Source organism: Myotis yumanensis, unplaced genomic scaffold, assembly GCF_028538775.1.
Source record: "Myotis yumanensis isolate MYYU_CA2020_CCGP unplaced genomic scaffold, mMyoYum1.0.hap1 SCAF_4, whole genome shotgun sequence".
Lineage (NCBI taxonomy): Eukaryota > Metazoa > Chordata > Mammalia > Chiroptera > Vespertilionidae > Myotis > Myotis yumanensis.
The window spans coordinates 20,456,639-20,528,727 of NW_027223755.1; positions in this window are offsets into that span (position 1 = coordinate 20,456,639).

A 72,089-nucleotide genomic window follows, 5' to 3' on the forward strand; every position below is an offset into this window, starting at 1 on the left:
ATGCCTTTTCACTTGGGTCCTGGCCTGGTCCTGTGACCTGTGCAGGGAAAGACTATTGGACAGATGTGATGGAAACACAGCATATAAAGGACTTGCACATTTTGGCTAGTGTTACTAGTCTCTGCTATTATTTTGAGATCAGCATTCCCAAGGTATCCCAGTGGTCCCAGGAAGGGGGAAGAGAGACACATAGAATATAACTGAGTTATCACAGTTGTCTGAGCCATCATCATCCTAGATTTGTTGTCAGCCAGCTAATTCCTAGATTTGATCAAACTCACTCATCAGCAGAGCCACCTAGCTGGCCCCCCTAGACATGTTCATATTATACGCTTCTTTTCTTTTTTTAATATATATGTTTTATTGATTTCAGAAAGAAAGGGAGAGGGAAAAAAAGATAGAAACATTAATGATGAGAGAGAATCATTGACTGGTTGCCTCCTGGACACCCCACAATGGGGATCAAGCCCACAACCCAGGCAAGTGCCCTGATCAGGAATGGAATCCTGACCTCCTGGTTCATAGGTCAACCCTCAACCACTGAGCCACCACAGCCAGGCTATGCTTATTTTCTTAAGCAACTGAGGTATTGACAATATTTTAGTTTTGTTAATCCTTACCTGTAGATATTTATTTCATTGATTCTTAGAGAAAGTGAAATGGAGGGGTTATGGAAAGAGAGAGAGAGAGAGAGAGAGAGAGAGAGAGAGATATGTGAGAGAGACACATCGATTGGTTGCCTCCTGCATGTACCCCAACCCAGGCTAGGGATTGAACCTGCCACCCAGATACATGCCCTTGACTGGAATCAAACCCATGATCCTCTGGTGCACAGGCCAACGTTTTAACCACTGAGCAAAGCTGGCCAGGGCTTGACACTATTTTTTAATGAATCATCATTACATTTATGTATAGACCCCCTCATTCTTATATGAAATCATGCTACACTATTTGAAAAACTATTAGCTAGTAACTTATATATGCTATTCTAACAATATATAAGAAGTTCAATTCTGAACCACTCTGTTCTACCTTGTGTCATGTACTGGCTTTAGAAAATCAATATTTTAAATGACTGCTAGTTTTTAGATAATATATATCTTGCCATTTCAGTGTACAAAGCTATGGATTTTAAATGGAGAAAACTTACCCATGTATGAAACCATTTAGCAAAATATTTATATAATCATAGATATTTTTGTTTCCTAAGAAAGGTCATTTGAGTATAAATACAACATTGTAAAAAGTGTGACTGTGGTAAAACAAAATCAATTTTAAACCACTTATCACGTAGTAATATAAGTCTATGTATATCCTCATTCTCATTATCAGTTAATGCAGTCATGTCTGTGTAATAACTAGTTCTGACATGGCCTTCCTTCATTTCCAGGCAATTAACCTTTATTTGTGTACTCATGCATGAGATATGGGCCTTATTTCTTTTCAGTTTTATGTGCATTATATTAGTGAAAATTCTGTAGTCTATGCTTAAGATATATAACATAGTTTTTTTGTTTTCATTTAATTAATGAATATTGTTATTATTTCCTACTTTCTCATAAAATTAGAGCATGGATTTCTAGCATATTTATTGCATAGTTTCTGTAAATAAAGCCCTACACTAAGCATATATACAATGAAGAACGTTGTCTGTGCTATTAAAATCTTATATTTTCTGCTTCTGTTTCAACCACAGAGTTCATTAATATTGTTTCATGGAAAGCCCTGGGATACCTTTATTTCTAAGCCCATTTTTATCCAGGCACATTATCCAACTGATGCAGGCCAAGTTAACAATTTGTTTGCCATCAGAATGTCCAGGGGAGAAGCAGACATCAGAATACTCACAAAAGCACTCACACTTCAGGGATCTATGTCAAGTTCTGAAGTCCCTCCCAAAGTGCTATCCCAAGATGGAATGGCTATTTTCTGGAGCTCGCCACACAAGTAGTAGAGAGGGTCACGCAACAAGTAGCATTATAGAAAGGGCCACTAGTGACCCCTTTCAGACACTATAAATCTGTGCTGGTCAGTTTTTTGAGCAAAGCTAGATGCTATGCACAACATCCCACCAAAATAACAACCATGAGTCTAATGATTCTGTCTCTCTCTCCCCCCTCGTGAGCGTTCTGCTTATACAGACTGATAGGAGAGGAAAGAGTTAAGACTTATGGGTTGCAGTGTAACATCAATTTGTAAATCTGATTGATAGGAAGTGTCTAGAACCAAGTTTGAGGCCTATTTTACAGTGGGAGATGTACCTTCTGTTCTCAGTTTAGTACTGTACTTGGCAATTTGGGGACAATAAGAAAATTTGCTTATCACGCATGATTATGTAAAAAACTGAAATTTCATGCCATGTTTATTGTGAAAATAAAATAAATATTGTGATATTAGGGTTATGTTTGCTTTAGTTTATTGAATACAAACTAAGGAACGCAACTTAAAAATGGGATAAGATCAGGTGTTAAAGTGAAATAAAATATGAATTATAGAGACAGCATATTAGTTTTCTATCGCTGCTGTTACAAATTTAGTGGTTTTAAGCCATGCAAATGTAATAGCTTACAGTTTTGTAGGTCAGAAGTCAAACACGATCTCACTTGGCTAAAATCAATGAGCAGGCAGGGTTGCATACCCTTTTTAGGGGTCTATGGGAGAATATATATTTTTTTCCTTTTCTAGCTTCTTGAGGTCACCACACTCCTTGGCTTCTGACTCTTCCATCATTTTTTAAAAATATACATTTTATTGATTTTTCACAGAGAGGAAGGGAGAGGGATAGAGTTAGAAACATCGATGAGAGAGAAACATCAATCAGCTGCCTCCTGCACACCTCCTACTGGGGAGGTGCCCGCAACCAAGGTACATGCCTTTGACCGGAATCGAACCTGGGACCTTTCAGTCTGCAGGCCGACGGTCTATCCACTGAGCCAAACCGGTTACGGCCCCTTCCATCATTTTTAAAAGCAGAAGTTAATAAGTTAATAAGCCTAACATTTAATTCCACAGCACACTTCCTTCTGTCCAAGGTGTGAATGGTTTTCTGCTTTCAAATTTCATTTGGTTAAATTGTGCCACTTCGGTAAACCAGGATAATCTCCCATCTCCAGCTCAATCTTAATTTCAATCTCAATTATAGTCACCGAGTCTCTTTTTATCTGTAAGGAAACATATTCACAAGTTCTGGGAATTAAGACAATTATATTTTGGGAGGACATTATTCTATCTATCCCAGACTGTTAAAAGAAACACTGGTTTTTTACTCATGACTTTAAAATACATTACAGAACTTAAAAAAAAAAAAATAGAGACAAGAAAAGGATCATTCCTAGACCTCACGATCTTCAATGGGGGACCTTAACATGTTCATTTTGAATATTTCTGAGCATCTGCTAATTGGCAAGCATGGGTATAAAAAAACCCACATGATGATATATAAACTACAACAATGTGTAAAAACACCTAATAGATACATTATACTGGAGCAGTAATTATTTACTGGGACAGGAATACCTGATTTTTTAAATATATTAAAATAAGATATATTTGCAGGGGAAATTTTATGTTAAACTAAAATGAGTATTTAAAATAAGAATATGTATGCCCTGGCTCAGTCGCTCAGTTGGTTGGAGCATCATCTTATACACAGAAAGTTTGTGGGTTCAACTCCTGGTCAGGGCACCTATTTAGGTTACGAGTTCAAACCTTGGTCAGGGCGCATGCAAGGGCAATCAATAGATGTTTCTCTCTCCTCTCTCTCTCTCTCTCTCTCTCTCTCTCTCTCTCTCCTTTACTGTCTAAAAAGTTAGTAAAAATATATCTTTGGGTAAGAATTTTAAAAATAAGTAAATAAAAGAATGTGTTCATAAATATCATGTAAATAGGCAAAAGATTGTGGAAAAATAAGTTTTCCTAAATACTAAACAGTTCTGCGTGTGATACTTGATGGTCCTTTAAAACACTTCAGAGGATATGTTATTGGTAATATGTCAGCATTTTAATAAAAAAATTAGTGTAGCTTAGGCATATTAATATTCCGCTCTAACAGACACCTTGGAGTGAGCTTTCTTGCTTCAACTGTGGAAAGGTCACACATTTATAGCTTATTATCATGTTTTAAAAATAATTACATTTTCCTTGTCAGTTGGGGAAATAGAAAGATAAGATCTGTAATACATGCAATTAAATTTAACCTTCTTAATGGAATATTAGTGATCTGGGATTTACATTCAACATTTATATATTCTGTCTATAGATATTTATATAATTTATTCAGTACAGAAGAAAGATGGTGAGTCATTTCCTGAGTTCTAGACATTAATTATCATATTTTTTTCAGATAGCCCCAAATGTCACCTCATACATGACACAAAAAATGGGAATTTATTCTTCTTCAGTTTCACCTTTATATTATTAACTGATACCATACCCTCTCCCCATTTACAGCTATTTACAATATATCTCTTAATTTGCAAAATATTTTTGTTTTGTTATTTCCTGGATGAGGCACATGAGCTGGAATGAAAGCAAAATTTGAATAGTGAGTCCATGACTGCTGCCTTAGTGTAATTGTACTTGACCTGCTTAAATCTCATTTCCATTTATTAAATGTATCTTCTTAAGAAAGATAAAATTCTTATGCTCAAAACACTTAGCCACTTATATCTCTAGCTAAATCTTTAGAGAAAATCAGTCCATCAGAAATGTTCCCTACTTACTTGGATATGATTAGCCCAGTCACAACCGCAAGAATAGTTCTTGGTTAGTTTAAGAAAACCAGTGTTATATGCAATGTTTATGATTCAATATTACCCAAGTGATCAAACATCTTCACAAAAGAAGAAAACACAGCTTTTATGTAAAAATTGTCACAAGAGTTATTCTCCTTCTGCCCTGGCCCTGAGTCATGAAAATATACTGCTGAGTATGGCTGTTGGTGTTTTTACAACCTTAGATTGAAGCCCAGATTTAGATAGGGTTGAGAAAAGAATTCACCAGGAAACACAGCCAGTGCCATAAAAAACAAACAAACAAACAAAAAAAACTATGTCAGGAGCTCATCCAACCTCCCAACTATTAAAACTATTACTTTGAAGCTGTCAATATACTGACTCTCATTTAAAACAGCTAGAGTTTTCCATTTCTTAAAAAGCCCTTGGATATGGATTAAGATAAAAAGATGTTATCAGAAAGACCTTTGTTGTTTTATTTTTTCAAGTGACTAAAAAAGGTAATGTTTTCTAAGAGAGTATTGATTTTTGAAGGAGAACGTAAATTTAGTGTATACTTGCTGATTTAAGGTACCTTTGAAATATACAAGTAGGTTTGTCAATCATGTCATTGATCAGACACTCAAATGAGAAAGCTAGAAAACAGAGAACCCATAAATAACAAGTGTTGTGTGTTTTTTTAAGAAGAAATTATAGATGGATACAAAGAATTTTGACTGAACAGTGTAGAAATATAGTAATTTGTAGAGAAAAAGGAGGTAATGAGCCTGAAAAGAAGACTACTGGGAAGTAGCTAAAGAACTTCATGGAAAAGCAAGAAAGTATAATATTACAAAGAAAAAAAGAAAAGAAATATATTTAAAGAAGGAAAAATAGTACAATGTTCCCAAATTCTGTTGTTAACTCAAGTAAAATGTGAATTGAACTTTTCGCGCGATTTAGAGAAATCTGTCATTATTTCCCTTTAAAAAAAAGCTGTTTCCATGAATAAGATATGGAGTTACAAGAGAGACAAAGGAGTTTGAAAATTTAGTAGAAAATGAGGACAAAGACACAACATAGGTGTGGCTGGTAAGGAAAACATGCCGAGGTTATAACATATGTGAGAATTTAAAGAAGTTGTATTTGTGTGTATGTTTTTTATATATTTTTTTATTTTTAATAAATGACTTAATTTTTGAGTACTTTTAGATTTTCAGAAACTTTGATCTAAAAGTATAGAGTTCCCATATCCCCCCTGTCCCCCAACACATTTTCCTTTATTAACATCTTATGTGAGTGTGATACACTTGCTGTGATTGTGAAGCAGATATTGATGTGTTTTTTAATTAACAAAAGGGCATGGTTTATTCTTTGTGTTATACAGGCCTATGGTTTTTATTAAATGCAAAATGTCATGAATACACCATTATACTATCATGCAGCATGGTTCCACTGCCCTAAAAATACTCTGTGCTCCACTTTTTTTTTTTCTCTCCACTCACTCCCTCTCCCTGTTAATCACTCCCAATAATAGATTTGCCTTTTCCACAGTGTTCTATAGTTGGAATCAAATAGTCTGTAGCCTTTTCACCTTGACTTCTTTCACTTAGTAATATGTTCCTTCATGTCTTTTCATGGTTTGAAAGCTCATATTTTTAAATTATTGAATAACCTTCTATTGCACGTCCATTCACCTATTGGATTTATTGTTTTAGGTAAGCATACTTATATGTGCCTATTTGTTTAGTGGAAATAATTCAGAGAAGAAACTATTGAAAGTACTAAATATCTAAAAGGCAGTCAATCGATTACTGTTTCATATAAGATAGAGAAATTTTTATTAAATTGAAGAAGGTACACCGTTTCTGTTAAAAAACCAATGGAAGGCCCTGCTGACATGGCTCAGTGGTTGCGCATTCATCTATAAACCATGAGATCGCGGTTCCATTCCAGGTCAGGGCACATGTCCAGGGTGTGAACTCGATCCCCAATAGGGGGTGTGCAGGAAGCGGCTGTCAATGATGCTCTCTCACCACTGATGTTTCTATCTCTTCCTCCCTCTCCCTTCCTCTCTAAAATCAGTAGAAAAAATATATTTAAGAACAACAACAGGGGAACGAAAAGATGAGGACAGACATACAAAAACTGTAAATCTGAGAATGGAAATTGAGAGTTCTTGTCTAACTGAGTAAAACTAAGCTTTTATTTGAATCGGGGAGTGAGTTTATCAGCTAATAAGAAAAATCAATGAAGAAGAATGTTTGGAACATATAGGTATCAGTGTTGGAGAGTAGTTTGAGGTATTTCCATTCATATATAATTGAATCCATGACCAAGAAGTCAATATATTTACCCTACTTGAAGCTTTTATATAAGGTGATTCTATTGTTTGAGAAATAATTTTGACCACGTGTGCTGATCATACAACATTGAATGAAAGAACCCCAATCCTATAACTTTACAAAGCTTACATTTTACAGAGAAATATAATAAATACACACACACACACACACACACACACACAAAACAAACAAAAAAACTAAGAAAATATGTTCAAATATGATTTGTGCTATGTGAAAAAAATAAATCAGAAATAACAATAAGGGTGTGTGAAGTGTTCAGTTTTAGTTAGGGTTTCAGTAATGGATTTACTATGATGGTAATGTTTTACTGAGTATGTGCGGGTGATGAGGAAGTATGACTTGTGGGTAACTGAGTGAGGCGTATCCAAGTGGACAAAACAATATATACAAAGGCCCAGCTAGAGGTCCATGTTATGTTGCTAGAAACAGCAAGGAGGAAGTGTGGCTGAAGCCCTGTAAGAATTAGAGAAGTTAACAGAGAAGTACTAGAGAGATTAACAGAAAAGTACTTGTCCAGATATGGAAATGATTTGCCTTAATCATTATTTTCATCAATAATCTTTCATATCAACATTTATTATGAGATTATTTTAATTCTGTTTTGAATTGTGTAAAAATGGTTTGGAATAACATAAAGTGCTATAAGAAAATAATCCTGGACTTTTGGAACAGAGGGCTGAGAAAGTGCTGGCCCCATGTAGCTCTTTGGGTAGTCTGTGATTTGAAATGTTAAATCCAAATTGTCTTGTAAATAGCACCCTTTTATTAATAGTATCAGTAATGGAGGATGCCACAGGTGGCCTTTCTTGTGGGAGAACAAACAGATCTTGACCCTGCAGAGCCACTCAGAGAGATCACCATGGGTCACTGTCCTGTAACAATGCTTACTTTGCACTATTCTGGCTTGGCCATGGCTTTTTCATGTGCTTTTCTTCACACAGCTCGACTTCTTTGTTGCATGTAAACATATCATGTGGTGCACATTTTCTCTCCTGTTGCCCATGATTGAGAACAGATGTTCTATGCCTTGATAATTGTCTTCAGGAAATCTCCATGCCTTTTAATGGCACTCTGTGCCTATTGTAATCAGGAGGGTTAGCTCCATGCTTGGAGGCCCAGAAACTACAGAATGACTTTTTATTGTACATGGTCACATAGAACCCTTGGGCCTGCTGTTCCCTAATTAGCATTAATAAAGGTTTTCACAACAGGTATTAATGCCTTACTGAAAAAGGTAAAGACATTTGGCTTTTTTTTTTTTTTTTTGAATAGGCAAGCATTGAGCTACAGAAAGTAAAATAAAATTTTTGTTTTCCTCACTCAGTTCTGTTTGTTTGCTTGTTTCATTCAAAATAAGCTAATTCTTAGTCTTTAGTCATGTAATATAAAAGACAAAGTAAAACATGGGTTAGTCTCAAATTATAGTCATCAAAGTTCAAAATATATTTTCATAATTTGTAATTATTTCAATTGTATCTAAGAATAATAAGAATAAAATCATGAAGAATTTCTGCGTCAGAAACTTCAATAAGAACACTGGATTGCTTTTTTCTGAAGAACTGTCAATAAACTGATTTGGATAAAGTATGAGGAATTTGTTTATGGCTTAATCAAAACAATTTCACTGAAAAAACTTTATTCAGACCTAGAAGATAGACGTGGATTAATGCAAATGGCCTTGTTTTTGGTGTGTGTGTGTTTTCTCCTTTTTTTTGGCTTTCCCAAGCTATAGCAAAGTCTGACTGAAGTGAACCTCAAAGTTTTTAATTTGATGCCCCCATTCTTGTTTCCAACATTAGTATTAGCAATGACAACGCTATGTATGAGTGTTAGTATGTAATAGACAGTTATAAGTGCTTTACAACGGTCTCCTTTTCCTCTTGTAGCAACCCTAGACAGCAGCCAAGTTGGGAGCACAGAACCAGTGTCCTTAACTCCTAACCCAGTTAGAACTTAATTGGATGCGACTAGGGAAATTTGCTTGCAGACCTCTGGATAACGTATCAAATGAAGGAATTGTGACTTTTACTTTTAGGAAAATCTATATATTTCTCCTTGTTCATAAACTTAGATAAAAAGTTTTCATTTTGTTACTAGTAAGTATGATATAAACTGTGTGTTTTTCATATATAGTTTTTATTATGTTTCCTTCTGTACCTAGTGTGTTGTTTTTTGTGTGTGTTTTTAAAAATTTTTTTTATTAATTTTAGAGAGGAAGGGAGAAGGAGAGATAGAAACTTCAATGATGAAAGAGAATCATCGATCAGTTGCCTCCTGCATACCCCCAACCAGGGATGAAGCCAGCAACCCAGGCATGTACCCTGACCAAGAATCAAACTGGGACCTCCTGGTTCATAGGTTGATGCTCAACCACTGAGGCACAAACTGGTGGGGCCCTACTGTGTTTTTAATCATGAAATATTTCTATCCTGAAAGAGTATTCTTAAATGCATCTATTGAGATGATCATGTAGTTTCTATTCTTTATTCTCTTAATCTGGTATATTATATTATTGATTCTTATATGCTGAACTATTCTTGTATCCCAGTGATAAATCCCACTTGGTCATGGTTTATAAACCTCTTTAAAACCTCCTGTGACAGGCCCTTTCAGTATAATCTCCTTTTAGATTAACTTACTATGAAATGAATAGGGAACTGTATTACATCAGCAAAATCCATTTATCTTTTACATATAAAGGAAACTCAGCATACACATGGTTTCATCATATTTACTGGATCCATCCTCACTCAATGAGGGGAAATTACAGGGCATGTACACCATCTGAACCTTCTACCTGCCACACTCCAATACAACATTTTTTTGTTTAAAAAAATGTAAAAATTTGTTGAATCAATTTCACTTTATATATTTTGCGAAGGTAATTGACTCCACTATTATAGTCATTTTGTGAGAATTAAAATTTTCATGTTTTATTTTTGTTTTGTTTTGTTTTTAGTAGATGATAGCACCTAGGATTCCAACAGTGATTGAAAGATGTATATTTTCTTTAGACTCTAAGTTTTTGTGATGAAAATGGTGGGTTAACTCAGATTTGTAGTGTTGAAAACAATAACCATTGTCCACATGTGGCCTTTTAGCTTTAAATCAATTAAAATTAAGTAGTATTAAAAATCAGTCCCCTGGTTGTATTAGCCACATTTTAACTACTTAGTAACTACGTATGTAGCAACTGACTATTGCATTGGGAAATGCAGATATAAGACGTTTCCATCTTCAAGGAGAGTTCTATTGAGCAGCCCTGACTTAGATCCCTGGTTCTCATGCTCAGAATCACTTGAAAGATTTGTTAAACTGTATGCTAGGCCCCTCTCACAGTAGGACTTAGGCAAGGTGTTAGAATTTGCATTTCTATTAAGTTCAAAGGTAAAATTGAAGTTGCTCCACTGGGGAGCACATATTAAGAGCCACTAAATTAGGGGGATTGATTAATTTGCATACACTTACAAAAATATAACTGTGTTCTAAAGAATAGAATCATGCATCTAAACAGGTTTTTTATAATAAAAACCCTGATAGCAGAAAAGACAATTGTTTTCAGTTAATAGTATTTTGCTGCTACCTGCAGGTAAAAAAGGGATATGAACCATTACAGTGATTTCAGTCTTTCAGACAAACTTAATATTATGGTCAGGAAAATGTGTTCAATAAATAAAATCAGTATGTAAGAAGTAGTTGTATCTCTTATCAAAAATTTCCTGTGATGGAAGGGAATGTTAGAATAATAATAAACAATGGTCTTATTTAATTTTAATGTATTTTATATCTAATAAATGAGATAAGGACCTTAAATATTTATTCAAATTCAATACCTATTTAGGGACAGAACTATAATAGCTAGTATCATGCCCACCTCCATTTTAATTATATTCTACTTAAAATGAATTTGCCTTTATATAAGATAGCAATTTAATGAAAAATGTCAAAAATATTTTATAAAAAGTATTTTATAAAAGTACTAGCTATCAGTGTCTCAACAGTACCTTGAGAGAAAGTCTGAAGATACCCTTCTGAATTTTAAAATCTAAATGCTAACATACACGCATTAGTTGTCCATATGATTTCATTTGTTTTAGTGCTAACTCTAGAATATGGCCTTTTTTGGACATAGGGTCTTTGTAGATGGTAAAGTTAATTAAAATGAGCACATTGGGGTGGTATGACTGGTATCCTTATAAAAGAGGAAATTTGGACACAAAGATAGACATGTGCAGAGGGAAGACCATATGAAAACATAAGGAGGACACTATCTACTAGCCAAGGAATGCCTGAGACTACAGGAACAAGGAAAAAGCATGGAACAAATGATCTCTCGCAGATCTCAGAAGAAACCAACTCTGCTTAATTCTTGATTTCAACTTCTAGGCTCCATAACTATGAGGTAATAAATTTCTATTGCCACCCAGTTTGTGGTTCTTTGTTACAGCAGTCCCAAGAAACTAATACACTCATCTAGTCATTGTATTATTTGATAGGTGTAAAAGTCCCTCTGGAAGAAGGGGGGGGGGCATACAAAAAAGCACTGGAAAGTCATATGATATATAGACTCATTCTCAAGGTGAAGAAGGGCATAGCGGAGCTAAGCATGCTCAATTATGCATTCAAAATGTGATTCAAATAGGTCACTGCCAAGCCTCATGGCAAAGTAAAAAGAATGAGTGGAAGAAATATGCTTAGGAAGCAAAAATCATCTTCACATCAACTAACAGTTCTCCTCTAACACCAAAAAATCCATGAGAAATACTCTTGCTTAGTTCAAAAATTCCAGTAGACACATATCAGCCCAATGTTACTGGACTATCTGCAACCTTAATCACTATGAAATATTCCCTCTCATAATTTATTTACAGATATCTTGCCCGATCATTTTTCTGATCCCTCTCTCACCTTGAACTTAGTCTCTTGGAAAGACAACTCTCTTTAGGTATACTATTGCCTAAGATGCTCACTTCATTTATATATACCCAGTATGCTTTGTGCATGATCTCATTTGCTCTCTTGAGCTATGTAAGCACAGATAATTCTCTAATTAATATATGAGGTAAAGATGGTTTTAAAGAGCTCACAACCAACTTTGCTGCTGACATTTGACCTTTCCTCCTTATATCTACAACAGGTACCTCAAACTCCATATTTTCAAATTGGATTATTATATTTCTCCCTAAATATTGTTCTTTTCTATGTTCCGTAACTCATGTTAGGGCACAGTCATCTATGTGCTGAGGACCGAAATCTGAGTGTCATTCTCTTTTTCCTGTACCCACCATAGCCATCAAGTCATAAATTGCCAATAAATCTTAGTAATTCCTTAAATAGATTCTTCATTGATTCATTCTCCCATACTGTTTCCCTTCATTCAAATTTCTGTATGGATATTTCATACCCATAAATATGTAATTGTGTTTGTAGATATATAAATTCAAATTAAAATCTAAAAATATATATTTGTATTCAAATTTACTCTAATTTATCTTTCCTTTGAGCCTATAAGAGGCTAGCCTTTGTTCCAAAACTTCCTCTGTAATTTTTTTTATATTTGCTCTTTTATCAAGAAATACTAGCTTGAGACAGAATCCGCAATCCAGAGAAACTTTGCACACAGACATTTACACCTAAGTCAGGAAAATGAGTGGCTATATCACCAAATCAGATGCTATTCACCCTCATCATAAGAATTAAGGTCAAGCTTTATATTTTTAACAACTTCATCAGCTTTTCTTTTTCCCCAACTTTGTTGAAATATGATTAACATATAACATTGTGTAATTCTAAGGTGTTATAACCTGTTGATTGCATACATTTATACATTGCACTGTGATGACCAGGTTAGTATCACCTCCATCTCATCACATTAATGCCATCTCATTTATGTGGTGAGAGCCTTTAAGAACAACTCTCAGAGAACTTTCAAGCATAACACAGTATTGTTATCTATAATCACAATGTGTGCAATAGACCCTCAGAACCTGCATCTTCCAACTGAAAGTTTGTACTGTTAGAGACATCTCCTCATTACCCCCACTTCCCAGCCCCAAATAACCACCAATATATTCTCTGTTTCTCTGAGTTTGGGTTCTTTAGATTCCACATATACGTGAGATTATACATATGTATCTTTCACCGTTTGCACTGTTCAACCCAGTCAGAGCTGAAGGGAAGTTGGAAGATTGGGTTGAGCTAAGGTTTATTATTTTAATAAAGATAGATGCAGGGACGCTCACATCATTGAGCGCATTAGGAGGAAGTGCTTACAGAAGATTCTACTGTCTAGCCTGAGGAGGAAATAAACTGATGGCAGCAGAGGGCTAGCGGCTTGAAGAAAGGTGAACATGAGGGCCGCACCATCCAAGCACAGAAGAAGGTCAAAGAGTATTTGCTGGGGAAATGACAGAGTTAATAAAAATAAAATATTTTAATAATTAATTCCTGGGGTTACCTATCTTGGTAATCTTTGTATCTTGGTTCTTTCTATTTATTTCCCTAGCTTTTTTTCACATTCTCTTTGAGCTAAAAAAACAAACAAACAAAAAACATGAGCATCATACATTTACTCTCTATATTGGCAAATGTAAAATTAAATCATTAGAATTATATTTCAGTTGAAAGCATAATGATATTACAAGGGACACAATATCTTTGAATACTTTCTTCCTGTTAAGCCTAATTGTCTGTGAGATAAAGAAACGGTAAAATAACTTTCCTCTAGTTATTGGAGTTTGGAGTAATCATTTATTGAAGATTGCATTTTAGAATGAGATCATTGACTCTAGATATTGATATTGTGTCTATTTTCTGTGTTACTTTTCTGAGGAAGTGTTCTAGTTTACAATTTTTTTCTGCATCAGATATTTCATAAACTGCTAATGGCTATAAAAGGATAGGGTTAATCAGATCAGAAATACATTCTTTTATGTGTTATAGTCGAAAGTATTTTTACTTGGGATTATAGTTCAATATTCAAAGAGATGTCTACAAAAATGCATCTACTTTATCCACACAAGATTTAATTGCCATGTTTAAAATTAACAGCAAAAACTTCAAAATGTAAAGCTTATACAAATGCTGTTTAATATCAGTTAGACCTCTGTTTGAGACAACACACAGATAGCACCTTATAAAACAATTATGAGAATTCATATAATCCAGAAGATGGTGCTGTTTACATTTCTACTGCAAGTTGGGAACTGCAGAGAAACAATTTATTTCCAATTCAGCCTTTGATGGGTTGTAAATTATTGAGCATACCTTTGCAATAAGAATAGTTAATGTAGCTTTGCTCTTGAGGATTTCACATTTACAAATAATTTGCATAACATTTCCACAGGAGATATTAGAAAATGTACTACTTCGCAAGCAATCTCACATTAATGGAAGCTGATCAGTTGCAGCTAGCCTCGTTATCTTCTGCCAGGAGCATTCTCAAACGCGAAAATACATATTAGATAAAAGGCCTATTTAATTTTCCGGTTACTTATATGGCTATTAAAATGCAACATGCGGACCATAAAAGTGGTGATGACCCTTATTTAATGGAATGTGAATTTATTCTTCTGAATAGTGAACAGTTTTATAGCAACTTTTGGGGACATGTTAATTATGTACTATCTAGGCACAAAAGCTTTAGCCAGTTAGCATAGATAAATGAGATACATGGTACTTAATAAAATATTGGCCCTACTCCACTTCATCTGAAGTTTAATAATAGAATATGCACACGATCTTATAATTGCTTATATAGTACTTTGGGGAAGAGCTAGGAAGGTCCACCATGGGCATTTAGCAAGACTGTCACTTGCAATGCTTGTGAAAGGCATGTTCTCAAAGGAAGTCATGGCCTCAAGAGCAAACAAATAATGGAAACCAACACAGCTTTTCCAATACCTTTAATAGCAAGTTGACATCAATAGGCTAGATAAAGGAGATCTAAAAATACATCAATGTTTCTAGCACAGACCAGATTTTAACTAAGCATTTTAATATATTGAATAAAAGGTATGATCTAGTGGGCTAAGCTAGAAATATTTTTTATTGAGAGTGGGGAAGTTTGCATGGTTTGAGTGAGCTACCCCTTTATCAATTATAAGATACTTACATAGATGATATTTAAAGTAGATGAAAAGAAAAATCAAAATCAATATAGACACATTATTTTGTTGTTAGACCCATCAGAAAATCAAATTGGGGGGAAAAAACTGAAGTGTTAGTAATGGTTCTTTCTGGGGAGAGGAAATGTAGGTTCAGAAATGTGGTGTGGAGAATGATTAATTACTTTTGGATTTTGGAGGGTTTTTTGTTTGGTTGGTTTTAACACATTACATATTTATTTTATAAGAGGTAAAAGGTGTTCCTGGGAAAATCACAACAGACTTCAAAGATTGGTCAGAGGAACATCTTTACCAAAATCATTAGGGGAGCTTGTTTTTGTTTTTGTTTTGTTTTGTAGTTGTTGTATGTTATTCTTCAAAGGGCTTTCCCGGGTTTTTATCCATCCAAGAGCTACCTAATCAGACTCAAGTTTGGGCCTTGGGAATCTGGATCTTTTTGTTGTTGTTAATCCTCACCAGAGGCTATTTTTTCCATTGATTTTTAGGGGGAGTGGAAGAGAGAGGGAAAGACAGAGAGAAACATTGATGTGAGAGAAACACATGGATTGGTTGCCTTCTGAATAAGCCTTGACGAGGGCCCGGGCAGGGCCAGGGAGGAGCTTGAAACCAAGGTAAATGCCCTTGACCGGAATTGAACCTGGGATCCTTTGGTCCTCAGGCCAAAGCTCTACCCACTGAGCAAAACCGGCTAGAGTGGGACTCTGAATCATTGACAACCTTTTCAAGTAACTTTGATCCATAGCAGTTTGTGGACTCCTGCAAAGTCTGAATTGAAGAGGAGTCCTACAGTGACAGATTGAGAGAGATGCCAGTCTCAATAAACAAGGGGCAACAAATTAAGTAAACAAGCAACATTATTGAATAAAACAACCAATTACATACAATACTTATGGATATGATCCCTTTAAAACTTAGATAATATAGGCTTTTAGTGGGACATGTCCTGTTACCAGATGACTTTGTTATTTTTTTTTCTTTCCTGAATCACAGAAAGCTTAATGCAATAATTAGTTATCTCATTTAATTTTCCTAGATCCTTTTCCCAAAAAGTAGTTCTAAGACTTAAATTGCCTAGAGTGAATATCTAAGCAATATAGTCGCAGCTGGTGTTCCTGATGACAGTAATGTAGGTTCATAGTAAGTGCTTCTGGGAATATAATTGGGCTTCTTCCCACTCTTTGATAAGGTCTTTGTTGAATGAATTTGCAGATGCTATGCCTTTTCTAGAATTTATAAATTATAATTTCTTAGAGATATGTATATATTACTTTGGAATGTTAGAATATTAAAAAAAAGTTCTTTTGAGCATAATAATATTCTTTTCCAATGGTTAAAAAGTATTTGCAGAAAGGAAATAATTTGAGGAAAAAGAAATATTCTTAATCCTGTCAACTATTTTCTTCTTCAAAATATCTTTTCTTTTATTGTCTATGTTTTTTATGTAACCAAGAGCTCACATGTTATCAAACAAACACAAAGATATTCTAGCAATTGCTGACAATATAGAAATGTTGCCAGAAATAATTGTATTAATTAAAGTACTAATTAAATCAGTCCTTACATCACTATTTCATGATATAATTCCTTACTATAATAACCCTATCCTTACTTTTCATAGTTTTCACATAAATGCTGCATCAATGTATTTCTTTGTAGGCACTTGATACAATCTATAGAAAAGATAAAATTAGATTTTGGCTGTATTCTTAAATTTTATTTATAACTTTATAAACTTGTTTTGGCAAAGAGGTGTGATTTAATTCTCTACATCATATACTTATTAGGAGCCATACTATTTTTTAATGTGACCTTTTGGAAGGAGTGGAGAATCATATAATTGATGTTTTATCTCTGGTATACGGATATTTTAATTTCCTGAATATAAGGTATAACTTAATAACTACTTCCTATATGCAAAAATTTCACTTCCTATTTTACATTTGACTTACTTTTACTGTGATATGACTATTAAATATGTATTTGCCCATCAGTTTTTAAGCACTGAGATACAAAATAATTTAAAATGAAATGTTTGAAAAATGCGATGGCAATGATAAACACACACACACAATGCTATCCATGGTGTTTGTGTGTGTGCCTGTGTGTGTCTATAAATAAGCAGGACCTCCTATACTACTATCCCACAAAAGTCTTTCGAACAAATATTGTACTGATTTTATATTTTTATTTGTTTTTGATTTGGGTGGGGTCAGACTTTGAAGAGATGGTTTCAAGACTATAAAAAATGGAAAACTCATGCTCTAAGATATTATTACAAATGTAATATCACAAGTGCATTCAAGTGTTTCTTATTCTGCATTGTAAAAAATCATTTCTGAACACTGGCCTGCTTTTTCTTCTTTATTGTAAGCCTTATTTTTTTCTTTTCAATTATTCATAGTCTCCTAAGGACCACTTTCAGTATAAAATAGTAAAAACAGCAAGGCATATATTTCTGAATGGATCATAGGGAAAGATCTATTCAGGAATTTAAATGTATGTGGTCAACATAGAGGAAGATAAATGCACATATTCAATTACTCTTGTACCCAATAGCTTTCTGGTTATAGCCTATTTTAACTTTCACATTTTCTCTCTGGGAGGAATGTGTGTGTGTGTGTGTGTGTGTGTGTGTGTATTTCCTTTTATGTCCCATTTTTTATATTGTGTAAGTTGAATGGCTTTGTTTCTTAATATATGTGTTTCTTTCTATTATATTTTGCAATATTTGAAGTTATTTAGGCTATATATAGCCCATATTCATTTTTGACCATCCATTTAAAAAATGTGCTACTTACTTGCTCTTTCTGCTAATCTTTAAAAATACTTTTGGGATATTTACAGCTCTTTACCCAGTTATTCTGAAAATAAAATTCTCCCCTAATGTATATTTATAACAAACTTTTTTCAAAGTTTTAAGTTCATCTTTCTTTGTAAATCATTTTAAGCATACAATAAATACAGAAAGTAGTATAACAGAAATGTATGTATCCAGACTCAAAGTATGGTTTAGACATATACCAGACTGCTTTTATTTGTAGATATACCAATACAGATAATTTAACCTTTCCCCCAATCTCAGTATTCAAATGTTATAGATAACTTTTTCTACAAAGTGTTTTTTAAAATGTATTATGGAATCAAATATTTCCTTATAAGAAAATTTATTTTTTAAAAGTTCTGAAAAAAATAGTAAACATTATACATATAGCCTCTATATTACAAGTTTGTTTTCACCAAATACAGCCTTGTTCAAGGCTAATATTAATCTAATCTAGCTAACCTGAAAATGCAGGATGTTTTGCTTGTCTACTTATTTTTTCCCCCAAAGCCTTATATACTATGGCAGTGATTATTTCTATATCTATGAAGCAGTTCTAAATAATATGAAATGTGCAGGGTTTGAACTAAAAATTCTTTTAAAGTTTGTGTATTTCAACACCTTATTTTAAAGGAAGAAAAAATCTGAATCTCAGCAAACATCATTCTTCAACCCAGAGGTGGGAGGGACCTTTATTCATGATGTGAATAACTACACACAATTACATCATTTCTGAGGCTGGATGTTGTCCCAAAATAATCAACAGACCAATTTAGAAAATCACACAAATGTGAGAAAACCAAGGACTGTTATTTTAATCTGTCTAGTATGTGTGTTGTGAATTTCAGGAGAAACAATCAGGAAACCTAATGAGGACTTACAGTTCACTGAGGTGCTTTTGAAACATATGATACAATGAAGGTAGGGTCAGTGCTGACATTGCCCCTAAAATATTTCCCTTTATTATGGGAAAACAAAGCCTCTGACTTGAAAGAAAATGGTTGTGTGGCTTTTTGCAGACATCTTGATGCAACTTTTGATATATACCAATCAATGCCTAAGAGGGGTGTAAGAAAAAGTAGAAATCTTTCTAGGGGTCAAAATATTGCTGAAATAGAAACTAAAATTGGGATGTAATTAAGACACACATTTATGTGATCAATACTGATCCTGCAGATATAGAATAAGAACACTGGAATCCCAGTCCTAGTTACAAAGCAATCCCAGGTATGCAACTGCCTAGCTGTGTAACCATATGCAAACTATTCAGACTGTTTTAGAATTTTAAAAATGACCTCCCTTCTAAATGTGTTATGGCTATTCAATGGGTTAAAAATATAAAGAGTTTTGATAATGATTAGCTCTTGAAAGTCCTTAATAAAGTTTAAATATTATCCAAATACAAAGTTTCAGAGAAGAGATCACACTCTCTTTTATGCCTGAGTCTCCTCTGTTCTTCTATGATCTTGTCAAGGTGTGCAATCACCATGTTCACACCACTGGGAATTTTACAAATAAAATAAATGTAAGAAAAATCCATTTTTTAATGTATAAAAGGATAAAAGTTAGGACATGGGAGTTTCTATGTGTCCTACCTGCTTTTCTTGTGCCATATGGCAAAAAAAACACACACACACAAACCCAAACACAAAAAAAACCCCACACAAAAAAACCCCACAGCAGTGTGCATCCAAGCACTAGAAAAGCTTATTATTTCTTACTTCACTGGCCATAAGGGATGTGCCTGATTTTTTAGGATTCTGATAGAAATCACTTTCCCTTTAACTCATCTATGGCTCATGTTCTGTGTTCTTACTTCCTACTTCACAATCTTAACTTTCCTCACAAGGAGCGAAGTTGAATCATCTATCAATTAAAAAGCTGCCCACAAGATTGGTATCGTGCTTTTGATGCTGGGCAAGACCATAACAATACCTTAAATCCATTCTGGGAAATACTTGAATGATCTAGATTTCAGGCCAAAGATCTCCCTGAATACAGGCCATATGTCAAGGCTTTCTTTGTCTACATGGAGCCAGGATTGATAAACTGTCACTACTAGTTCTGTAGCTTAGAACAGAGAGACTGACCACGGTTACCAGGGGAAGAGATGCACGTGGGAACAAAGAAAGGACAAAGGTGCAGGGAGTTTTGTGAAGGTCCTCATGAAATTCCTTTCCTCAAAACAGACACACTTTTTGCCTTTTATTATTTTGACAACAAGGCAAAATTTTTTTCTCTCACTGTTTAATAGGATAATAAAAAGTGTAATAGGATATTAACATTGCTAATCATTCCAATTCTAGAAAGGGCATAAAATCAGAGGTCAATATATCTTATTTGAAACTTCTATTTCTCTGAAGGAATCTGGCGTCAAGGAAAAAAGATCCTGTGTATTCCCTACCTGCTCCACATCTGCTAAGAAGAAGGAATAAAATAAGAGAGGTTAGAAATGAGAAGAGGAAGAGAGAGAGAGAGAGAGAGAGAGAGAGAGAGAGAGAGAGAGAAGAAGAAGAAGAAGAAGAAGAAGAAGAAGAAGAAGAAGAAGAAGAAGAAGAAGAAGAAGAAAGAAAGAAAGAAAAGAAAGAAAGAAAGAAAGAAAGAAAGAAAGAAAGAAAGAAAGAAAGAAAGAAAGAAAGAAAGAAAGGAAGAAAGAAAGAAAGAAAGGGAGGGAGGGAGGAAGGAAGGAAGGAAGAAAGGAAGAAAGGAGGAAAGGAGGAAGAAAAGTATCTTAAAATATCATTTTAACTAGAGCATGAAGAGTCATTAAAAAGGTTTGGTACCAGTCTCTGTTTTGGTGTCTTAAAATTTGCCTCATTATCCTATCTAATAAAAGAGAAATATGGTAATTAGCCATATGGCCGCTACCCTTCCCATTGGCTAATCACTGAGATATGCAAATTAACTGCCCACCAAGATGGCGGCAGACAGCCAGGCAGCTGACGCGAACAGGGAGGCTTTCTTGCTCCAGTGACGGAGGAAGCCAGGTTCTCCGCCTGCTGCCGGCCTCTCAGCTGCTCTCTAAGAAACATTGTAACAAATATAGAAGCTAACCAAAACCTCAGAAACCTGCTTTCAATCAGCCAGGCTTCAGCCAGCCGGACCGCAACATTGTTTCAAATACAGCTGAGGCCTCAGAGCTAAAGCTGGCCCAGAATAAAAAAAAAAAGAAAAAAAGGACAGGTTGGGAGCTTCAGTCACCTGCCAGTCTGAAAACGGCCCTCAGCCCCTCATCCAGGCTGGCCAGGCACCCCAGTGGGGACCCCCACCCTGATCCAGGACACCCTTTAGGGCAAACCAGCCTGCCCCCACCCATGCACCAGGCCTCTATCCTATATAGTAAAAGGGTAATATGCCTCCTAGCACATGGATCAGCGGAGCAGCGAGGCCTCCCAGCATGGGAATCAGCGTGACAGAGGGCAGCGACCAAGCACCCTGATCTCCCTGTGGCTCTGTCTGTGACAGGGTGCAGCGCCCCAACCACCGCCCCCCCCACCCCCCATGGGCCCTGCTCTGTGTGTGACAGGGTAGAGCCATAACCTCCCCATCGGCCCTGTTTTGAGTGTGACAGTGGCGGCACCCCAACCCCCTGATCGGCCCTGCTCTGTGTGTGACAGGGTACAGAGCCCCAACCCCCCTGATGGGCCCTGCTCTGTGTATGACAGGGGGCAGCGCCCCAACCCCCTGATCTGCCCTGCTCTGTGCTTGACAGGGGGTAGCGCTGCAACCGCCCTATAGACCCTGCCTTGAGTGTGACAGGGGGCTGTGCCCCAACCCCCCAATTGGCCCTACCCTGAGCGTGACTGAGGGTGGCATCGCAACCTCCCAATCCGCCCTGCTCTGTGCATGACAGGGGGCGGTGCCCCAACTCCCCAATTGGCCCTGCTCTGAACCTGACCAGGGGCTGCACCTAGGGATTGGGCCTGCCCTCTGCCACCCGGGAGCAGGCCTAAGCCAGCAGGTCGTTATCTCCTGAGGGGTCCCAGGCTGGACTGAGGACCTCTAGTTGTTTTTATAATAAACATTACACCTAAATCAAAAAGTAGAGTCAAATTTATTTTGAAATATCTTTAATTCAATTAGCAAATAATATGAGATAGAGAAGTGTATGCCCAACCAGATTAATGACCAAAACTAAAATCCTCCATTACAGAAACAAAGCAGACAGTACTAGTCTCCATTGTTACAATCCCATTCATTTGTCTATAATCCACTTGTTGTCTGGAACTGGACAAATTGGACATTTGAAGTAGAAAATGGAGGCAAATAACTGAGCTTGTCTGATGACAAAATTGAAGTAGCAAGTTCACTTACTCTGCTCAGAAAAGAAAACCATTTTATAACTTAATGAATGAGAGAAATTGCAGAAGTCCCTGTTTTTAATGTCTAACAGTTATCTCATTCAAATCAGGGCTTCTTCTTTCACAAGGATATAAATAAATAAATTCTGATAAACACTCAGGCTAGGTTTTCATTGTTTTTGATTTTGTTGCTTATTACTTTACTAGAGACCTGGTGCACAAAAATTTGTGCACTTGCGGGGTGTGGGTATCCCTCTCACAGTCTGGGAACCCTCAGGAGATAAGGACCTGCTGGTTTAGGCCCGCTCCTGGGTGGCAGAGGGCAGGCCCAATCCCTAGGTGCCTGCCCCACAGCCCCTGGTCTGGCTCAGAGCAGGGCCAATTGGGGAGTTGGGGCGCTGCCCCCTGTCATGCACAGAGCAGGGTAGATCAGGAGGATGTGATGCCACCCCCAGTCACGCTCAGGGTAGGGCCACCCCCTGTCACACTCAAGAAAGGATCGATGGGGAGGTTGCAGTACCACCCTCTGTCAGGCACAGAGCAGGGCAGATCAGGGGGTTGTGGCGCCACCCCTGTCACATATAGAGCCGGCCAATCAGGGGATTGGGGCGCTGCCCCCTGTCATGTACAGAGCAGGGCTGATCAGGGGGTTGGGGAACTCCCCCCTGTCATGCACAGAGTGGGGCAGATCAGGAGGTTGCGATGCCACTCTCAGTCACGTTCAGGGTAGGGCAGATTAAGGGGTTGGGGCGCCGCCCCCTGTCATACTCAAGGCAGGGTCGATGGGGAGGTTGCGGCGCCACCCCCTGTCATGCACAGAGCAGGGCGGATCAGGGGGTTGGAGCGCCACCCCCTGTCACCCACAGAGCAGGGCCCATGAGGGGGGTTGGGGCGGCGCATCCTGTCACACACAGAGCAGTGTGAATAGGGAGGTTGTGGCCCCACCCCCTGTCACACACAGAGCTGCAGGGCGATCAGGGGGCTTGGGCACTGCCCCCTGTCACGCTGCTCCCGGGGCCAGGAGGCCTCGTGGCTCTGCTGATCCCAGAGCTGGGAGGCCTCAAGGCTCCATTGATCCCGGTGCTAGGAGGCCTTGTGGCTCCGCTTGACACCGGGGCAGTGAGGCCTCACTGCTCTGCTGATCCTGGTGCTGGGAGGCATATTACCCTTTTACTATATAGGATAGAGGCCTGGTGCACGGGTGGGGGCCAGCTGGTTTGCCCTGAAGGGTGTCCTGGATCAGGGTGGGGGTCCCGCTTGGGTGCCTGGCCAACCTGGGTGAGGGGATGATGGTTGTTTGCAGCTGGTCACACCCCCTTCAGGGTGGGGGTCCCCACTGGGGTGCCTGGCCAGTCTGGGTGAGGGGCTGAGGGCCGTTTTCAGGCTAGTGGGTGACTGAAGCTCCCAACCTCTCCTTTTTTAATTTTTTTTTTATTCTGGGATTTATTTACCTTCTATGGCTGTCACTGGAGCTGAGAGCTGGCTTTAGCTCTGAGGCTTGGCTCCAGCTTCGAGACCTTGGCTGCTGAAAGCAGGTTTCTGGGCTTTGTTCTGTATTTGAAACTTTCTTGCAACTCCAGCTCTGAGATCCCGGCTGACTGAAAGCAGGTTTCTGGGTTTTGTTTAGCTTCTATATTTGCAACATTGTTTCTTAGAGAGCAAGCTCAGAGTTGGGCTGTGGCAGGCGGGGAACGTTGGCTTCCTCCGTCACTAGAGCAAGCAAGCCTCATGTTTGCTTCAGCTGCCTGGCTGCCAGCCGCCATCTTGGCTGGCAGTTAATTTGCACATCTCGCTGATTAGCCAATGGGAAGGGTAGCAAAGTTATGGTTAATTACCATGTTTCTCTATTATTAGATAGGATAACTTCTTTGTAAGTGTGGTGTCTTACCAATGAGCCAATATGATGTATTGTCTTCCATGAAACACACGTACACACATATACCTACATATTATTATGGTTTGCTACCACTTTCTTCTTCTGCTTTCCTTTAAAACAAAAATGCCACAAGAGAGATACCATTACTCAATGTATTTACCTTCACTCTGGCAATTCTCTGTTGAGCACTGAATCAGCCCTCAAGTGCCACATAAGACTGATACTTTTATTATAAAGTTTATCAGTGACTTCAATTCACCAAAGATAATTGACAATTCTCAATATTCATCTCTATAAACCTATCTAAATTTGATGGAGTTGCCCATACTTTTTACAGATTTATTTTTCCTGGATGCTGAAATAATACTCTTTACTTTTCTGGTTGCACTCTTTCAAATACCTTTTTTAGATCTACTTAATTTTTCCGACTTTTTTTAATTTTAGAGTATCCCAGCAGTCTGTTCATACAAGTGTTTCCATTTATACTTATCTTCTAATTTATCTTTTTTAGTATAACAGCTTTAAATATGATTATAGTAGTTTTCAACAAATTACCAAAAAAATTGGGTGGCTTAAAACAATATAAATCTATTCTCTCATAGTTCTAAAGGCCAAGGTCTGAAATCAAGGTGTTGAAATGGCTGAATTACACTTTTTCTAGCTCCTGGAAATTGTCACCATTTCATGACTGTGGCTGCATGACCCAACCTCTGCCTCTACTGTTATCCCTCCTCTTTTTATATGTTTGCTCTATGTGTGTCTCTTCTAAGTGCACTTGCATTGGATCCACTTTGATAATCCAGGATGGCCTCTTTAAGATCCTTAACTAAGTCCATCTGTAAAGACCCTTCTAAAAAATAAGCTATTTTTCACAGATCCTAGATGTTTCAGAGATTCCAGTGCATACATTTTTGAGGATTATTGTTTGGCCTATCTTAATGGTCTATAGACAAATAGATGTATGTTCATTTACTCCAACATGTAATTTCCCAGCCCAGAATCTTCAATGAGATTTAGAGATAGTTTTCAGATATAGTACTTGGCTGATATCTCTATGTGTGAGGTATCTGATGGGAAACAAAACAAAACTTATTACCTAGCTTTATCTGTGAGTGTTCAACCAGACAAGCAAACCAGAAGACATATAATAAGAGACATATTGCAAGGAATTGTATTATACAATCTTGGGGTGTGACAAAGGCACTTTCAAATTATGTGGCAAGTTCAAGGGGCAGGCTGGAATTTCAGAACATGAGCTGAAGCTGCTCTCCAGAGGTAGAATTTCTTCATCAGGAAGACTTAGTTCTGCTTTTAAGAACTTACAACTAATAGAGTCAGGCACACCCAGATTATATAGGATATTGTCACTTCCTTAAAGTCAAATGATTATGAACTTTAACCACATCTTCAAAATACCTTCACAGCAACACCTACAGTAGTGTTTAGTTGAATAATTTGTGCTATAACCTAGCTCAATTAACATATCAAAGAAAGCATAACAGTACCCCTCAATCTGTTCATTATTAAGTCTACCCAATCTCAGGTTTTAGAACTCTATTTTTCTATTCCTTAGGCAATAAAAAAATGTATCATGCTTGACACTTGTCTTTTTCTCACATCACAAATCTTTCATTAGCAGAACATAATTCAGATATGTTCAACTACTCAGCACCTCCATTAATACCTCTCAAGTCCAGGACACCATAATTGCTCTCTTAAATTATTTCTATGCCTTTATAAATGGTCTACCAGCTCTCATAGATTATACTATGCTCAGCAACTGTTATAATTATTTCCATTGATTTTTACCTTTTGGCTCAAGAATCTCTCTGAGTGTCCTGTTTTACTCAAATAAGACCTCTGAACTGAACTTCTGCCACTCTTCTTTCCAAACTAGCTAAATCCGAACCATATCATGTTAAAATGTTTTCTTCGCCACATAATAATCTCTTATCTCATACTTTTTAATTTTTAAAATAAATATTTTCCTGACATTTTACATATAGAATTGCTAGCTCTATATCTCCAAAATCTAAAATATAATCATAAGAACATTAACATGTTTTATTCTAGTTAAATCTCCAATGTTGGACAAGTGTTTGTTCAGAATAAATATTTGTCAAATAAATAAAATAATCAAACACATGCAAAGTCATATTATGGGAAATACCCTCAGTGATGTAACCTCTTACACCATATTTGCTCTGGTCTACTTAGACAGTAACACAATTTAGCAAAAGTGCAGTATTCCCAATGCAATACCATAAGCTTATTTTATTACAAAAATTCAACAGTTGAAATGTTTTTGTACTTAGGGAATTTAATAACATTAATATTTCATCAGTGTTTAATATAAAATGTAAGTCTGTCTCTTCTTGTATGCTTTATAGATATAATTTATAATTAAGATAAAATGTATTCATACTTTTATTAAAATCTATTAAGAAATATTTGTTGATTTTTGATTTGCAATTTAAAATAAATCACACCATGAGAAATTAATTTAAATTTTTCTTTTAATATACAAGACATTTCAATATCCACAGTGACTTTAGTCATTATGAAGATTTTAATACTTCTTTCTGTATTATGTTTTGCACCTTGGACATTTTTAAGCAAGAAATTAAAATCAATAGGTAATTTGTATAACATTTAAACATATATCTGTAAGTAGAATATTAAAGTAGCATAACTTACTCTTTAAAAGTAAATTTAAAAGTAGGACCAAAGTTTCATTCACCCATTCATCAAATCCACTGTCTATACAAAATTCTCTTTATGGATAACCCTGTCCACCACACTCCATGCGTAGAGACAAGTGAAATGAATGATATAAGTACTATGGTAAACATCACATGATGTGTTGTGGTGAAAAATACAGGGTATAAGAAAGATAAACTGTGCAAAGTGTGTTGTTATTTTATGTAAAAGGATCAGGGAAGACTTCTCAGAAGTAGTGACATAAAGTAGGAATCTCAAGGAAGTGAGAGATTTGAAACAACACAAATCTGGGATGGAGAACAACAAGGAGTTCAGTGTGACTGAAGGGAATATTCAAAGAACCGTGGCAGGGAATGGACTCAGAGAAGTTGTGAGGGGATATCTTGATCATGATAGGACATGAAAATTATGTGCAGGTCTTGCATTTGACTTTGAAATGTGATCAAAAGCTACTGGGTGGTTTTGAGAACATAATGACTTGATTTCTCTTATGTCTTGAGAGGGAACTAGGTGCTGAGACATAGGTATCTGACAGCAAGGGTAGAAGCAAGGAGACCTCTTAGACTATTGGTTAAGGGCAGATTGAAGTGAAGTGGATTCATAGGAGTCATTTATATGAAACAGAAGACAATATAATACGTCATATGATCACACTGGGACTTCTTTACACATTTTATATTTCCTGTAATTTGCAGTATTAGTAATATGAGTGTACTAAGTGTTAGACCAATTACATTTAATCACAATAAACTATATTTCAAAATTTATTAAACATCCACATTGACGTGGTAAATAATCCTTCTATTTCAGCATATATTACTAGGTTAATAACTCAAAATAACAGTTAAGATACACAATCAAGAACAATTTTAAATACTACTTTGTACAGGAACAGAATAGCAGATTTATTATGACAGACTTCTTGGTGTAGAGTGAAATCACATTGCCACTGGATTTGCTGCCATAAATTATATTCATTATACTTTAAATGAATACATCCAAATGATTAGAGTGGCTACTGGAATGAATTGATAAATGCATGAATTTTCCCACCATCACCAAATTTTCTCATTATGTTTAAGCACTTTAGAGATCTCTAAGAAGAGTATATTCTCTTGGAATCATAATTAGTTGGCTCTATTAAAGTTTACTTTGGTTTCTGAAAATACTAATATTGAATGAAAGAAATGTAATATCACTCATATCCTTCCAGTATATGAAGTACTCCTTAAAAAAATATGGTTACAAGTTGCTTTAAAATATTTAGTTAACAAGACACCACTAAAAATAACTGTGTAATTGCAGGAATGTTTTCTTTATGCCATGAGAGAATCAAACTACCCCTTAAAACTCTAATTTTTCTAATGGAGAGTGATTCATAAACAGAAAAAAATACAATAGACTAAAACAAAATACCTGATAAAAGAAAATTTGAATTAATGGAATCTACACTCTAGGGTTTTTAAACATATTATCCTTAAGAATAAATACAGGAAATTGAAAGTCTGTTATTGCTAGTAATTGCAATAATTATAGTATCAATTATTAGAATGTTTATTAATAATGTATGTAGCAGGTATGATGCACATATATACATATGTGTATGCATGCACACCAAACAAACATACTTAATTCTCACAGTAAGTATTTAATGAGGTTATATTTTATTTTTATCTTAAGAGGAGAAAATGGTTTAGTCCTGCAATTTGACCAATAAATACAAAAATAATAAATAGCAGCCTTGGATTTGGGACAACTTTTTCTGACTCAAGAATGCTTTCTCTGAATACTCTCTAAAATTTATTATACAAAATTGGAAAGACATTCTGATTTTTTTTTTCTTTTTCTAAGGTCAAGTGTTTAATTGGTGACCCACCAGAGGGTATAAATTATCTATTTTTAAAAGAGAATAAATCATTAAATTTTTATAAGTTGCAGTAAAAAAAAACTTGTTCATAATGACTTATGCTTAAGAAAGGAAAATAGAATGTTCTCAAAACTTAAAAATTATCTCTTAAGATTCTTTTCTGTGAGAAAGCTTATTTTCCCCTGAATTGTTTATGCAAGTAAGCTGAGTTTGAGTAGATTTTCTTGTGCACCAACAAGGATACATAAATACTAGGTTTATTATGGTTGCCAATAAGTAATTATATTTAATTTTTTTTTACCTGACTCTGAAGTGTACTGAATTATTTACTTAAAAATATTTACTTCCAAAGCACTATTGAGCAGCCTGAAACAAATTCTTGGTTTAGATAGCCTGTGTAAAAGTGTGTGTGAAATGTTAAAATATATACATGCTAGATGAAGATTTGGACTATAATCATACGATTTTCCTTTCCATTCTTTGTCTATTGCTTATCAAAAATACCTTCTGGATCAGAAACCTAAGCAAAAGGAAAGTTACCCTACTTTTAGATCACTAGGAAAAATATCAAATATTCAAGCTTTCAAAAATGATAGAATTCATCGTAACTTGGCACATTTCATATGTGATTGGAAATTCGAATACATAAAATTTTAAATTATAGGGCAATAATTACTGTATATAGTCTAATTACTAAACATTAAAATCAGCAAAATTATCTAAAATAGCTTATTAATTGTACTGGATACATTTCAAAAATTTAGTTTAAAAATAATCTCAGAAAAAAATTATACCTTATTCTGACTTGATAGGAATGTAGGTATAATTTCTTGATATGATAACAAAAACCCTCTGAATTTTTTTTGAGAATCCTACTCTCATTAGTTTTTATTTTGGAACAGAACCTCCACTAGTTTAAAAGGGACATTAGCAGCAAAATAATAATAATAATAATAATATAATTTCAATGTATTGAAAGCATTAAGAATACAAATTTATAACTTCACAATGACATGAAAAATATTGTAAGATTACTAGGGACCCATTTTCTTCAAATGGATAAGCATTGATGAAGAGAAAGAATGTTTGTCATGTATTTTCTCTACTGACTGTACCTAAGGTTAGGAAGGTATTTGATGAGAAATAATTGCTTTATTTACTTACTTATTTTGTTGTTGTTAATCCTCACCCGAGGATATTTTTTCATTGATTTTTAGGAAGAGGGAAAGACGGAGAGAAACATTGATGTGAGAGAAACACATGGATTGCTTGCCTCTGCAGGAGCCCCGACCAGGACCCAGGTGGGGGAGGAGCCTGCCACCAAGGTACATGCCTTTGCCCAGAATCCAATCCTGGACCCTTTGATCTGCAGCCAACCTTCTATCCACTGAGCCAAACCGGCTAGGGAGCTTTATATTTTTAAAAAGTGTAACTGATAAACTCAAGAAAATTAATTATAAAGACAATATTTTATAACCCTTGATAGAAATTAATGGAACCAAAGAATGGTCATTTGGTAAAAAGTTGAGTTGAACATTTTAATGAATGGATTGAGCATCACCAGAACTCCTTATTCTGGTTATGCTTTAATTTCAAAAGTCACTTCCAGATTAACCTTTAGTTTAAAAATGTTAAAGACTGAAACACTCTCTTCTTCAGAAATTACCAAAATAAGAAACAAAAATCTAACACCACTACTTAACACACGAGGAAATATCTACAACCCATAGCACAATATATCATGAATGGATGAATGAATGAGTGAGTGAATAAATACCTAGTAAAGCAATAGCCAAAGTAATGGTGAATATATGTTGTTGATCTCTTGGTAGCCACTCCTAAGAATCTAATCTGACACAGCAGAGACCAATCCTTAGCCCTGAATATGGCACTATTTCCCAGCGGCATAGACCAGGCTCCTGCAGGCACGTCAATTGTATTAGACTCCCTAATATTCTGGAAGTAACAGCACTTTTTCTTACAGACACCCTGCATATATATATACATATTTTTGTCGTTCATGCTGAAATGTTTCTGACAAAACTACAGATACCTTATTCACTCCCATAGTGTTGTATAGGGCAACACTCCCAAAACAGAGGACTCATTTGACAGCAAATGAAGAGTGGCAATGGGCTCGCACTCCTGGAGTTCACAGGCATTGCCATGCACCCTATCATCTAGAAGCAGTTAGCTTAATGGAATGGTGGAATAGCCTTGCGAAGATTCAGTTACAGTGCCAGCCAGGTGGCGAAACCTTGCTGGGCGAGGGCAATATCTGCCAAGTGCAATATATGCTCTCAATTAGCATCCCAATGCACAATGTTATTTTTCTCATAGCCTGAAATGATGGGTCTGGGAATAGAAGCTCTCCCTCAGATCCTGAGTCTGGGTGATTGATCCTGAGTATCGAGGGGAATTGGGTTGCTTCTCCGCAATGTGCACGAGAAGAAGGAGTGTCCATTTAAATACCCACAGGCAAGAGCATACTCACCCCTCTAAGGATTTATCTGGATGTCAAAAGACACACAACCCACTCACCTATGCATATGAATAAAGTGTATTTAGTGCGTACAACAAACTGGAGATTCCCAGGAGATGAAAATCTCAGGTAGAAGTCAGATAAAAGGGACAGCGAGGGGCAACTAGCATGGGGGCGTTCCCATAGTCTGGAGACTGCAAGTAGGTTGAAATTCACACAAAACTGCAAAATCAAAAGGACTTGTGTAGGGCTTCTTTCCTTGGTTGCCCAGATGTGGTGAAACACAAAACAATGGATTCAGCCTCTGAGTTTTAAGGGCATCCCCTAAAGCACCTCTTACAACTCTCATGGCCCGAGATTAAAGTCGATGAAAAAGTATGACAACCCAGCAACCAAGGCAGGACTAATAATAATGGCCCAGAACCTTTAGGAATGAATGTTTCAGTAGTTCTAGCGGGCTCTGAATCACCACCAACTGAGGCCCTTGCTGGGTATATAAGAACTATAAAATGAATAGCGTGGACATTACTTATAAACGTGAACTATGTAATCAATTTCAGAAACTAGGTCTGCAACAGTTACAAGTAATTTTTCCTTTTTTAAAATTTGAATGTTTGTGCTCCTCCCCTCTTCAATATCTACTCAGATCTTAATATGTTTTATAGTTAACTTTCTATCATAATCTTTTATGTTATAAGAAATAGAAATTAAACAGCTACTAACAAAGAATATCACCCAAAGACTAAAAGAAATTCACTTTTAGGAAAAAAGGATGGCATATATGGGATTTGTATATTGTATTAGGTGAAAATAAGGCATTGTTATTGTCTTCATTTGGATATTAAGTATAGCTTGAGAAGAAGCATCTAGATGCTAGTGCCAAGCTGGCAAGGAGTGGAATACAGTGTCAGCAATATGTCAGTGGCTAGGCTGCATTAGTTTTCCCAGAATTATCTTCCATGTTTCTGGTTATAGTGTGTGTGTGTGTGAGAGAGAGAGAGAGAGAGAGAGAGAGAGAGAGAGAGAGAGATTTGCAGCATGGAAGTGAAACAGCAGTGATTTTTGTAGCAAAAACACATATTGCCATTTATCTGCTGACTCACCTCATTGGCTTAAAGCAGTGGCTAGGCCTGCAACTATCCACTCTCCCTAGGATCCTCCTTCAGTTTCTCCCAATCTTGGATCAGGTGTGTGTGTGTGTGTGTGTGTGTGTGTGTGTGTGTGTCCATAAAGGAGTTCTCCAGATTTTGCAGGATGTGCATGACACAAAGGTCAGAGGCAGTGAGAACTGATGTGGATTTTAGTCAATATCACAGACTTTATCTCATGCTTATAGGTTCTAGCTTTTTCTTGCTCTCCAGCATTTCACATGATCTTTCCTTTCTCACTGTCTTTTCTGTGGATTTAAAGTTTTGGCATCAGATTCTAAGACAGACCATGTTCTAAATGTAAATGCCAAAACTATAGCATTTCAAAAATAAAACAGAAAAATCTTCAATACCTTGGGTAGCCAAAGAATGCTTAGGACAATTCTAAGCCAAACTATTAATTTTTTTTGATTAACTCTAATGTAGTTCATTAAACATTCTCCTCTTTACAAACAACCATTGATAAAACGAAAGGCAAATAAGTACTTGGAGAATATAACTGCAGTACATATTTTACAAAAACTATATCTTAAAAATATATAAATGAGAAGACAACCCAACTAAACTTAAAAAAAATGACAAAATATTTCAGTAAATAATTCACAAAATAGATGGAACTCAGTAGTTACAGAAAAATATATTCAATGTCATTAGTCATTAGAAAAATGCACTTTGAAACCACACTAAGATATCACTACATATTCACTAGAATGGCTAAAATGAAAAAGACTGACAATACCAAATGTTGGCAAAATATTAGCCACAAAGAATTCGTGGGAATGTAAAATATTACAGGCACTTTGGAACATAATTTGTCACTTCCTTATAAGTTAAACCTACACATACCTTATGGCCCAGCAAATATTTCTAGATATTTATTAAAGAAAAAAATAACTTGATGAGCCAGAGGCAATTTATGAAAACAAAGTTTTATTTTCCATTGGTCAATAAAGTGAGTTAAATTAGTTCCCGTAAAGGCCTGGCATCTTAGGGTTGTTTAGAGGTGATTTTAGTCAATATCACAGACTTTGGCTCCTTTTGAGTTTCAGCTGGTTAATGCCAGTAGTGATGAGACAATAGTCAGTTTTAACATCCCTGGGATAAGTTCTCCTTTAATGTAAAATATTCCTACAATATAATCTTTATTTTATACTGAAAATTTGTTTCAGAACAGGTTTAGTCAAATCATAATTATAATTCTTATTACTTTGTTTCTTCTTATTAATTTTTAGAACAAATTATTAAGCAATACATTAAATTAAGAAAAGAAGTTTACCATTTAAATGATTCTTAGGGCAATTTATAATTTATCATGAAAAGTATTTACTTTTTGCCCTCGCCGGTTTGGCTCAGTGGACTCCCGGGTTCAATTCCAGTCAAGGGCATGTACCTGGGTTGTAGGCTCTATCCCGTCCCTGGTCGGGGTTCGTGCGAGAAGCAACCAATAGATGTCTCTCTCTCACATTGATGTTTCTCTCTATATATCTCTCCCCCTCCTTTCCAGTCTCTCTAAAAATCAATGGAAAAAATAACTTCAGGTAACAAAAAAACAAAAGAATAAAAATATGTCACTATTTGTTTAAAAAATACATTTTTATTTAGTGTTTATTGTTGTTGTTCCTAAATGTATAATATTTCTGAAGTTAGATTTAAATATTAAGGATGAGAATACATATTTAGGCCCAGATAGATGTTAATAGTTTTTTCTAAATATATTCTTAAATGACAACATGTAGGCAGAAAGGAATATAACTATGCCTAGTTTTTCCTTTGATGCCTATTCAATATATTACATTTAGAAGCTGATTTAGAAAAAAAATTAAGCAATATGTCTGATTTTTTAATATAAAATTAAAAATATGCAGTACCCATATTTCTGTGAGAGAGTGCTGGTTGAGGGGGCAGGGGTGAGTGGGGTGGATGGAAGAATTGAGCAAAACAGAAAAAAAAGAGAGCAAAACTCATGGACAGGGACAGCAGTGTGGTTGGTAATTGCCTGGGTGAAGAGGGGTGGGGGGAGGAGGAATAGGATAAAGGGGTGACAAATGGTGACGGACAGAGACTTGACTTGCAGTGGTGAACACACAATACAGTGTATAGGTGATGTGCTGTGGAATAGTGCACCTAAAACCTTTATGATTTTGATAACCACTGTCACCCCAACAAATTAAATAAAAAGGAAAAAATCTGGATTAAAAATAAACTACATAAGTGCATCACTTGGAACTTAAAGAATTGTTATAAATTTTAATTCACCACTTAGATATTCTAAACAGATTAGGATGTAGAGATAAACTGCAACAAAAAGTTCATTGTATATTTAAATGTAAAGTTAAAGGCAAGATGTTCTTGTTAAATTTGGAATGTCATACACCTAAAATTGTACATAAGAATTTAATTTATTTTATTGGATAAGGTACAATCAGGATACAGAATGTGTGAATGCAGAGGAGTTATAATTGATTTAATTAGCTTATTGTAGTGAAATCTGTATTTTGAGAATAGTTGGACAGTCAAATAGTTGCTTTTCAATGCAAAAGCCAATGTTTGGAGCTGTCTGTGCTTTTATGTTTTCATCCCACAGGTTACTCACAACTCACTGGTACTAATCATGGCAGGGGTGCCACTTCTCTTGGACATCTGAGAATAAAATTAATGGACCCCACTCATCAGAAATGAGCTTCCGAAGCTTATGTGGTAAAAAATAAACAGGCAGTGAAATTTCAATAAGTAACCACTCAGACTACGCACATTTTCCATTCTTTATGTGTATTGTTCTCAAGGCACCAATGATGGTCCATTACCCCCTTTATTTAAATATCTGCCTTTGCCTAATGATCAGTAAGCATCTAGACTACAGGTTTTTAATTTTGCTTTTTAAATTTAGTTTTAACCTCTGCCTGTAATGCGTGCAGAGTCTGTCCTACTGTTATGCTCAATATATTCTTTGTTAATTAAATAACAGTAGGTAAGTAAATAAACTCACAGTGTTTCTTTAGGCAAAACATATCAGTTGAATAATTATTAAAATGATTGGTTCTACTACTTTATATATAAGAGTTCAAATACTATGGAAATATTTTCTCTTGAAAATAATTTCATAATAAATAACTAGTGTTAATGTATTCAAGTTCTAAAAGTATCTGAAATTAGGTTCAGCAGTTTGTCTAAATATTGTCTCTCATAATTTCTATAGGGTTGGAACAAAATTACAAATACATACATGGAATTGATCTTAAGAATTTCTAATTAGTTTGTAAATTTATGAATACATGATGAAATACATTGGGAATGTACTTGACATATCATGCAGACAAAATGGTTTTTGCTGCAGTATGTACACTGAGCAAATAATTACTTGATAGAAGTTTTTAAATATGTTGAAAAATGTCATGAGTATTGGACATTAAAACAAATTACTTCATTTCTTGGCCAACCTACTGGTTATTATTAGTACAATAAAATTATTTTTAAGACATGTATTTAAAGCTCTGATTATACTTACATAATCACTTCCTGACTTATGTATACTGCACATTTCTATAAATTTAGTATGTTGAGACCCTGATGATCTATAATATTTATCTTTTCAATCAAAAGACTTTTAGAGTATAAGAGCCATAGTTGATTACCTAATGACAACTCCATTAACCCACATATTCACTGTTTTTAGGATAACATATGTAAATCTGCAAGCAAATAGAATATGCATACTTAAAACAAAATAATGTAACTGACAATATGTCAAATCTGTTTTCCATATTTGCAAATGTGTAAGATGCCTTCAAATAGTTCTTTTGCCAAAAGTTGTTTAAGCAGATCATTATAGATATAGATGTAGATATAGATATAATACAAACCATCTAATTTACATACACATAATAAAACTGAATTTGCTGACTGCATTTGTTTAAGGTTTAAGACATCTCAAAGATTTCAATTGTTTTATTTATGAATTTGTGTGTGTGAGTCCAATATTTAATATAAACTCATAAGTGTAAATAGAGTCAAATACCCAAGACTTAAAACTTCAGTGTAGCGTCAATCAGTCAATTCAAACACTGATATAAAAGTAAAATGAGAGATTTGTGGATGGGGGTTTAATAGCCTATAGAGAACCAAGGATAAGAATAAAAATGCACTTCTTAATAGAGACCGTGCAAATAAAGAGTAGTGCAAAATATTTGAAGTGTGGATGTAACAGAGTCAAATGCTAGATCTCTCTGACCCCACTTTGTTTAAATCTCCATTGTCCCCATGACTTTCCCACTAATAGTTCCTGCTTTAAACATGCAGTTATTAGAGGAATTCTTCTTGGGGCTTGAGTTCTTACTGAAACAGTCTCTCCGATCTTCCCTTTCCTTGATGTAAAATAAAACTGAGAGAGAGAGAGAGAGAGAGAGAGAGAGAGAGAGAGAGAGATCTGCATGATAAAATTATCTCCCCCCATTATCTTCCCCCAAAGAAACATACTGTCAAAATTTAAAAGTCTCTGCCCAGCCAGAGTTGCTCAGTGGTTGAGAATCTATCTATAAACCAGGCAGTCACATTCTATTCCCGGTCAGGGCACATAGCCAGGTCAGGTTGTGGGCTCCATCCCCAATGGGAGGCAGGAAGGAGGCAGCTGATCAATGATTATCTCTCATCATGGATCTCTTTCTTTCTCTTTCTCTCCCTCTCCCTTCCTCTCTGAAATCAATAAAAATGTATTTAAAAAATAGAGGCCTTCTTTTGGATAAACAATATCACAGATGTAAAGAGATGATCAGGAATTCATGGAGTATAGTTATAGATTCAGTCAAATAGATGAATGTACTCAAGGCAATTACAGTTCATATTTTTTAATTTCTTTATTGTTTAAGGTATTACATATGTGTCCTCATCCCCCGATTACACCCCTACCCCCCTCACTCATGCCCTCACCCCCCTGTTGTCTGTGTCCATTGGTTAGGCTTATATGTACGCATACAAGTCCTTTGGTTGATCTCTCCCCCTTACCCCCACCCTCCCCTACTTTCCCTCTGAGGTTTGACAGTCTGATCTACAGTTCATCTTTATCATCTCCTCGACAACCTGATTTCTTGCATTTTCTTTATTTTTCTGGGGAACCAGATTGGACCCAAAGCATCTCCTACTCAGGGCGCTGAAGAGGTGATTGATGGTCTACATTTTGTCAGACTGTTAGCAAAAGGGGCAGTGTACCATCTTGGTAGAGGCTGGCACAGAGTAAATGTGATTCTTAGAAAGTCTCACTACTAAATCTTAAATAAAATAAACACTTTACAATCCTTGGACAACACTGTTTATCCTAGCATCACAGAGCTGTCTCGCTAATTGGTAACCACCTTGTAGGCTCAGCTCATCTCCAAAGGTTGGAAAGTAAGAAAAAATGTGTAGATTTCACTGTACGACTCACAATACACATTTATTATATTTTACACACCACAGGTGGAAACTTTTAAACAATTCAAAAGTGAGTAGCCTTTACTGACAGAAGTGAAAACCCCAGTAGATAAGCTATTCTTGGGGAGTTTCTCTATGTAACAGTTTGCTGAAATGACCCAGGAATTTCTTATGCAGGTGTGTGGATACGTCAAAATGACATGTGGCAGAAACTTTAAATGGTTTCCACTTGTTTATTTCCCCTATTTATTATACTTACCTCATACAAAAAACCACTGAAGCAACAACGTATTGTTTAGTCACTAGTACTTTAAGTTATGAGTGACAATTTAACTGCTGGGGAGTTTATAGTAAGAGCAAACCAAGAAACGGATGGTAAAGATGTTTCTTCACAAACACATCCATAAATAATTGTTTGTAACCCACTTTGAATTAATAAAATAAAAGGACTGAAGAAATTGGAGCACTTTGCCAATGATGAAACTGCTAACGAATCAATGAGTCTAGCCTTTTGACTAATAATCAAATCTCAAGCCAATCTATAAAGTACAAATCTAACTTTACTTCATCTAGCACCAATGAATTCTTCTATTCTTCTTTAATACAACTTACGCATCTTCTTTTCTTTTTCTCATAAAAAGACTGAGCCCTTCTCCTGTGGGGGTGGGGAGGAGGGTGATAGTTTTGGGGCTTCTATCTGCGCCTATACTCCCAAAATTGCAATTACTTTTATCCCAAATAAATGCTTTTTATTTGATTATTGCCTCCTAAATTTTAAGTTCACAAAGGTTTCAAAGACACCTTATTTGAGACAAGAAGACAATACATAATTTTTTGCTTTCTTTTCTGTTACATTAGAAATCCCATCACTGTTCTCTCTGTGTGGGGTAAAATGTGTATTCGAATTTTCAGGATTATATATCATTTGCCTCAGTAATAATTAGATGTAAAATACTATTTTTTTTAAAGCACCACAATTCACTAAAAAAAAAAAATCACAAACGATAGCTGAAGCATCCTCTCACATCCATTTTTAAAGTAAACCCTGCTTATTGCATCAAACATGACAATTCCTAAACTTATATTTATACTTGAGATCTTTGTTGTGTCTGGGACTTAAAGTCAAACATGATTTAAGTGCAAACATATGTACTTGATTTTTTTTTTAACTATTCAAGCATACAGACACATTTTCTTAGATTCACAATATATTATAAAACTATGTTTTGTCTAAGGCAAGTAGATACTTTCATTTATATCTTGCATATTAGTACAAAGACCACTCGATTTCTATAAGTCACTAATATGGTGGCTAGACCTGTAGTTAGATAAGCAAAATTAAATGAAATGCAGACTGTAGGGGTTACTCTTGGCTTTGGTGATAGATATGTTAATTAGGTGACGAGGGCACTTATTTCAAAATATATATGTATATCAAAACATCAAGTTGTATAATTGTACACCTTAAATATATGTAATTTTATTTTTATCATCTTTACCTCAATAAAGATGGAGGAGAAAGTATAAGATTTCTTTAGAGTAGTCACAGAAGGCATTCTTCCGAAATCGCTCCCTTTGGTGAGTTCAGGTGTATATAAAATACTAAGTTGCTATAAGCTACCAATTGATAACTATCAATGTCTTCACAACCAACACATATAGAATTGAGCAGCAGAAAGTTTCAAATTAATGTTTGATATTTGCTAGGCCTTCTTTCTGTGCAAGCATTTTTTTTTTAAAGAAAATCCAAATGTTTTATTCAGCTTCAGGTCTAAAACCATTTAGTACTTGTCTCCACATCTAGGAATCTGTCTGTTCTTGTCAACAATAATCTTAAATTGTGTGATTCTGTGAAGAGAACTATGACCAGTTGATGAGGTAAATCAATGATAGAATGAATGTGTGTGCTGGTTGCACCCAGAAAGGAAAAAATTATTCTGAAATATATTTTTTTAAAGTGTGGTCTATCTTAGATCTATCTTTGGGATAGAAAGATAAATATTTCTACTGTATTTCTTTTTGAAACTCTGGCTAACCAGTTTCACGTAAAAAAGTCAGATTGCACACAGTCTTCAGCTAATAAAAATTGAGGGGAAACAAGATCAATTTTCATTTTAGGTAATACTAGTACATCTTACATTTTTTAGGGGGGGGAAAGACTAAAGCATCGAGAGACTAATGTAATCATTTGAGTAGAAAAGAACATGTTAAACAAACAGATATATAAATAATGATAATCCATCTGTATCGCCTTTACTAAATTATAAAACTTTCTCTATGCAGTGTTCCCTAGATTGAAGTAGCTCATTCCCTTGCCAAGGCAAATTATTTCTCATGTAGAATCCTCAGACTATTTAAAGGGATTAAATAACTTACCAATGATCTAAAAAGAAAATTAGTATTAGAATTAATTCTAAATAATTTATTTCAATAAAGAGTAATTATGGAAAATTAATTTTTAATATTTTAATTTCACATGTTATATTGACTTGGAAGATGTAATAGTTGAGCTTTGGACTGAATGAAAAAAGACCAATCAATTATTTTAATAATAGTTCAATGTACACATAGGCTAGTCATTTTACTTGAGTAAGGATTTTTAGAATCTTGAAACAGCTCAGACTATTAGCCATACTACTAGGATTTTTAAAATAACTTTTATGCATGCTTGGGCTTTAATTTAAATATAGCATTGTTTTTAGCAAGGTTATTGTTTACAGCCTTGTTGATTGAGCAGAGAATGTTTAATTTTCAAGATAATCGGAGGAGTTTTCTTATGGTGCACTAGATCAGTAAATATTATAGAGACGCTAACTGAATACCAAAAGAAAGGGGAAATGTTTTGAAATGGAAATATCAGGAAGAGTCCGGATGAAATAAGTGGGTGAATTCACACAAATCACTCTTGCTCATTTTATTTCTAATCTTATCAATGTGCCTTATTTTTAAAAAGGGGAGCTCCAGTTAGGTTAAAAAGAATATATTAAACATTGTGAAAATGGAGATTGACGAGTTCTCTTTTGCATTTGTTTCGATGACATTTTATTGTGTAGCTTGTAAGGAAAGAGTAGCCCAGGCTCTCACCTTACTGTGAAGTGACTCATTTCTCTCTCACCCTCAGGGCACAAATCAGAGATCAGTCAGAGAGGAACAAGAAATGCATAGACGGACAATATAGGCTAAGAACTGTAGTACAAGAAGAAATGTTCATTTTCTCTTCATGAGCCTAACTTGGAGGATGATTCTCCTCGTCACTGAGCCAATCACATTGGAATAACTGAGATTAGCTTATGGACTGAGTGACAAATCCAAGGTGGCCACTGGGCTTGGTTGGGCTCAACCTTACCAAAAGGAGTGTTTCTGATCAAAGTGTTTTAACTCACTTATTAGGAATAAAAATATGCTATTTTAAAGACATGACCCAAAATAGTTAACTTGTAGACAGTAGTAGATGACAGAGCCAAGATTCAATATTTGAAATTAAAGACAAATATCTTTCATCACTGGACAGCTAAGCAGGATTTTTTTTTTAAGCACTGAGAAAAGCAATATTTTTAATGTTGGAAAAATAGCTTTTTGTCATTTGTTTTGTTTGCTATGCCAAATATTGCCTTAGAAAAACTAATTCTAATCATACCAGAATAGGCAATCTTATTGACATGTTCATAGCCATTTACACAGTGATAACCACTCAAGGAATTGAAGTCTGGTAGCAATCATCTCAGGTAGAAACTGTAGTTTAACTTTAACCCTGCTGTTTGGCTTCTGTACTTATTTGCTTTAACAATAGGAAAGTTACTTTGATTTTCTGAATTATATAAATCATCCCATTTGATTGAATACCCTATTGATTGTAATGTAAATATCCCATTGGTTGTGGTCATACTGGTTTTAGAAAACACATCCTTCTGTACCTGGGAACCAGGACAGCACAATTATCCTAAATTGCCTCAGTGGCTCCAGATAATGCATTCCGCTTGACTCAGTGGTCCCAAGACCCGAGGGCTCCAGATAATGCGTTTCTGTCAACTCAGTGGTCCGAAGACCCAAAACTGTAAAAAATCTTTGTAGATAACTAATCGGCTCAATTTCACTTCTGTAACTGCTTTGTGCAAACCAGGGTCCTCATTCCAAACCCAAAGATATAATTGATACCTTTGTGATTTTTTGCCTATAAATCTGGTGTTGGGGTTGGGTAAGGGACTTCGAGGTTTGGAGAGCAAAATGCCCCCTCGTAGTCCCAGATTTGCAATAAATGTGACTCCTTAATTCGACTTCTTGAGGCGTCCTTGTGTGATTCACGGGGTACATTACAACAGAATCTTTCTTGAAAGTGCTAAAAATAGTTTGCTTATGGGAATTTCAAATATGATACAGCTACAATCTCATATTAGCAAGAAAGGATGGTGTTTTGCATAAGTACTTCTGAAATAACTATAGAGTCATGTGGAGAGAGTTAAAATTGGATCTATTCCTTATATCGTACATCAGGATATATAATTTAAGAGGATCAAAGATTTTCATTTGAAAATAAAGCCAGACAAATGATAGAAGAATATAGAGGTGAATACTTCACAAGTGAGTGGGGAATGTGTGCTATTATTCATACTCTCAGGTGCTTACAAAGAAAATATTAACACATTTATTCAAATACAATGAAAAAAACTGTATATTAAAAAAAACACAACCAAAACTGAGTAAAATGGCAAACCACATACTGGAAAAATAGTTGCAAAGCATATTCCAAGTATATAAGACCTTTCTAGAGCTAGAAAACAGAACAACAGAAAATAGTCAAGAGCAATGCACAGATTTTACATTTAAAATATTGTAGCCCTGGCCAGTGTTGTTCAGTGGTTACAGTGTGGCCTATAGATGGATTGGTTGTGGGTTCAAGGGCACATACCTGGGTTGCAGGTTGAATTCCAGCCCCAGTCAGGGCACATGCAGGAGGCAACCTGTCTCTTTCATTGTGTCTCTCTCATATTTACGTTTCTCTCTGTCTGTCTCTCCCCCAACCCTCTGGAGAGGATTAACAAAGAAAAACAAACAAACAAAAACAAATAAATTATATATGCAGGATATCCCAAAAATTTAATAGCTGTGATAGCTCAATTTTGAAAATGAAATGAATTTTAATAAACACTGACTTTATAATTATTCAAAGTGTGTGTATACATTTTTGAGGATACCCTATTTATATATACACTAGAGGCCCGGTGCACAAAAATTTGTGCACTGGGGGGGGGGAGGGGGGTCCCTCAGCCTGGCCTGTGCCCTCTCGCAGTCTGGGACCCCTCGGGAGATAATGACCTGCTGGCTTAGGCCTGCTCCCTGGTGGCAGAGGGCAGGCCCAATCCCTAGGTGCAGCGCCTGGTCGGGCTCAGAGCAGGGCCGATTGGGGAGTTGGGGCACCGCCCCGTCATGCACAGAGCAGGGCGGATGGGGAGGTTGCGATGCCACCCCTAGTCACGTTCAGGGTAGGGCCGATTGGGGGGTTGGGGCACTGCCCCGTCACACTCAAGGCAGGGTCGATGGGGAGGTTGTGGCGCCACACCCTGCCACGCAAAGAGCAGGGCCGATCAGGGGGTTGGGGCGCTGCCCCCTGTCACACACAGAGCAGGGCCCATCAGGGGTTTGGGGAGCTCCCCCCTGTCACGCACAGAGCAGGGCCGATCAGGGGGTTGAGGAGCTCCCCCCTGTTACGCACAGAGCAGGGCCAATAGGGGAGTTGGGGCACCACCCCCTGTCACACACAGAGCAGGGTCCATGGGGGGGGCGGGCAGTTGGGGCGCCACACCCTGTCACACACAGAGCAGGGCCGATCAGGAGGTTGGGGCGCCGCCACTGTCACACTCAGGGCAGGGCCGATGGGGAGGTATGGCTCTACCCCATCTCACATAGAGCAGGGCCTGTGGGGGGGGTTGGGGCGCTGCCCCCTGTCACACACAGAGCCGCAGGGCAATCAGGGGGTTGGGGCGCCGCCCTCTATCACCCACAGAGCAGGGCTGATCAGGGTTGGGGCGCTGCCCCCTGTCACACACAGAGCTGCAGGGCAATCAGGGGGTTGGGGCGCTGCCCCCTGTCACGCTGATCCTGGTTCCTGGGAGGCCTCGCGGCTCCGCTGATCCCGCCCGGCAGGGTCACAGATCCGGGTCCCAGACCGCAGACAGCCTTGCCTGCTGCCGCCTGCCTTCAGTGTGCAAATTAGCTGCCATCTTGTTGCTTCAGGGTGGGGGTCCCCACTGGGGTGCCTGGCCAGTCTGGGTGAGGGGCTGAGGGCTGTTTTCAGGCTGGCGGGCGACTGGAGCTCCAAACCTCTCCTTTTTTTCTTTTTTTTTTATTCTGGCATTTATTTACCTTCTATGGCTGTCACTGGAGCTGAGAGCCGGCTTTCTCTCTGAGGCTCGGCTGAAAGCAGGTTTCTGGCCTTTGTTTTCTGTATTCGAAACAATGTTGCGACTCCAGCTCTGAGATCCCTGCTGACTGACAGGAGCTTTCTGGGCTTTTGTTTATCTTCTATAAATGTTACTATGTTTCCAACTGAAGCTCAGAGGCCGGCGGGGAACGTTGGAGTCCTCTGTCACTGAAGGAAGCAAGCCTCCCTGTTCGCATCAGCTGCCTGGCTGCCGGCCGCCATCTCGGCTGACAGTTACTTTGTATATATTCACTGATTAGCCAATGGGAAGGGTAGCGGTCGTACGCTAATTACCATGTTTCTCTTTTATTAGTGTAGATATATATGCATTAATTTACACTCAAAGTAAGATAAATTCATGTACAACACTGATACATTTGAAGAGTGGTTTTATTTTAGGAAAAAGTGAATTAACTCAAAGAGAAATTTATAGTTTTGAACACAGTCATCATAATAGGACCCCTCAATCATAGAAAATTTTAAAATCACATCTCTTTAACAATTACTAGAGAACAGTTTTCATTTTTGTTGCATCACTGAATAAATTAGAGTGAAAAAATGAGCAAATTTTAAATACACTGCACATTCATAGGAAGATTTTAATGTTGAAAAAACTGGTAGTATGTAAGAATGTAGTCTTAAAATATTTATGCTAGCACAATTCTTTCAATATATATTTATGTTGCAACTCTAAAATAATACAGAGACATCACATAATATTTTCTGACAAAAGCCTAAGAAAATAACCACAGTTTAATCAAAAATACATTCACTGTTACAGCAGGATTTTATGCTTAAATATGGTATACTGTATTCATTTAAAGAAAAAGTAGTTTCTTGCCACTAATACTTGAATTTTCATTTTATTGTAGAGCAGAACAGGATTTAAGTATAAGTTGCATCCAAATTATTCATTTTAAGTTATCCGGTATCCAGAAAACAGCTTGTTTAAATTTCCACACAGAGACATTTGCTAAATGCAGATTAAGGCACCCTGGCTCTGTGAATTCTTTGTCTTACTCTTTATAATGGAGTTTGCTTCTTCTCATTATATGCTTATTTACATATTCTTAAACTCATTTTTATATATTGTGCTGGTCATATATATCTCCTGGGCTCTTGTTGTAAAGCTCTTTTGAAAAAAATTTCATCAAATGACATCTCTATTTCAATTTGCATGTAATTGCCCCTCTTGGATGAACAAAATTTAATATTGGTAGATTATTAACACATTGATTCCATCCTCCTGCAAATAAATTGATATGTTTTCAGTGATACATATTTTTAAAAGAACTACATGTGAACTCACAGGAAATTTCAGAAATTAGCATAATATTTATAATAGTATGATTCAAGATTCATTGAGTATGCATATTTATGGATGTTCTATTTTTGGAGCATCAAAGTAAAGCACATAAAATAACTTAACATTCAAAATGAAACAATGTAAGACTTAAATAACTCACCTTAAGCTAAACTGTGATTTATTCTCACCTACATTTTCTCTACATTTTTCTCTTTCTGTTGCAATGACAAATGTGAATCTTAAAGCCTTTCATTTATTGGTGTATGTTTAAATAAATAGCAAATAAGCAAATCATCAAATAAATATTAAGAGCCTGGCCAAAGATTTGCCTACTTTCCTTCTATAAAACCCGGTCTGCATAATAAAAATATCCTGCTGCAATTCATATATCAAGAAAAGTCAATGAGAGTCTCATCTTAGAATTAATGACAAAACACTGATATTAGTTCTGACATCAATTGCTGCCTTTAAACAATGAATGTCCACTTTGTTAACGATCACCTCTAGTTAATCAAAATAATTACCTCTGCAAATCCCCAATGCTAGAACTGTTTAGAAAGAAAAGAGGACAAGGTATATTTTTTAAACTTTTATTATAACAAATCTTAAAGATATTAAAAGAGTAAGAAAAATAATGTAGTCTGCACTTGGAGCATTTTCCTATTTTTACAATAATCAATCCATGACCAATTTGTTTTATTTGCACTCTATATACAGGGTAGGATAAAAATAGGTTTGCAATTGTTTATGTGGAAAATAATAAAATTATTAATAAATAATAATACATGACAAAATCTGCTTCACAACTATAAACCTATTTTCGCCACACCCTGTATTTCTCCTCTCACCCTGATGGATTATTTTGAAGCAAATTTCAGAATTATATAATTTCATTCATAAACATGTTGTACATCTGTAAGAAATAAGGACTCATAAAATACATCTTTAAACCAACTTTGACCTGAAACAAAAAGCATAATTTCTGATATTAAATAATCTCATGAAGATGTTTATTGACCTAAAATTTTATGTATTTTAATTAATTTCATTATTATTTTTACTGATACTCAAATTTTCATTGTTGACTTTTTGGGACATCCTCAAACTGACTCCTAAGCACTTTATAAATAACTCTGATGATCTTTGGCAACTCCCTTGCTTTTTGCTATGACAAGATATTTATAAGGATTTAACCAATCTGGAAGACTTTAATATTAAAGTTTTATTAATAATTAAGTCAGGGCAAGAGATATAAATCAGAAATATTCTGGACCATCCAAAATTTTCATTCTAACTTACAATCACATTAACTTTTCTCATTTTTTATATCCTTTGTCTTGATCTTAAATTTTGTTTTTCAATTTGTTTAAGTGTTCTTTATTTCTACATTTTTCCATTAACATTATTTTTGCCGTGTTAAGGACTATACATCAGGGTTACAAATAGTACATTCAGAGTGAGCAAAGGAAATATTTCTTTCTTTTTTATTATTTACTAGTGGCCCAGTGCAAGGATTCGTGCACATTGAAAGGAAGTTAATTAGAAGAAATATTTTAATATCGCTATTTGCCCTTTCTTGATAATAGAAGTGTTAGAGATGAAAGAAAATTAGCAAAATGTATAATATATAAATTGATTAATAAATAAACAATAACAACATAATATAGCAACCACAAAGACATGATATAAAAATAACATTGATAAAAACAATTACTGATAAATTGATTAAACTATTCTAATCAATTCTAACTATTCCCTATATACCACATTTCAGAGTGCTTGACCAATTTGCCTTGTGATGATGTATTTACAACTTTAACTTTAACGTCACATACTCTTTGAACTTGAGAGAAAGCAACATACAATTGATAATGTCAGAAAATGGTTTCAGGTAGGAATATTCCTACTCTGTCTAGAGTTTGTCCTTGTGATTTATTAATAGTCATCACAAATGCTGGCATCATGGGAAACTGTCTTCAAATTAGTTTAAATGGGAGGCCAGTGTCAGACAAGGACAAATCAATTCTTGGAATCAGAACAACCTCTCCTTCCACATATCCTGTTAATACTTCAGAGCTTTATATGTACCGCACATTCGAGAGTCACCATTTATTTTTAAATTGCCAGAGCGTGTCATATGTACCAGCTGGTCAATAAGTCAGACAGTTTAGACCAGGGTGGGCAAACTTTTTGACTCGAGGGCCACAATGGGTTCTTAAACTGGACCGGAGGGCCGGAACAAAAGCATGGATAAAGTGTTTGTGTGAACTAATATAAATTGAAAGTAAACATCATTACATAAAAGGGTACGATCTTTTTTTTTTTTTTTTTTTTTTTTTTAGTTTTATTCATTTCAAACGGGCCGGATCCAGCCCGCGGGCTGTAGTTTGCCCACGGCTGGTTTAGACGGATGGGCAGTAGGTCACTTAATGTTATATATATATAAACTCCAGGCTCAGTACACAAATTCATGCACCTTGAATGTAACTGTGGGCCGTGAGGCTGCAGTGGGCACCATGGTGGATCTCAGCCCAACATCCACACCCCCATCTGGTCCCTCCTGCTGGGACCCCTGGTCCCCTGTCCGCTGGCAGCTCTGCTCTATTACCGCCACTCCCATTCACTGATGGTGCCGGCCTCACTCGCACCCACTGATGGCACAAAGCAATTGGAGCCGGTGCCATTAGTGGGTACAAGCAGCAGCTGCTGCCCTGATCACCCCTCAGGAGCAGGGGGAGGTGGAGAAGCCCTCAAGGGCAATCAGAGCTGGCTGCGGCTGCTCACACCCGCGATGGCGCCAAGCAATCTGGATTGGCACTGGGTGCCGGCAGCAGGTGCAAGTGGTGACTCCGGTGCTGGCTGCAGGTGTGGGTGGGGCCATTGCTGGCAGCAGGTGTAAAAGGCAGCTCCAGTGCCACAAGCTGTTGTGAGTGGAGCCGGCTCCAAGAGCAGGTGCAAGCTCCAGGCAGGACCGTGGCACATGGGAGCAAAGAATTTTCAGTAACCACTAGAGGCTCACCCCGATGACAGCAACCAGCGCCCCTGCTCACCTTCTCCACCTTCCTGCCATGGTCAATGCCTGTCATGTTCCACACTCTGCCACCTGCTGTCGATGCCCACCATGTTCCATGTGCACCCCCTGGTGGTCAGCACAAGTCATAGCAAACGGTTGTTTGATTATTCCACTGTTGGTCTATTTTCATATTATCCTTTTATTATATAGGATTATCATAAGTCTCTGGCCCGTGGGTAATAAAAAAAAAAAAAACTGATTTTATTCCTATAAAATTTAAAACTGGATTTGATAATTTAAGTCAGTGGTTCTCAACCTGTGGGTCGCAGCCCCTTTGGCAGTTGAACAACCCTTTCACAGGGGTCGCCTAAATCCATCCTGCATATCAGATATTTACATTACAATTCATAACAGTAGCAACATTACAGTTATGAAGTAGCAACGAAAATAATTTTATGGTTGGGTCACAACATGAGAAACTGTATTTAAAGGGCCAGAAGGTTGAGAACCACTGATTTAATTAGTCACTTATCTAATAATAGGGTAATATGCAAAGTGGTTGGGACGCCATAACAGTAACAACCGATCAGCAGGCTGTGTGTGCAACAGGTGCGGGTGCGTGGGATTTGCAGCATCTGGGATGGGGGCGGGGCCGCAGTGGGGTCCTCTGCATGCATGCGCCAGGGGTCCTGAGGCATGCAAAGGTTCAAGGACTCCGTCACGTCCTGGCCCAGGGGAGGGGCCATGGCGGGGGTGTCTGTGTGCCTAAACTGGGGGTCTTCAGGCCTCTGCCGGCTCTGGCCTACCTGTTTGGGGCAATCCATCGAGGAGCCCCGGATGGGTGGACGGGGCCTACCTCTTTGGGGCAATGGATCGCAGGGCTCCCTCACTGTGACAAGGCACAAGCCTGGCTGTGGGACCTCTCCCTACCCCCCCACCCCGAGTGCATGAATTTCGTGCACCGGGCCACTAATTTTTAAATAATAGTCTCTCCAATTTGTACCTGCCCTCCATCCACCTAGCCTTTCTCTGAGATAGTGCTAGTTTTCTATGACTGGGTAGTACATAGTAGAGGGCTTCCTGATCCAAATGATATACAGCTGTGTCCTTTGTCACTTTCAGATCCTGAGACTCTGTTATCGACTGAATTGTGCCTCCAAATTTCATGTGTTGCATTACTATTCCCCAAGCTGACTATAGTTAGAGATAGAATCCTTAGACAGTAATTAATTTTAAATGATTCATAAGGGTGGTGCCTTACTGTCAGTGAACAGTTATTTTTAAAGAAAGAGAGAGAGAGGAAGAGAAAGAGAGGGAGACTTCTATCTCTTTACCATGTTAGAATACAGTAAGAAGACACCCTTCTGGGAGCCATAAGGCCCCCACCGGAAATCAAACCATTAGGTACCTTAACTTATAATTCCCAGCTCCCAAAACTGTGAGAAAATAAATTTATGTTGTGTAATCCATTCAATGTATGATGAAGTCCATGTAATATTTGAGAAATGAGCATCATCCTGCTCTTCCATTGCAGGGTTAAAAATCATATGATGATTATGAAAAAAGTAGAGAGAGTAGAATCAAGATGCTCTAATAACTTAGCTTTACTCATGCAAGCACTATATGGATAACACCCTCCTAATTCCAGAATGAGCAGAGATAAATTAATATAACTTTAGAACCACACAAGGTGATAAGTGTTTAGGAGATTCAGATCAAAGATGTATGTCTCAAAGACACATATTGTTGAGTAAGACACAAAAGATCTACAAAATATTTAGCATCCTCAACAAAGAACAACAAAGTGTCTTTATAAAATAGTAGCAGAGTTAGTTGAAACTGCATCAAGGTGAGAAGAAAAGAAAGGTAGACAAGAAAAAGAAAGAAAGAATAAATTTTAAAAACAGATTTAAGAATGAGGTAAAATAGGTGAAGAATAGAATTAGCATATTAAACAAGAGTAGAACAAAAATCTAAGAAGAAAGATATAATATGATTAAAAAATCAACCCTCCAATATTAAATATATTAAGGCAATATATTTTTAGTGGAATTCTAATTAAATTTGCTTTAGGGATTGAATACAATGATTTTCATGTCCCTATGAAAAAGTAGTAGAGGCCCAATGCACGAAATTCGTGCAAGAGTAGGCCTTCCTTCCCCCGGCTGCCAGCACTGGCTTCCCTCTGGCCACCGGCAGGCACCTGGGACCAGGGCTTCCCTTGCAGCTCCAGCTTCATCCAGAAGGTTGTTCGAAGGACATCTGGTCTAATTAGCATATTACACTTTTATTATTATAGATTACCGGAATAATTTTAAAAAATAATTTGAATAAAATATGTCTTATTCCAAAACAAATAATAAGAAAATATTGTAAGACAATAAACAAGAATTCAGTACTAATTCAGACAAATAGATCAATGGAAAATAATAGAACACTCAAAAATATATACTAGTCAGTATATTGAGCCTCACTGTAAATAAATATTCTGTTTTATTTTCTCCTATAGGAAAACATTTAAAAATTTAAAATGTTATTAGACCTTTAATTCATACCTCATAAATTCCAGGAGATTAAAATTTTGAGTGTCAAAATAAGATAACGTAATGCTTAACACAGGATTTAGATGATTATGTACATATTTTAGAATATGTTTTTATACATAAGCCAGGAAAATGGAGGTTATCTAAACATAGTCATAATTGACTCCTAAAAATAATTGCTCACTGTATGTGACACAATGTTGTCCAGTAGAACTTTCAAAGATGATGTAAATGTTCTATATTTGATCTGTTCAATATCGTAACCAATAGCCATATTTTGAGCACTTTTTGACAGTGTGACTGAGAAACATCTGGAAAATGCTACTATATTGAAAAACATGGCCTATAGACAATGCTTCTGCTATATTAATAGAAAGAAATCATGTGACATATTATCAGTCTACAATCAGTAAATGTTCATTTAAATGGTGAAAAGATCAACAAAAATGATACATAAAATTATTACAAAAAATAATTTTTAGGACAAACCTAAGTGGTAAGAAGACAAAAGAAAAGAGGATCAACCTTTCTAGGATTAAAATACATACAATTAAAGTAATTAATACACATCACTTCTCATCCACCAAACTGGGGAACAATAAAATAATATGTATAAAAATATTTATAATCGCCGAAACCGGTTTGGCTCAGTGGATAGAGCGTCGGCCTGCGGACTGAAAGGTCCCAGGTTCGATTCCGGTCAAGGGCATGTACCTGGGTTGCGGGCACATCCCCAGTGGGGAGTGTGCAGGAGGCAGCTGATCGATGTTTCTCTCTCATCGATGTTTCTAACTCTCTATCTCTCTCCCTTCCTCTCTGTAAAAAATCAATAAAATATATTAAAATATATATATATATTTATAATCAGCTGGAATTGGAGCAAAGGATGCACCCTCAACTCATTTCTTTTGCACATGGTAATTCTTATAACTTCTCCTAAAATCTTCCTTTTAAAATTTTCTTCACATTTTTTCCTCTAAATCAAAAACCCTCTCAAGAGGCTACATGTGTGTGGCTCTCTGGGCTTTGACAAATCTGCATCCCACTGGACCTCTTGTGAGACTCTCTCTCCCTTCTAGTTATAGAATTGCAATTTGTGTTATTTTCCCATTTTTCTGCTGAGATTCTCAATCCCTACATTCATTGAATGTATCCTCTTTATTAAATTTTTGTTTTAAAGCATTCTTTTTATAATTACAGCAGCAGCATCTATGAATTATCTCCTTTTATTATGGAACACATGTTCCTGTCTTCAGGTAGCTAGGAAATTGCACCCTAAGAATTTGTATTAGCTAAATACAATCAATGGCATCACCACAAAAATGTGTGTTTTTATGTCATTTTGAAAGTGTAAGAGTGGAAAAAACAGCTTATTTAGAGATAAAGAGATTAGAGAAGATAGAATAATAATGAAGTGGTGGATTCAGATGAAAAATGATAAATTACAACACTGAGTTATTCATATAATAGGCAAACCAGGATCAAAGCATATAAAGACCATTTAGCAAGTAAAAGAATGGGGAATCAAAGCTTGAAATAAAGGAATAATAATGTCAGCTTGTTTAGAAGAGAACTCATGTTGAGATACTATAAATATAGTATCATTCAAAATTCACTTGTAAAAGAGAAGAACATTTAATACATTATATAATTTAAAACTAGGAAATATATATGAATACAACAGAAGGATTTATTTGAAATTCAATTTATCATCTAATCATAAAGTGGAAAATGTCTTTTTGTTTGAAATGTTTCTCACTTGGTATACCAAGATATTATGTAAAGCTAAGAGCAAAAAAATATTTAAGGGTTTATGGTAATGGCATCTAAAATAGCATGACGAAATGATAGGATTATCATGAATAAAAAATGTCATGAACTGTACTTGGAATTCTTTTTCTTATTTTATGAGTATTTTATAATAGCAAAGTATACTTTAAATGGAATATGTACGGGACTGCACTTGATTAGAATCCTTACAGAGAGTTGTGTGAAAGATCTTGTTTTTGAATACTGATTCCTTCAATTTTCACTTATAATTATAGATATGTTTTTGCCTCAAACCTTTTCTTTAGCTGTCAACCAAGTAACTCTCAAATTATTAGAATAAAAATGAAATATGCTATATAAAAACATAAAAATACCAAATTAATTAGTCTTATTCATGTTTCTAATTGAGTTAAAGAAAGTAGGTAAAAATCTTAAAATAAAATTAAAAGGCTTATTATCCCTTTTTTGTATATGCATAAGGTATATATGTGTATGTATTTTGAAACAAATGTATGATTGATGATATATTTTTCACTTCTATGACTTTAATTTTACATAATATTTTCTAAAATCCTTAGAAAAGTATTTGATGTGAATTTATTTTTGGTTTGGAGAGAGGTCTAATTTTTAGATGAATTTTGTATATTAATATTATGTTATTGTTATTAATTTTAAGAGCTTGTAATTGGTGAAAAAGTCATCTCACATTTTGAAAAGAACATCCATCCATAATAAGATTCAATATCTCTGAGGCAAAGTAAGAATGAATAATATTATGATGTCTAATAAGTATGCCAATTATAATCATAAGTATGTGAGCCAAGATCTATTCTAAATATAAGGTGTGACTTCAAAATATGTGACTTTGCCTTATTTGTAGAAAATCATTGTTTTTATGTGAATAAAGCTTTAAAATTTACATTTAAAGAGGGAGCTACATCTGATGGAAATGCAGGGAAACTAGCCAAAATGTAAAAAATGAATAATACATCTATTTCTAAATTTCTCTTTTTCTTCTCTCTCTCTTACCCACTCCCTCTGTCCCTTCCTTTCAATGTTTGAAAAGATTTTATGCTTTAGTAAAAGGTATAAAAATCCCTACTAATAAATCTATACTTATGTCAAAAATATGTTTTACTAAGTCTTCTTATGTAGAACATAGTACATAGGAATTGGGTGTCACCCAAACTCAAGGCTTAGTTAAGATGAAAGATCACTTGCAAAAAAATATATGGCAAGTTTGAAGTATTGGGGGTGGAGGAAGAAATCCTACTAAGGTAAATTCAGTGAGAGAATCATCCATCCCCTCCCTCCTGGTTGGTATTTTACCCAGGTCTACTAGAGTAAACATAATTTTACTAGAGGCCTGGTGCATGGGGCGGGGGGGGGGGGGGGCAGGTATCCCTCAGCCCAGCCTGCACCCTCTCCAATCCAGGATCCCTCTTACAATCCAGGACTGCTGGCTCTAAACCTCTCACCTGCCTGCCTGTCTGATTGCCCCTAACCACTCCCCTGCCAGCCTGATTGATGCCTAACTGCTCCCTTGCCAGCCTGGTTTCCCCCAACTGCCCTCCCCTGCAGGCCTGGTTCCCCCCAACTGCCCTCCCCTGCAGGCCTTGTCCCCCCCCCCCCACAATTGCCCTCCCCTGCAGGGCTGGTCCCCCCAACTGTCCTCCCTTTCAGAACTGGTCCCTCCCAACTGCACTCTCCTGCTGGCCTGATCGCCCACAACTGCCCTCCCTTGCCGACAATCTTTGACCACATGGGGGCGGCCATCTTGTGTGTTGGAGTGATGGCCAATTTGCATATTACCTCTTTATTAGATAGGATGGCTAAACTAGGACACTTGAAGAGTTTAAAAGGTACTGTTAATAATTATTTCCAAAAACTGGAGCAAATTGAGATGGTTCTGGCAAATTAGAACATAATTTAATCATTACTCGGGGACATTAGAAGAAAAAACTTAACAGAGTATATTAAATTATTTATTGTGTATTTATGAAGTAAATCTTCTATATATATCTTACAAAATCTGTGAAATTTGAAATCGTTATTAATACTTCCGTGGGAATGTATTTTTCTATGGACTGAGATTCCGTGTGTTGTCATTTTGTGAATGAGAAATAGAAATTGTATGTTTGTAGATATGAAGGCTAAGGGAAGAGATTAAGTTTAGGTTCTCATCCATGCTCAAGGCTAACTCATTAACAAAAAAATAACAGCTACTACTTGTGTGTATGTGCATATGAGTAGTCACCTGCATACACATACTCCCTTCATGCCATCTCTCATTCTAGTACCACAATGCTGCATTCCTCTGCTTCACAGCCAAGATTTTTGAAGATTCTATTTATTCTATCGGCCCTTATTGTTTTATTAGTCCCTACCAAAGGACTTGCACTGTTAAGCTCTTTTGGCTATGCTTATAAAACAATAGATATTCCTCCACCTTCTTCCCTGTTAATGCTATATTGAAAAGTTTACAAGTGCTGCGTGGAGATACCTTGATTTCAAGAAAGAATGTATTAACTCCTTTTGCAGTAACAGGCACTTGCCCATGAAATAAGAAATTTTCTTCTGGAGTTTACATTGAAGTTCTTTCTTAGAAGAGTGGATTTAGGTAAACAAGTCATCCAGAAATAATTATAAGTGAAAATAGAAAGAATAAAATCCAAAACAAAATTAAATATGTGTTTATCAACACAGAGGGCAAAACTGTGACTGATTATCAGACTAAGAAGCTGGGTAGAAATAGAACACAACCAGGATACATTTAAAAAAAAAAAAGAGAGAGAGAGGAATTCTTTAACTTGGTTTTGAATGTCACCAAACTAATCTTCAGTCATATCATTAAACAGTCAATTGATTTATATTTGTATTTTGGCAATCCTATTTTTAATTGCTAAATTTATTTGTTTCTTATCTCCTTATATAACATGGTAGACTATTAATTTTCCACAGAAGTGACCTGTTCCAAAATATGTTTATGGAAGCAAATTAGATTTTTATTCCTCTGTATATATCTTCCCTCTCATATTAGACACTGTTTCTTAAAGATGGATACCCCTATTGTTTGTTTGCATGTTTGTTTGTTTTTAGGATTTTGTTTCAGTTTAATGCCTATCTAATATGGCAATTCTTCTTAAATGTTTGATGAATTTAGGCTGCTGGTTTATAGCTATAAATTATATTCAAGTCTGCTCAGTATTCATTGTTTAAATTGGTTTCTCCACTCATGTAAAAATCACTGTTCCTCCTGAGTGAGCACAGATGATGATTACAGGAAACCTGGTCACAGTGAGTGTTTGGGGATTCACAGACAAGCAGTCTATTCACTGTGTTTGTAGAGGTTCCTTCCAAGTTTAGAAGACCTCTGCTCATCACAGTATCACATAACATTATATGTGGCATTGCTCTCATTTTTTTCTCTCATAAAAAAATGTCCAAGTAGCATTTTCCTACAGTAAATTGTCCCCATGGCTTTTATTGATAGTGTTTTTCTTTCTTCTCATAGGATTTTATTCTAGGAAAAAAATGCTGCAACCATTCAACTGACAGTTAGGGATTGGATATTATTCTGAATTCCTACTGCTAATCATTTCAATACTTTCCTACTAGCTGACCTCAAACCACAGCTCTTTCTATTTCTGATCTTTGGATAGTACTTCTGTTTCTAAAAACAATACACTTCTCAGATTTTCGCTCATTTACCTATACAGAGTAGGATTCCCTCAGTCATCAATCAAATGTCATACACTTTGTAACTTTTAAATGTTTTTAGTCCTTGCATATAGGTCATGCTGCTATGAGATTACTTGTGGTGGTGTTGTTGCTTATTCTATCTTGTCAGGCTACCCTTATAAAAAGAGTCACAGCAGAGTTCATGTGAGGATACAGAAAGATGGGGTCATTGCCAAGTCAAGAAGAGAGTTTTTATCAGAAGCCACCATGATAGAACCCTGATCATGGTTGTTCTAATCTCCAGAGAAGTGAGAAAATAAATTTTTGTTGATTTAAGCCACCCAGTCTATGGTATTTTGATATGGCAGTTTGATTGAGCTGATACAACAGATAAATAAATAGTTTACTCAGTCATCTTAACTAGAAGTCACACATCATTTTTGTACTCTCAACCACTGTTTCCTTCTTAAAATGTAATTGCCACTCTTCCTCCTCCTCCCTTCCTCCATGTTTTCTTCCTCCTCATTCTCTTCCTTCTCTATAAACTAGTCTTCATGTTTCCTTTATAATGCGACTGGTTTTCTTATTGATGGTCCTTTTCTAGTTCTTCTTATGACCACATTTTTAATGTTAATATTTTAAGACATTTTATCACTTACAAGTCACGCTTCTCTTAGGAAAACCCATTCATTACCCTGGCTCCAGTTAGTACTTTTGTGCTGACTTGTTCTAAATCTAACCCACATGGGCCTTTTAAGCCAAAGTAAAAGACTCATATTTTATTCTCAGTCTACTGGGAAGATACTAAAGAGTCCTAATAGAAGAGAGAAGTGAACTCTCTTCTATTTTGTAGAAGACTACTCTGCTTTATGGGTGGACAGAGTAAGTGCTATAAAAGTTGGAATTCACACATTCTACTTCCTCTAGAGCTTGAATGTATTCTCTGAATGGAATCTCACTGCTTCTGATTTGCCCAATTGTTCTCACTTACTGATCCTTTAAACAAACCCTGCCTTATAGGAGTACAATGCAGTTATTCTTATTAAGCAAAGATGACCTCCTCCTTTAAATGAGATAAGCATTAATCCCTCTAAAATTGTAAAATTTAAAATTCTTTGAAAGAAGTAAGGAAGAAATTGATTCTGAGATAGAAACAGCAATATCCATTACAGTTTGTGAGGGGAAGAATAGGAAAGCAGGATGAGTTGTTGGGGAGCTGTTACAACTGTCTGGCTGCATTCATACATTAAGATTGGTTGAGGTTTTAGCCAAGGAGACAGAGAAAGGATATATTTGTGATATATTTTGAATGCAAGATCAGCAAGGCTTGTTGATTTACTTTAGATGTGATGAGTAAAGACAGATGAAGCATGAAAATGGTGCCTTCTACATGGATAGAGAACATTAGGAAAGAGCATATTTTGGGAGAAAGGCAACAGTTTATTTTTGATGTGTTAGAAAAGGATAGTGTATAATATTAGGTGGAGAGAATGAAGAGGGAAGGCAGGGAAGACCATTATAGATTTTTCAACTTTCTCTCTCCATCTAGAAGAGAATTGAGATTATCTGACAGAAAATTAAGGAAAACACCAACATGGGAACGAGAAAGACAAAATCTGAGTTACAAAAACCAGGAGAGTCATAAGATAAAAGAATAATAATGCCCTTAGTGACCTTGAAATATAAAGTTTCAACATACATAGTTTATAGCTTATGAAAAAGTAAATAAGCAATTAAAGTAAATATGTTTTAAAACAACAATTTCTAAGATTTTTGTCAATGAAACAAAATTATGGGTATTTAGCACAACTTGAGAGAATACGAAGGACAAGGGGAGGACTGCATTTTGTGTTCATCCTATATAATAAAAGACTAATATGCAAATTGACCAAATGACAGAATGACCAGTTGCTATGACATGCTTGACCACTAGGGGGCATATGCTCAATGCAGGAGCTTCCCCCTAGTGGTCAGTGTGCTCCTACAGAGAGAGCGCCACTCAGGCAGAAGCCAGGCTCATGGCTGGTGAGTGCAGCGGTGGTGGTAGGAGCCTCTCCTGCATCCATGGCAGCACTAAGGATGTCCAACTGACGACTTAGGCCCACTCCCCCTGGAAGCTGTCAGTTGGACATCCCCTGAAGGCTCCCAGACTGCGAGAGGGCACAGGCTGGGCTCAGGGACCACCCCCCCCCCCCAAGTGCACAAATTTCATGCACTGGGGGTCTAGTTGTATACTAAAACACTGCAAAAAACTGTGCTATTTCAGAAGAGAGTGAGTAATGTAAACATACTTTCTATTTTAAAGACAATTATCTTTATTCTTTAAGTGTGTAGGATCTGAGAGAGTTAAGTGCCACTGAGCAGTAAGACCAGGTCATGAAATGTCCTGTCTAGAAATTACTAAGAAACAAATGAATTGCATAACAATGTAAGCTTCTTGGCACAAAATCTACAGAAAGACCTAGTTGAAATGCAAATGCTTTTATTATGCTGAATCACATTATACCTCATAAATAGCATAATGCACATAAACCCCATGAAAACTGTTTGTATTGAGAAAATAAAATACATTAACATGAGAACATGCATATATTAGATAATGCCTATAAAGGCAGCTTTATAAAGTATTGCATTTTATTTTCCATTCAATGTTTTAATTTTCCTAGTTTCTTATAAAATAACTTTTCCAGAGTAATAAACTAGCAGATATTCAAAGGGGAATATTTACATCTGATTATAAATTTTAACAAGAAGATTTATTAAACAAAGTAACCCTGATGAATTGTTTATTCCTTTATTCAGTATGTTGATATTTTCACCTACACTAGTGTTCAGAATTCTCATTAAGTATTGATTTATTTAAATATTTGGAAACAATAAAATTTTGATGTCAGTATTATTTTAAAAGTGTGTAAAATATAAACAGTCCACCTAGTTGAATTAATCTAAAAAACTGCAAACAAATTCTCAATAATAAAGCAAATTACTTTCTCTGTAATTTGTCTCACATCTGTGAAAAAATCCAAGATGAAGTAATTTTCAATAAATACTTTATATATTGCTTAATGTCAATGCCTTCCAGCTAAAGACATCAAGGAATACAACTGCAGTTGAGAAAATTGAGTTACTTTTTGTTGCATCAAGAGAGAACACTGGACTGATGTCAGAAAGTGAGGGTGAGTCTCTGAATATTCTACTGAGTCTTATTTAGAAGGGAGGAAGACAAGACCCAGGCACAACTATAAATGGTAAAGAAGCAATAATCACTCCTTTAGACGGGAGAGGAGGGCATGGTGTTTTCAACTTGAACAATGGACATGTTTGGTCTGTATTCAGACATGATTAGGTAGCTGTGCCATATTTGTCTCCATCCATCATGATCAGAGTTGCCTTTCCTGATGTTGATGTTCTGTGAAATTGCTTATGTTCAACAGGAGAGCAACAAAGCCACTGTGAGTAAAAGACCAGCTTGTAGCAATGCCAATGCCTAGCTAAAACTACCAGGCCAGCTTTTCTCTTTTTTGATACCAATACGAAATATACTGCTTATGAACTAGTTCCTCTCTTCTGTATACCTGATTAATAGTTAATTGTACAGAAATTTATAGTATATGTATATGAACTAAAATGGTCAAGACCAGAGTAATCATGATCGACAGCAAAAGTTGCATACGGAGTGAGAAAATGTGAAGAATCACCTGTGCTCATGATGAATGAGAAACAGAAAAACTAGAAGTCACTGAAATGAAAACCTACAGCACAGAGAATGACAATAAAAGAAGGGCAACATCAGAGACACTGAGATAATGATCAGGAAAATTAATGACAGAATGGCATTTGAAGTAAATTGACAAGTTCTGTTTAATGTCTTTGGAAACGCAAAGAAACAGGAATAAACAAAGCAATCTTGAAAAAAAAATCCAGAGAACATATATTTGTAGATATTATAATCATTATAAAGCTACAATAACTAAAACAATGTAATACTGGAACAAGGACAGAAAAAAATCGAGAATAGAACAGAATAGAACAGAATAGATTCCAGGAGTAGTCCTACCGTGTACATGCTGCACTGTCATACAGTGTGGAGGGCTATTTCCTAAGTTTACTAGACCACTTGGAAAGGCAAATGGAAAATATGTATCTGTATCTTGACTTCTATCTCACAATATATACAAACATAACTTTCAAATATAATCTAGACCGAAGCATACAATTTAAATAATAAAAATTATAGAAGATGACATAGGAAAATATCTTTAGGATCTTGATTATATACTTTTTGATGATACACAAGGCACTAAATAAAGGAAATAATGGAGATCTTTAAATATAATAAAGTTATTAACTTTTTAATACACTGCTGTTTGGAATTTGAATTTTTGCAATGACAATATGTAACTGTAAGTATCTAAGAAGCTGGGTATATGCATATCATGTACATCTGTAATTCCACTTTTAGGTATAAACTGGAAAATATATTTTACATATTTTTTCAAAACAATGTATAGGACTATTCTCAGGATCCTCCTCTGCAAAAGCTAAAAACAAACAACCCAGTCATGCCTTTACTTTAGAATGGATAGGTACACTTAGATATACTCATACAGCGGATTTAGTCGACAGTCTCTGTTAGGGTTCCCAATGTTTCCTGATTTTTGGTATTTACATTCTGTGCAATCACTTTCCTTTGAGTGTGGACTAGCACTATTGACTTACTTCTAAGCATTAGTGTACAAGGAAAGTAACAGGATTTCACTTTTGAAATTCAGTAACAAAGGGACTGGAGCTTTTTTCTTGGATGTTCTCTCTCCCTTTTCCACTTACACTGAGAGGAGTCAGCTGCCATGTCCTGAGTTGACCTATAAAGAGGCTCACAAGACAAGGAACCAATGCTTCTTCACAACATTCACTGTGGACCTGCAAATTAATTTGAAATTAGTTTTTCCTCTTGTTGTAGTTTTACATATATATATATTTGTATTGATTTCAGAGAAGAAGGGAGAGGGAGAGAGAGATAGAAACATCAATGATGAGAGAGAATCATTGATTGGCTGCCTCCAGCATTATCCCGAGCCTGCAATCCAAGCATGTGCCCTGTCCCAGAATCTAACCCTCTTCTCCTGGTTCATAGGTTGATGCTCAACCACTGACCCATACTGGCTGGGAGTGTGTGTGTGTATTGAATATGTTTTTATTGATTTTCAGAGAGAGGAAGGGAGAGGGAAAGAGAAATATCAACGATGAGAGAGAATCATCCATCAACTGCCTCCTGCATGCACCCTACTGGGGATCAATCCAACATTCCAGGCATGTGCCCTGCCTGGAAATCAAATGGTGATATCCTGGTTCATGGGTTGACTAAGCCACACAGGCCAGGCAGTTTTTCCTGTTGTAAAGGTTTGAGTTGACTGTCACCCTGGCTTATACCTTGACTGCAGCCTTAGGGAAGACTATGAGCCACAGGTACTCAATTACTTTCTGCCCAGATATGTGGCCAACAGAAAGTTTGAAGCTAATAAATGTTTGTTTCTTTAAGCCTTAATGTTTAGGGGTAATATATATTAAAGCAATAGAAACAAATTCATTTAAGAGCTATGAGAATGAATAAATTACAATTACATAAAAAAGGTGTAAATTTTGAAAAAAAAATAGAATAATAAAATCAGGCACAAAATGGTACATAGTATGTAACTCCATTTGTAAACAGTTCGAAACTTTTATAAACCTAATAATGGATATTCTTAGGATAAAAGAGTGCTTGGAAGTTCTGACAAGGGAAATTGTGGGTCTGTTTCTTCTTTTTTATGGAGATATATCAAGCCATATTCTTTTGATCTATACTTTTTCTATAGAGATGTTATACTTGGACAATGTTGACATGAAAACATTTTTCAGTTTGTTAATCTTTTCATGTCTTTTATTTTAAAATGTATATATGAAAATAACATAATAATGAATTGTTTTTAAATCAAAATATAGTTTTTCTACCCATAACCAGTTATTGTATACTTTTGCATATATTGCAATTACTGATAATTTAGGAATTGCTTCTACCACCTTGTTGCTTGTTTCAAATTACCATATTGTCCTTTTTTTTTTCCTACTGACTGGATCTATTTTCTTTTGTTCAACATCTCTCCCTGCATTTTTGTTGGTACTGGGGCTGACCCAAGGCTCATTAAAAATGATACTTAAACTTATCTTTCATATCCTAGACCAAAGCTTGATAAGTAAGCAGGATCAATCAGTGGGTACTTCTGATGATAATATATTGGTAAAATACTAGAATATATATGTATTCAAATGTTTATATAAAATTAATAAATTACACAACATGCATAGAAGTCAGAAAAATCCTGAAGGGGAAGAATTTGCATTTGAACAAGTAGACTTGAAGTTCTATAAAAGGCTACACTGTGCAGATATTACTTCCATTTGCCCTGATAATGCATTTGCACCCCATGAATTGACGATATAAAGAGAAAAGCTATTTGCAAATGAAGTAAATAGCACTTAGAAATGTAACCACATGTGGTAGAGCTAAAATCTATTCAGAAAATGTCTATAGATGATTTTAGGAGTAAAATTGAGTATAAAACATACTAATATGTTCAAGCTCTAATGATATTTTGAAAAATATTTACATAATTATCTATAATGCTAAACAAATGACAATTAACATGGAACCAACTTCAAAGGGCAGGGAAAACAATAAACAAGCAGATGGGTCAGTTTCACATTAACTGATGTACATAAGAGGTAATGGAAAGTAATTGCCTGATTCTTTGCAAAATTTGCATCAGAGAAACTTAAGATGGTTGTACCACACTGAGAAGAAAATCAGGTAGTTTTAGAACTTATCATCCAGGAAACACTTCCCTGTTGCTAAGTTACGCCTATAGATTCTCTATAATATAATAGAAATGTAATGAGAAAAGATGAATTTAAGAGCCTTATTTGAGCACAGAAAGGAACAGTTTCGTAGAATTGTTCTGGGTAGCAAATTCTCACTAGGGAATTATTGTAATTCAGCAGAGGAAACAAAATATAGAAACTATTGTGTTTTGCAAATACGCATGTTTGAAAACATTTAATGGTACTTCAGACCTTGTGCTCTTTCAGGTTGGTATTAATATAGTGTTAAAATAGTTCAGTTTCTTTGCCACCTCTTCTATCAGCAAGCTATGTGAACTCTCTCTCTTCTGAGAAATAGAAAATCCTTTCAATCCTGGAACTTGTAAATTAAATTAGCATTAATTAGGATTGAAGGGCTTAAACAGTTTATTGTAACCAAATTATTCTATCTCTTAAGCTCCAACAAAGGCAGGTGGCCACCAAGTGGAAGAGGATTCAGAGGGTTTCATTAAAGCCAGACTAGGTTATTGAGGTCAGAGGATTAAGCTACATTGGAATGCATGTAAGTATATATGGGGTTAAAATGTTAAATATGCACATATGTGTTTGTGTGGGGTTTTTTATGTGCAGGGTGTCATCATTATGATGATGATAATGATTATACGATGATGATGATGGTGATGATGATGATGGTGATGATGATGATGATGATAGCAAGTGAATACAGATACACTTAATGCTACCATGTGCCAGACACTGCTCATAGAATGAAATACTTGAAACATAAAAGGTGGCTGGTAAGTGACAGGACCAGGACTGAAGCCCAGGGAGTCTTACGTCATTGCTCATGATCTTAAACCCTATTTATTCTGCACTTCATTATACAGGGTGTCCCAAAAAATGTATACACACTTTGAATAATTATTAAATCCAATGGGTTAAATCTTCAAAGAAAGAAACATCATTTGATCTACCAGCTGTTAAGTGCGGATACATTTTTTGGACATCCCATATATTACTACATGATATTAATTCCTATACTATACTGTCTCTCCATATGCATTGTCATGCAGTAAGAAAAAATGTTAAGTCATCTAGCAATGTTTTATTTATAAATTAACATACCATATCTATCAAAATTTTAGATATTTTGGTTTGAATTTTTATTACTAAAATTTAGTGGGACATAAATATACAAGTACGTGCCTATGCTTTGTGTCTGTAAGACAAGGATGAAATAACTATAAACAAGATCACTTTAATATATCATAAACCAGTGGATAAAAATGTAAATTTATAAGTATTTTCTATATTTTTTGTCCATATTGAGGAAATATATTTGATACAGGAATTTTTGGACTGGAACACATGGTGTTCCTCTGGGCAGGATGGCTTCTCCGGATTCCTGCAGGGAATGGGCCTAAGCAGGAAGGCGGACATTCCCCGAGGGGTCCTTAGTGCTGCCGCAGAGGCAGGAAAGGCTCCCACCACTGCCACTGTGCTCGCCAATCGTGAGCCTGGCTTCTGGCTGAGTGGTGCTCTTCCTGTGGAGCAGCTCCAGCATTGAGCATCTGCCCCTTGGTAGTCAGTGCATGTCATAGTGACCGATCATTCCACCATTCAGTCAATTTGCATATTAACCTTTTATTACTAGTATATAGGACTAGAGTCCCGGTGCGTGAATTCGTGCACCAGTGGGGCCTCTCTGCCTGGCCTGCCAGACAGGGCCAAAACCAGCTCTCTGACAACCCCGAGGGGTCCTGGATTGTGAGAGGGCACAGGCCAGGCCAAGGGACCCCACTGATGCACAATCGGGGCAGGGAAGAGATTCAGGAGGTTGGCCAGCCAGGGAGAGACTGCAGGTGGGCTCAAGGATGTGTCCGGTCCATCTTGCTCAGTCCTGATTGGCCAGACCCCAGCAGCAAGCTAACCTACCGGTTGGAGCATCTATCCCCTGGTGGTCAGTGTATGTCATAATGACTGGTCAATCAGTTGACTATCTGCCTCCTGGTGGTCAGTGCACATCATAGCAAGTGGTTGAGCATATCATTAGCATACTACACTTTGATTGGTTGAACAGCCGACCAGATGACAGGTCACATGGCATATTAGGCTTTTATTAAATAGGATGATGCAAATATCACTTTAACTTTCACAGTAAACTTGTAATTATTTTCCATAGAAATGGGTGCCATTTGTTGATCAATGGATGCTTACATACTTCAACCTTATGTTGAATTACTTTAGTAAAATTAATTTAATTCATGTTTTTAATTATCAAAAGTAATTTTTAAGTGAAAACTTTTATTTCAGATAAGCTTGGATTGGACTTTTTGTGTATAAGTAATAAACTATGCATCTGTTCCATTAGTTGATTACTCATTACCACAAATCCATGATTTTTAAAATACACTTTCACTACATTTTTATCTATCTTTATTTCTATCTATCCAACATCTATCACCTATCTATTATCTACAGTCTTTAAGCATATGTCAATTCTAAATCTACTTGTATCAATACAAGTACAGATATCAATAATTGAGAAATAAATCTTCATAATTCATTTTTAAAGTAACACTTTTAAAGCTTTTTTTAACTTTTTTTAAAATTGATTTTAGAGAGGAAGGGAGCAGGAGAGAGAGATATAAATATCAAGGATGACAGAGAACCACTGATCAGCTGCCTCCTGCATTCCCCCTACTGGGGTTGGAGCCAGCAAACCTGGGCCCTGACTGGAATCAAACCCAGGACCCTTCAGTCCACAGGCCAATGCTCAACCCACTGAGCCAAACCAGCTAGGGCCCTAAGTATCATTTTTATTGCTTCATTTTTATTATATGAAGGACAAATGAAAAACTAATCAAAAGACAAAAAAAGTGATACATTTGTTCCTTCAATTACAAGCTTATGTGACCCTATCATTCCTATTAATAAAGCATTTGGTATTTAGATTAGCATATGAAAACATACATTTGGAGAAAGTATTTGCTTAAATGAAGATATTGAAACAAACTGTTTTTAAAAAGCTTCTCTACAAAATGCTTTCAGAGAGATGCTTCGTTCTGATGGCAGGGGACTGACCTAATTAAGATGCCTAACTAGACTGAATGCCTATATATTTCCAGTCTAAATTCTCTAAATGATTTTGTGTGGTGGCAGTTAGGAAAATATAAAGACCACAGGGGAATTGATCTTGTGACTTCTGCTTCATTAGTTGAATACATTTAATAAACTGAGTTAGCAGGGTCCTCAGAAAGGATGTAACACTTGTCATCATTACTCATCAGCCTATGTACAGACATTTCACCATGATGAAAAGAAAAGCTACTTCAGTGATTATGTCCTTGAGTACAAAAAGGGTAGCTAGTCTCTGCTTCTTTTACTTTATTTTTAGATGTATATGAAACCATTGCCAATACCCTCAGGTCTTTTTCAGACAATTCTTTCCATTTTATTTCATAAATCACAAATGTGTAGCCTTTAATGACCCATATAAGAAAGTATAGACATTAGAGTGTTTAATCGGTCCTTTTAGTATTCTTTCTTTATATGATATGAAATATAAATTGTACGGTCCTCACTTTAATATCCAAAAATCAAGAATTTTGGTGTTACCCTACCATGAAAACATTATCAATGATAAATTTAAGTTATCCTATAGAATGTTTTTATCTCACAAAATCTTGTGTAAACTATCAAAATCCCAAATGCCTTGAAACAAATTTCAGGTGACAAATTAGAATAACATTTGCCAAATAATAATTATAATATTGAAATTTAGATTTTTTATACTGTGGGGATGAAAATCTGCTATATAACATTAACCAAGTATTAACAAAATATTGCTTATGATATCACCAAGTTCAAAGGTTCCTGATAGGTTATATTGAATTTTTTAATAAACTTTAAATTAGAGGATAATTTTAGTATATAAGCAATACCCTAGAGGATCTCCTACTTTTCAGATATAATACTTTTTACTTCCATTGTGTAATAGCAAACCAATTTCTCTTTAATAGGATCACTCTCCCCAGCAAGTACCATGACCCCTTCTTTGCCTTTTAATTCAATGGCATAAGAATCCCAAAGAAGCCAGATAGCAATTTTAACTTCCAGCTCGAGGGAATCATTTTCTGTTCCCTCTAACAAAAACTTCTAGTCAAGCCTACCACAATGGGGGCAAAAAGCAAAAATTTTATTAAGTAAATCACTAGGAATAACAGTGAGAAAAGCCACTTCAGTACCCAAGAATAGCTGGGTAGTGTTTTCCTACTTCTGTAAGTAAGTTTTCCATTATATTACATGGGCATACATTTTCACATCACTATTTCCTGTTCCCTTGGATCAAATGAATTGAGACATATGGACCCTGCCAGAGGGAAAACAGACAGTCTCTCCGAAAGACAAAAATAACACATTTTGCCATTTGAATGATTATAGTTGCTGAGCTTTTCTTATCTTTCTTGTTACTCACTAAGGACCACTTCTATTCCTCAACCTGTATAGTTTGGATAAATATAGTGGTTGAAAATATTTTCTTAGGATAACAAAAAGCAGTCATTACAGGCTATGGCAGGAACTCACACCTAACAATAGGTTTGAGAATTAGACAGCTAACCTCTAACTTGTCAGTTTTAGACGTTAACTTTGATGGTGCCAGCAATCTTTCTGAGGACATACTATATCACTTCAGCTTCTGCAGCTGAAATATAGCCTGGTGGTTACTCCACAGTCCAAGACTTGAGCCATACATACAAACTACATGGGTGGGATTGAACATAGTTCTTCAGCTATCTGGTCTAGAAGAACAGGAACCAGATACCAGATATTTGCTATACGATGGTCATGAAAGATTTTAGGCAGTTAGAGTTACAGGAATCAGCCACATGAGATTTATGGTGGTTGTGGCTTTTGCAAGAGGTTGTATGGTTCTCATTTCAACAGATATTTAGAAACAGCGCTTCTTAAAGATAATAAGAAGTCATAGCAATGGGTTTTAAGGTAGAACACAGCTGGCCCCGACAGAAAGAATGGAACAATAAAATTAGACTTTCTGAGACAGATATGGTTGAGGGATCATTGGGTTACACACTTACTGGAGTCTGTTCTGTAAGCCTGAAGTAGCAGAGTTATGTGGAAGCAGAAATAATCAATCTTCATTGGCCCTCCCACCTTGTTAAGCACTTGATGACATTGTCACTCTCTTTGGTGTTAACCTCAATGATTGTTCTTCCTTCTAGCAAGGGTAGGACGTTTTCTGTGTATGGATTCAGTTCCTTTTCTTCTAGTCAACGGACTGAGCAGAGCATCGTCCACATGCTCCATAACTCTATTGGCATTACTGAAAATCCAAGTGGCACTTAAGTTGAACAGACACTCAGCTTCTTCCTGCCCCAGTCCAAGGACTGCTCCCATGGATGCAGTCCTTTAGGTTATATCAGTCCTATGTTCCACAGCTTTGTCACATCTGAATGTCTTCACAGGACAGCTTTGTGTAGGGTAGTGTATGATGCAACTGAGCCCTCAAAAGGCTCCTGTCATGTGGCTCCTGTCAAAAGGCTCCTTCCAGAAGTTCAGGAAGCACAGAATCGCCCTAACCAGCTTTTGAAATCTGAAAGAATCCTCCAAAAGCCTCTTGCTATTTCAGGTGGATCATCTTGGTGGCACTCTGTCTTGAGGAAGTGCAGCTCACTTTTCAGTTGCCATCTCCAAAGTAGCCTTACCATGTGCTGATCAAGGGATCGAGATCCTCTCAGCTATTTCTGGTGCCTGAAACCTGCCTTCCCGCACAGGGATAATCTACACTAATTAGTGGCTTTTCTTTTTATGCCTTTTCCTATACTTGCCTCCCTTCCTTCTGTTCCCAACTCTATTTCCATTTCAAGTCCCTTTTCACTTATGTGTGTGAGTAAAACTATGCATTTAGGAACTTACTATTTTATACCCAAATTCTTTATAGTATGTGAATATCAGCACTGTAAAGTTTTAAGGAAATTGGCTAGCTACTAATGTTAATTCTGAAAAGATTTGTAAAGAGTTTAACATTTTTTATAAGAAAAATTATGATTGATATCTTCTGTTTAGGTTAAGTTATACCTTTATTGGTTTGGAAAAAAAAGAATTGCATTTTTTATGATTATTAAATTTATTGGGGTGACATTGGCTCACAGTGTCATATAGGTTTCAAGTGTGCATTACTATGATAGACAATCTGTATATTGCATTGTGTACCCACTACTCAAAGTCAAGTCATCTTCCATCACCATATATTTGGGCCCCTTTACCCTCTACTACCTCTCACTCCCTTCCCATTAAAAGAAGAAAGAAAAGAAAGAAAGAAAGAAAGAAAGAAAGAAAGAAAGAAAGATGTTTTGTAAAGCTTAATAATGTTGATAAAAATTTTAGAAGACAGAATCTGATATTCCTATAAATTATAACTATGCTTTTACCATAAACTAAAAATCATATCTAGTGAAATATTATTTTCAGTATATATAACAATATGTTTTATTAATATTCTGATTTCTTTTCTATAGTTCCACATAAAATGTATTATTCTATGAGTCTGTCCTTTCAGAGAATTTTATCCCTTGTTGATTTTCAAGGATTTTCAGGTTCACAGCAGCTGATTTTTTACTACAAGTTTTATGACTCTAAAACCATTAGAAGAACATCAATGCTTCCCTAAATTGGTTTTTTGGAGAAAATGTAATATGTTTGATGAATTAAAATATAAAAGATAGAAACATAACAGCATATTGGATTACTGGTTAATTTTTCTTTCTCAAATGTTTTATATTGAAGGGGATTGATTTGTAGAGTACATTTTCAAACCAATTTCACCTTTGTTTCTAGAAAAACTACATTTTGTCCTAGAAAGCTATTGACATTTCATCAGAGGAAATGGATTCAGAATTGCTGCCCAGTAAAATCTTTCTTAGTGATAGTTCTCTTTCACCAAAGACAATGCAATTGACCTTGGGTCGGAGGATAAAAAGCTGCCATTATGAAGTGACAGAATAACTGGTTGACTTTCTCTGCTAAGTGTTTGCCATCAGAGTTCTTTCAGTCATGCTTTCACACAGAGGAGGAACTAATCCAATAACCACAACTGCCTAAATTATACAATTAGTTTGTCTTTGTCAATAAAAGCAGAATTTCAAACACATTCACAGATCATAAACATGAATGAAAATAGGACTTAAAAGTATCTTGCTATTTAAAATGTCACAAGTCAATTTTGTATACTCCAAATGGTTTATCTTTGGGCTCTGCCTCATTTAAAAATAGCAGGCCAGATTCCATTTAAATTATAACCATTTCACAATAGCAATTCAAGAATAAACCCTTTAGTTGTCTCTTTCCAAATAATTAATTGAAATTAGTTTCTGTGAAAAGTTGACATAAGTGGAGCCATTTTAAAATAGAGCTGGAGCAGCAATTTCTGAGCAACTGCCTTACACATTTTACTTCCTGAAACTTTGGAAAGTTTGAAATGGGCAAAATTACCTTTGGACTGGGCCAAATCAACACTGTCTTATAACTGCTTATAAGGCTAACAGGAGAGCAGACATCCTGATCACAAGGACTTATGATAATGGACATTCTTTGAATCAGTAATCTTCCATGTTTAGCCAAAGAATGACCTAGATTGCTAGCATCGGAATTCCTTTCTTCTATTCATGTAATTATTTCCCTTCATTTCCCCATAATAATTCCTTGCCTTTAACCCATAATCAGGACTTCATTTGGGTTTCTGCCTGAATCTGTGCTTGTGGATTGCAATTCTTTTCATCTCAAATAAATGCACATCGTCTCTGAAAACAAAAGTCTGGAGATACCATTTTTAAAGAAATTTACAAAAGAGTTTATTAAGATAATGATTTGTAATCTGGGAGTTTAGCCTTCAAGATGAGCAGAGAATGAGTTCCAAGATGATGAGGATAGGGCAGTGTTTAGAAAGGCAAAAGTTGCAAGGAGCTGATCATTAAAGAGGTGGATTGCTAGGGGTAACAAGAACATAAACTTACATCACTTTTTTTAGTGGGGGCAACTGGACTTTCGATGGTTATGGATTCAGTGGTAGAGCAGGTAGAGTTGTGAGGTGAGAACAGTAGGTAATATATGATTAAGCATTTGTCAAATACGAGTTTTAGCCTAGGCCTATAGAACAAAGGCTGTCTTTGATCCCACTATTAAAGCACAGGGAGTATTACTTAACAACAATGTGAGGAGCACAATTTATTAAATAGTACAATCAACACAGAGATGGCTGCTTGCTCCACAAGTAGATCCAGAACTCAAAAAGGCCAAGTTATGCTCTGCAAATGTTTCAGAACTCAAGCTGCACAAATTCAAACATTGAGCCACAAGTTATAACATTAAAGTTCTTATAAATCCTTACCTCTTACTTTGTCTTTTTTCTTTTAGGTTAATACTTCTTAAGTGGAAAACATCTGACATCAAGTAACCATGAAATCCTTCAAAGAGGGAGAAATGATTGTTTTAAATATAATTATTATTGATATCACATTAAATTAAGTAATTAAGATCACACAAGTTTCTTGAAAGTTATCTCCTATTTAAGGAAATATAGATATAAGATATTCTTATAGGAAAATTTACAATAACATCAAGACAAATGAAAGAAAACAGGCGCAGAGAGTATGGACAT